This window comes from Pholcus phalangioides, unplaced genomic scaffold (assembly GCF_987345545.1).
Source record: "Pholcus phalangioides strain wild (caught in Gottingen) unplaced genomic scaffold, Ppha-v1.0 ptg000042l_1, whole genome shotgun sequence".
NCBI lineage: Eukaryota > Metazoa > Arthropoda > Arachnida > Araneae > Pholcidae > Pholcus > Pholcus phalangioides.
Genome location: NW_028301628.1, coordinates 18274444 through 18346532, shown reverse-complemented (window position 1 = coordinate 18346532; position 72089 = coordinate 18274444). Strand labels below are relative to the sequence as shown.

The 72089-nt window shown below is 38.1% G+C and overlaps 1 protein-coding gene and 1 non-coding gene across 2 annotated transcripts; one reads left to right on the top strand and one right to left on the bottom strand.

Annotated features, from left to right (window-relative positions):
- Positions 1-18254: 18254 nt before the first annotated feature.
- On the top strand, positions 18255-18362 carry LOC149064572 (U6 spliceosomal RNA). The gene has a single exon (XR_016195756.1). It is a non-coding gene; the product is annotated as a U6 spliceosomal RNA (small nuclear RNA).
- Positions 18363-36067: 17705 nt separating this feature from the next.
- On the bottom strand, positions 36068-40325 carry LOC149064571 (uncharacterized). Its single transcript, XM_089255062.1, has one exon. The coding sequence runs from the start codon at positions 40093-40095 to the stop codon at positions 39115-39117; it is 981 nt and encodes a 326-aa protein (XP_089111188.1). The 5' UTR covers positions 40096-40325; the 3' UTR covers positions 36068-39114.
- Between the last annotated feature and the right edge of the window lie 31764 nt (positions 40326-72089).

Genomic DNA, 72089 nt, shown 5'->3' with positions numbered 1-72089 from the left:
TTTCACCTCAACGCTTCACTTCCAGCCACGCTTTGCCTGACAGAATATGTCGTGAATGCAGACACGACATTTTTTACGTGCGTTCTATCACCTGAAGTTTGTTGCGTTAGTTTTGAAACACCCGGTATTTTTGACGTGTTATTTCCTTTCTTAAACTGCGTCGCTTATTCGCAGAAGTACGATTAATATATCAGCGAAAGATTGAAAGTGAAATTTTGATTTTTTTTTTCTCTTTTATTTAAAACAACGTCCAATGGCTTCTTAATGTCAAGTTATCGCAAGGAAGTGCCTTCCGTGTAGGGCGCAGAAAAAAAATTGATTTATATCTCACCCAATGTACTATTTTTTCCAAAGAAACTCTGCTTGTAAGAGAAAAAACAAGAGAGAAGAAACCAATTTTGTGTCGTCCAAACGCTCATATTATTATTATTTTTTGTTTATTTTCATAAATATTAAATCAAACCAAATTTTCTAACATGATCGAATTTTCACGAGAACCTTATTCTTGGATTTCGTTCCGATGCAGAAGAAATCCCGCTGTCGTCGTCAAATATTAAAATATAGATTACAAATGCTATCACCTACGCATTTGCAAAACGGTTGAAAGGAGATATAAATGTCCGCCACGAATAATTAATTAATTTATTTATTTATACTCATCTCAACAGGTAAGCATTGCCCAATTGTAGAGATGGACAAGAGGCGAGAAATACAATAAAATACAAATACATGAACAAACGGGATATCCTATATTCAAACATTCGATATTCACATATCATAACTTTTGGGAAATTCTCTTATATTTGAATTAAACATATCGGGTTTCATTATAAAAATTACACATCTCGGAAATAAGAGACCGACGCAAAATATTTGTTCGAGGCTCAGGCAGGTGAACAGTTCGCCTGTTTCGAACTGGCACAGAAAACTGTACTAGTTGAAGAAGATCGCAATCGCATCAATTGCATTATTTACAATTTTATGAAAAAATCGAAGGGGTAACTTTTCTTCCTCGGCATTCTAATGATTGAAAAAAAACATATCGCTGTTCAGAAGTACTTACGTCATTAATGCAAACGTGAAACTGCCTATAATGTAAAGCAGAAACATGTTCTCTGGACTCGTTCTAGCATCAGTGAGTATAGATTGCTGTGTGGACTCCATATGACGCAATATTTCAGTTTCGGGAACATATGAATCCTAAAAAGTGTCGCAATCGATTTGAAATATTGTTGCTGCTCTTCGCAACTAATCCTAACAGGTTTAAGTACTTATTGGTGAGATCGTATATATGGTCGGCGAATGTAAGCTTAGAGTCGCAGAAAACACCAAGGTATCTTTGGTAACAGAAATACGACCGATTGAGACTCCAATAATAGTGTAGCCGAATTCGTTCGATGACAGTTTTCTTGTATAGCTGACGACGTGGCATTTACGAATATTGAGCTGGAAGAAATTGACACTACACCAATTACAACAATTGATGATCTAATATCAAATGAGAGATAAAACTAAACTTGCTCAATGATTGTTTATACGCACGTTTTGGAGGCACAAATTTTATAACGCCTAAAATTATAATTTGAAAACTATTAATAACTTTTACTTTCTGTCACTGTTATGCACTGTGTGTGTGTGTGTCCAGAAAAAGCAATATACGGTGAAGTCCGTCTTAACGAGAGATATCTACGATTGATGTTCATGAGGAATATACGCGATTGCAAGTAAGTTAGTGTTAATCCAATCTCGCGTTCTCATAAATTTACGTTTTTACATACATACATACGTTTTTTCTTGTTCACTTGCACTGACGCGATGCATAAGTGAGAGATCACTGTATTCTGTAGGAATTGAGAGAGTGAATATTTTGCTGAGCTCAGTGCAATTTTTTGAGATTTGCTTTTCGCTTTGTAAAAAGACATTTTTAAGGTGATCTAATAAGGTTTGAGACATTTTAACACCCATAAAACTTTAGACCGTTTTTTTGTATACATCCACCTGAGCAACCATGCTTATCATATCACTTCGTATTCGAGAAAATTTCGCAACAGCCTAGGAGTAGCCGTCATTTTTGAAAATATTCCTCCACGTTACAAAACTGGGAGAGAACATTACCAATGCTGAGCGATGTTCGAGTTTTAGTAGTTGAATATTAAAATGATCGAGAAGACAATAAAATCCGATTTTCCGAAGCGCGAACGCAAATCATTGTGGATTTGTATTATTTGTTCCGTTTGTGAGTTCGTTGAAAAAGAAAGCAATAGTTGAGGATCATGGAAAGGTTTCGCACACGAATGAATGAATCTCGAAGAAAGAGGAATAATAATAATAAAACATTGAAGTGTTGGATTTGCTTTTCTTCTTGAAATTCCGGGGAGAAATGCTATCGGCTGATAAACGATCCCTTAGGGGAGGAGAAGCATATCCTGCCATAGAAAGAGAGTGCGAGGTTATAAACGACGTCAAAACATACCTGAAGGCTTTTTTTCTCTCTTATTCCTTCACAAAATATTCCAACCACGTCCACAGAAAAATTTCAAAATAGCAACCCCCCCCCCCCTTCCTAAAATCAAAAACTACCAAACAAAAGTGCTTCGGCAATAAAAAGTAAGTAAATCTCCAGGTTCGGCAAAAAAGTTTCGAGCACGAGAATACATAGCAAGTGTGTGCAGCACCACGCATTGATGAATGAGAGAATCCATTTTTATTTTTCCTCCAGCAGCAACAAAAACAGAAGAGGGCTGAATAAAAACTGATTCTTTTTTGCGATTCCGAAAATTCGTTATTGATGTTGCGGGGATTTATCTTTAGTCACGATCGGGCAAAAACATCAAACAACAACACATTTCGCCGCTAGTTCGAGTTTGAAGAAGAATGCCCAATATGAATCGCAACTTGCGGGAAAACAAACTTTGTTCAAACTTTTACTAAACGTGAATGTTGTTGGAACTTTTTATTTCAAAAACATGAAATTCTCTTTATTTTCCAAACGTGGTGAGAAATTTTTATTAATGATCCAACCCACACCCAATCAATGTGAAATTGCTTTAAAGATGACACTTGGAACAAAAGTTCACGCTGGTTTTTCCTGTAACGTGTCATACAGCCATTGGCGTGAGCAAAAGGTGGGGGGGGGGATTAAGCCGAGATTATAGTGTTATTTTGCAGGAAAAAACGTAAACCCCCCCTCCCGAGAAGAAAAGAAAATGAAACCCCCCTTGAGAAAATTCCGCGTACGCCTATGCATGAAGCTATTATAAATAACTACAGGGTTGTAAAGAAAGTCCATAGGCCACATTTTACTGCAGAACCATTGATCCTAGAGGCATACTTCCAATTAGAAAAAGACCTCAATAGTGTGTAGACCTCAGATACGTAATTTACGCTGCAAGTGATTGCATAGTTCTTGAATTACAAAAACTAAATTTTTATATATACGGACACTCTGTCCTTAAAAACCCACATAGAAAGTTGTTGCTCCGTGTCTTCTGAACAAAACAAAAACATTCCACGTTCCTAAGTGCAATATTCACTGAGATATTTAAAATTAAAAAATTGGGGAAAAATAAAAAACTAGAGGACAACGCTTCTTTCTCTCATTTATGCTGTTGTTTCCCAATTTTCTCCCAGTTTTTGAATTCGAATATCTCGGCGAATAATGCACTTGGAAACGTGTAATATGTTTTCGTCGGTCTCAGTAGAGATGGGGACAACAACTTTCTATGTAGGTTTTAAGAACAGTGCGTCCGTATAGAAAGTTAGTCTTTGTATTTCAAGAACTATACAATTACTTGCAGTATAAATTACGTACTTGAGGTCCACACGATATTTAGATATTTTGTCTAATCGGAAATATGCTTCTACGATCAACGGTTCGCCAGTAAAATGTAGTCAATGGACTTCTCTTACTACCCTATATATGACACTACGTATCTGATATACTCATATTCATATTTGTGTGAATGAAAATAGAGTTCCAGGCTTAATTTCTTCGAAAAACCTGTTCCACCTTTATCAGATGCGGGGCCCCGTGAGAAAATGATTTCAGAACTCTGTAGCCCCGATTCCAAATATTTGGTGGGGGGGGGGGGGATATACAGAAATGCTGAAAAATATCCACTTGAATATATAGTTTCATTTATATGTAAATTGACATAAAAATTGAAAATGAGAAATAATTGGAGCACCAATGAACTTTCAGAATGAATCGAATAAAAAAATCCCAGAGTTGATGAAAATTCCGAATTAATGAGAGAAATAAATCTGGAATCAAATCAGTTGAAGTGCAAAAACAACTTGTTTAATACAAAAAAAGATTTTTTTTTATATATTTATATTTTTTTTCAGTGCTATTCTTCTCCTATGCTGCTCCGCGTAAGTGTGAGGAGGGACCAAAACCACGGGGCCCCGCGCGACCGCACTTGTCGCACACACCTCAAGGGTGGCTCTGCCGGGGTGTAGAATTCAAGAAAAAATTTGATGGGCAGAAGGTCACCCATAGAAACTTGTCCGGAGGTTGCAGCATGGTTGTTCCGTTGAGCTATGTATAATAATAAAAAAAAAAGATGGACAGTCTCTCATGAGTGGAGAAGTGTTGAAATACGTAATGTTAAACGTCAGTCCTCGAAGATTGTAAACTACATGAGAGAAAAACGAATACTGTATGGAAATCAGAAGCGATAAGCTCAACCCTTTCAGACCGTGGTGCTAAAAATGTGTGGGTTGCCTTTTTCTCACTACTACAACTACTTAAACATACATGCATGCACCTCTGCACACATTTCTCTACGGCAGCGGTTCTCAACCGATGCTCCGAGCCCCAAGGGATCCGCGGCGACTCGAGGAAAATAAAATGAATCAGTAAATTTGATAGATAAGCAAATAAGAGAAGCCTACAAGGTTCTGCCATGAAAATTATGTACAAAAAAGAGCTCCTTGACTCAAACAGGGCTCCGCCATAGAAATTTATGAACGGGGCTCCGCGAGTCAAAAAAGGTTGAGAACCTCTGCTTGCTCTACGGTATGTCTAACAAATTGGTACATGCCTGAATGAGTCTGTGCGTGTTGTGAACCTAACGTGAAGTTTGTTTCTGTGTAATGCTTCTTACGTGTAGTGCTGCCGTTTGCCGTCAATTCCTCTAACCATGAGTGAAGTATAATGATTTATTAATTGCGCCGTTGTAGGCCTGTGTGTTTGCTTTTCTCACTATAGAATTCTTTCTTTCGACCTCAGGGAAGGAGTTAATCCCTGACATAAAGGATTGTGTAAGTTTTGAGTTAGAAATACGGCGATATAAACTTTAAGGGCTTTCATCAAGGGTAAACACTTAAAGTTAAACTTTTAGTTGTTTTAAGATGGCTTCCGGGAGAAAGTGCCTCCGGGAAAAATGGGATTCATTACTTAAAATTTAGCAATAAAATTTTGGAAAAACATTTATGTGAAGATGAATATGCCCAGCATCATCTTGACTGAAAAAAATTGAACGAAGAGAGTTATATTTCTTCACACACAAACAAAAAAATAATAAATAAATAACCGAAAATTTGAAAAAAAAAGAGAAAAAGTATTTGCTGACATTTTTGCTTCTTTTGAGTATCAAAAATGCAAAAACATTTTGACAATTCCAAGAAATGCTAGGGTCTGAAAGGGTTAAAGAAAGCTGTTGAGTCCTAGTGTGGACTGGCTCCTAAACTCCTACAACGCAAAAAAAGGTGCTTCTTTTACTGTCGTTCAAAGTCAGACCAGCTTATCGGATTTTAATTCTAAGACACCGGAGAAACCTAGCTTTGAATTACAAACTAAGGCTAACAAAATTTGGCCTTGATCAAAAGACACGGTTTTTCTGTTTAAGATAAATGCTTAACCTCAAGTTATCAACCTCATATATCGATACTAATTGAATTAGGGTATTAAGCTGTATCTCGACTCACCCAGAATGTCCCTTTGTTTGTCGTCAACCTTCTTCGAGAGAAAATTCACATAAGATATCGTGGTTCTCAATGTGGAAAAGGTTACTTCTTCAGGTTCCGCGCGCGATTACGTCTTTTCCCATTCTCGATCTTGCTCGCCAGTAGCTATGAGTCAGTCCAGTGATAGGGTATTTCGAGTCGTATTTCTTTCAGTTATCGCTATCCATAGCAACATTCTAATGTAACATTAAAGGGGGGATATTTATTTTATATCTAGCTTTCTATCATTATTGAAAAGAATCCAAAGTTAAAGCGTAATTAAAATATATATATATATTTAAATATAAGATGAGTGGATATATTAGTTTCCGCGTTGTCGTCATTTTTTTAAATTTGCCAATACTTCCTCGTTCTTCCTTAGAAGGAAAAAAAATCCCAGAGAAAAGAACGTTTTTCCTTTTTTTTGGCTCCCGCTGGTGGCTAATTAATGTATCCGTAATACTGAGGGAAGAGAAAAAAAATCGATCTACTTTGACTTGGTTCGAGATAAAATTACATCTTCGCTAATTTGACCGGGGCCGTTTCTTAAAAGGCAGGGGGGGGGGACATTTTAAAATATTAGTATAATAATCACGCTGCCACTATTACGAAACTACTTCTTTTGTTCACAAAAGACGGGGAAAAAATTACCTCCGGGGCAAAATTCAAAAAACAGATGCTTTTTAATAACCATTTACGAGAGAAATGACAAAAATAAATAATAAAATCACTCCATGCATAAATGAAAATATATTACGTCTACATATACTTGGCGGATCTTCCCGAAATTGCGCTTCTTGAAAAATTCTTGCTCGACATCAGTGACATCAAAGTTTGATTGGGAAGTTGAAGAAAATGTATGTGTGTGTGTGTGTATATCTAATTAGGAAACGAACGTTGTTTCTTGTACGGATTTCCAATAATGGAATTTTTGAGCAGTGTCATGTTCTTGGACAATGTTTTCAAGCTGCGTAACAATGAATATGCAAGTAAAAGAATAATAATTCCCCATGCAGTGATCATGCGGAAAACATGTGCTTGTGTGCGACTATCTATTAAAGATGACAGTTTATAGAGGGTGTCGTGTAAGTCATAATTCGGTCTTTATCACATCAGCCGTTCATCGAGGTGGTATGGTTCTGATTTGCGAAAATGCTGAAAATGTATTCGGGAATCACACTGTTCCAGTTTTGAGAGTGAAAATACACCGTGTCGTGAAATAAAAAAAATCTAAATTTTTGTACGATACGATACACCCTGTCCCCCAACTTCCAATCGAAAAGTTGTTGCTTTGTCGTTGTGTTGAGGGCCAACAAAAAATATTCCTTGGTTTTAAATGAGATATTCGAATTCGAAAATCGGAGAAAATTTGAGAAAAAAAAACAGCATGATTGCGAGAAAGAAACGTTGTCCATTAGCTTACGCTGTTCTTTCCCAACTTTTCTCTGTTTGGGAATATATTTTGTTGGCCTCGAGAAAGACAGGGCAACAACTTTTTGATTGGAAGTTGGAGGGCAGGGGGGTATCGTATAAAACTTCAGATTTTTTTATTTCTTGACACACTGTATTTTCACTCTTAAAACTGATGCAAGGTGCTTTTTAACACGATACGACATTTTTTAAAAATCGAATAATACCTCTACGATGAACGATTGATGAGATAAAGGCCTAATTAAGACTTACAGGACACCCTGTATACTATACCGTGCATATCAGGACTGGACAAACCCATTGCCCCACATACCCGGGGCACGTAAACATCTTTACCGAGCGTGAATTTTCTTCAACCACATTCCTGACGCTAACATATGAGATATCGATTCTGGCATATATCATTTTAAAACGCGTATGTAAATTGTTGGAGATTTCCGTCCAGTTTTGGCTGCTACATTTTATTAAGCGCGCTCATCACTAAAGGGATTTGATAAATAGCGGCTCGTCACTTGAAAGGTTTTCTCAACGACCTGTGAGGATCTTAATGGAAAATTCCATAATTAATTTTTTTAGATACAGTAATACCCCAAGTTGCGCCATTCCGGAGATTAATTTATTTTTATTTGTATTAAAAGATAAAATATATATTTTCAATGTGATGCTGTTTGGCACCCTGGTGTGCAAGTTTCAATTAATTTCAACTCATGGCTGAAAGTTGTTCAGGGGTCATTTAAGTATTACGTCAACGGGGGGGGGGGCTTCTGATTTGCTGACTTTTGATGACAAGAGGGAGGGTTTCTTACGGCATCGACTAACTTTTTTGAAGATATGAAATATTCTAAGCTGCTGACGGGGGGAGAGGGGAGTGGGCGAGGGGGGTCAAAAATGGCTAAACATATGCTGACGTAATGTTTGGCTCCTTACAAACACAAGCAACTCATTTCTTTCGATGGACCAAGGTGTTACCAAAACATTTGAAGCGTTCAACACATCACTTTCATTTGCACAGATTTTAGGAGAACACAGTCTTTTTTTTTACTGCAGTCACAATGCAAGTCAGATTTTGAGAGAGAATACCATAGCGTTTCATTGTTCTCTATACAAACCCTATCGGCAAAAATACTTACCTTTCTTGAAAGCTGAGAGTGATTTAATTTTTTTCTAGAATATGCCGTGCCAAGTCATAACCGTAAAAAATGGAAGTTTTATATTTTTTACATAAATAAATAATACAGTCATATAATATATATTATACGAAACAAAAAGACAGGTGTTCTTAAAAAAATTTCGTCCCAATTAACTAATATTTATTTTTTAATGAAAAATTGTAACCCGACTGATGCGGTTGTCATCAGTCCCACCTGTCACGTAACTTCGGTGCATTACCGTATTTCAAATAGCATAATATGATTTTATAACAGAAACCAGGATCATCGCGTTTTCTATGAGAACAATCTCTGCAATTTTGCCAAAATGATCCAACAACAGTGGAGTGTCCCAACAAAAATCTATTGATTATATGAAGGACTTGGTTGAATAAAAGAAAAAAAGACTTTTTAACGATGGAAGCTGTTTCACAATGAGTGTCAGTCGTTCCACACTCGCAATTTTATTAATTATGATGAATAGAACGGTGATTGTGCGGCGTAATTCTATTATTTTTTACCAACGTTAGTAATTATACAGCTTACCACATTGTAACATGATTAGCAGTAACATAATGCTTTGCTAAACAAAGGTAGAAGTTAATTCAACTAACTTGTAGTACCGTGACATCGCGAAACTAGTCTGCGAAGAATAGCACACAACAAAATGATAGAAAGATTCGGAGCTGAGTGGAGTTTTCTACTTCTTTCTTCATCTTGCCACCAATGCTTCAGCGATTATCTGATGGCTAACAGAAATAAGTATCATATAAGGTTTTCCACCACATCAAGTGAGTCTGAGGGACACATTTGGTCCGTGGGTCATGGGCTGGCAGCACCAACAAGAACAAGAAACAGGCACAACATAAATACGTTTGGAGCCACATATGTACTCAGAACACACATTCCGTTATGTACCAGTTCGTTAGAAATTCCGTAGAGGAATGGAATATGTACGAAGGGTACATGAACGTCAAGTATTAGCTGTCATGGGTTGAACTCGGATGCCTTTTATAGTATCTAGATCCCAGTGTATCACAATTCAGTCAGTTGAGGACACAGGATGAGATAATTAATGGTTTCGATCAATGACAGTAGTGTGAGTGCATAGAGACCGCAGTGCGCTTTACGCCCACCAATAATGTCAAGCGGTCAATTTGAGGACAGTTTCTTATTGGAGCCAAGGAGGCACCCAGACGATATCGCCTTGCTGCGGCCGATATCGGCCACTGCCATTACGGACATGGGCACCTATGAATCACTTTTATTCAATACATATTCAAATATATAAATCGTCAAAATTATTTAAGATATTATATCAAATATTAATACTTGTACAACGATTCATTAAAATCACGTCAATTGTCTCACGTCACTGAACGTCCACAATAGCAAAGCGTCTCGTCTTGCTCATCGAGTTGATAATTTTCTAATTGCTAAATTTTAATCTAATTTGAAATCATCTGTTTAAATTGTCAGAGATTATTTGATGGTCAAAATCGGTCAGGAATCAAATTTTTTTAGGATGCAGCTTTAACAAAAATCATATTCATAATGTGGACCAAAACGGCGTTTGTCTTCATTTCTTTGCCGGGACAGCAACTGTCTGGAAGTCCAGAAAGATCTGGGGTGTGCATTCCTAGTATCTCTAGGATCTATGGACACAGAGAGACAAAGAAAAATGAAGTCTTCAATTGTTCGTCTTATGTGAGAGGTGGTAGATTTAATTATTATGAATGCTCTTTAAGGCATGGCGCTATTTTAATTCTGTGGTGTTTGGTCAGAACATGGTAACTCCAAAATCGAATTTTTGATATATAAGCATTTTCATTGTGATTTAAAAATCAAAAATAAAGCATACACACAAATACGAATGAAAATATCGTACATCAGTATGTTGTTTAGCCGTACGTTCGTATTTGTGCATTTATCTCACTTCTAATTACCGTATATACTCGCGTATAAGCCGACCCCCCCCCCCACTTCAGGGCCAACAAAACCACAATAAATTGAAAACCCGTGCATAAGCCGACATAAAAAAATCCGTGCATTTTAGAGGAAAAAAATTCTTATATTTTCATAGAAAATGAATAGCTTGCGGAAATTTATAACAGAAAATGATTCAAACTTTTTAAGGCGTTTCTTCTGAATCTCCAAACTCATCGTAATTCATCAGATCCTCACAGGGTGCGGCATCTTCGTTTTTATCCTCATCTGGGCTGTCATTGCTATTGTCATTTTCAAAGAGGATATCATCTTCAGTTCCGTCCATCGCATTGCTGATGCAACACTTTTTGAAGGATCGGCGGAAACGGAATTCCACGCCTCATGGCACACTAGGACAATGTCAGGTTTCTTCAAGGCACTACTGTTTGTAGTTTCTTGATCATCGGAAGTCATCCATTTAATCCACAAATTCCTCAAATAGTCTTTGAGAGGCTTGTTGATGCTCACATCTAAAGGCTGTGCAAACGACGTTAGTCCACCTGAAATCAAAGCCAATGATATTTTCGATTTCTTTGCATTAGCTTTGACATTATCGGTTCTGTGGGGTTTGAACATATTCCATACCAATAACGGGGCTCGATATTTTCTCATCAAAAACTGACCCGAGTGTAAGCCCCCCCCCCCCACTTGAGGAACGAATTTTTCCACACAAAAACTCGGCTTATACACGAATATATACGGTAGTTATAATTAGCAGGACATACTACTAGATCAAAAACCCATTTTTTGGAGATATCATATTCTGACGAAACACCGCAGAATTTTTGGCGAGATCGTCCGGTTTCGTTCCCAGGAATGTAAAAGTGTGATGGGAATCATTGAAACACTACGACTACTTAACCTTACGCGCACCGCGTACACATTCGTTGTAAATTCCGGAAAGGAATTTACAACGAATAACGAATCACTACATGCCGGAATGTGTGTTCTTAGTGTATTTGTTATTTGTGTGACCCCCCCCCCCCACCTCATACTTATGTTGGTAGGATTCTTTCGTGTTCTTGCTGGTGCTTTCTTTCTCTCAAACCGAGCACCACTCAGGTCTATCGCCATGGACAATTTACTTCCTAGTGCCCGAAGTGTTAGTGTGCGTACCTAACAGTCTGAGAGCGTATCTAGTGTTCTGTCGGGTTTTTCAGTGCTCTCATCAATATTTCAGAAGTGAAGTTCTTGATGGTGCTGCCATCTTTCTTTCATACTTTGAAGTGAAGAAGGTAAATGCTTGAATTTTTTCATGTTATTTATGTGCCATGTTGTAGGTCTGCCTGCTCTCAGCAGAGACAAACATTTTTTTCCGATTGGAAACATGATCGCATTAGCGCCTCGAAGTTGGGAAACTGCTTAAAACCCACTTCATCATCGAAACACTACCTCTATTTTACATTAATTTATCTGACGAAGGGGAAAGGGACACACTTGAACAGTCAAGGAAAGTTGGCAGCCTCCTTGATTAGTGCCAACGAGAACGGGATCATTCAAACGAAAGCAAATTTCCGTAAAAAAAGAAGTGAATCAACTAATCCAATAATATTTATTTCTGACCGTGGCAACATGTTTCATGTCTCAAATTATCTCTGTCTGTGAATCGATAAGCTTCGTCTCAGAGGGTCTGAAGAAATTTCCAGTGAACAAAATCACTTCAAGAATCAGAGACAAAAATATAACGTTTTTCCCAAAGCTTTTTACAAGGAATGTGATACCTCGTCAGTTTCCTCGGTTCCATAAGAAAGAAAAGACGTCATTTTCTTTTTTTGATTATCTGGCGTGAAATGATTGATAAAGTACATCATCTTTATACGAAACGATAATGGAACTAATTCAATAGAATTCCACGTCGCTTTTCTTACTTCTCTGGGATTCGAGGAAGAGTAAAGCCTTACGGATACGTCAAACGTCAAAGACCCTATTGATTGTGCCGAACCGAAAAGGCATCATCGAATCAACTCGGGGAAGTCACAAAATTGCTTCCTTTACTCAAAAGCGACTCCATATACAATTTCCAAATCCACTCGAAATGCCTAGAACGACTTAACGAACGAGGGGGGGGGGGGTCGTAAGGAGAAAGAGAGAAATTCATTTCAATAGCGTCATTCGCATTACCATAAACGTAGAAACGGGGCAGTGAAATGTCAGAGAATTACAGTATTTCGAACACAAGTGACGCATTCTATTCAAAAGCGTGGATTATCCCGGTTCATGTCGCATGCAATTTTTTTTGAGCCGTGGAATAGAGATAGATCTCCTCATACTCGAACTTAAATCAATCGCCAACCAATATCAAATGCATTCGAATTTGGTGACACGCTCGATCTCATCTGAAGTTCGAGTCATTATATTGACGGAATGCATTTAATAGGTTGCCAGTTCTCGAGAGAAACTGTATTAAAATATCCGAGTGACCAACAAGATGGCAATCCACACCAAAGAGAGCTATGCTGTAATTAATACGGATGGCATTTGGGCGATATACGAGTAGCTAATTCCGTCCAATTCGTTTAATATTCAGGTCACTGTAGCTTGGAATTCACGGTCTCGTTAGCACAGCATCGCTGGGGCGATGTTTCCCCTCTCCCGTCGAAATACCAGGCGGCACTACCGCTTATGTACCTTATTGGATTTATCAGTGGCAGCGAGCAGTTGCCCAGAGCAGCTCAGCGGAGAATGAATGCTTTGATTTTCAACTTGCGCCGAAACTCAGCCTGCAGTTATATACTGAGATGTATATGTATGTATTCATATCAGGCTGTTCCAATCACTCTCGCCCTCCTCGAAATTACTCGGTACTCAACTGAATAAATAGCTATAGCTGCATCGCAACACCTAACCTCAAATATCTTACAGCATCAAGTCCAGATACTCAACCCTCATCTCATGTTTATATCGGTTCCTAAGCCCAATACGTACCATTATCTGTCGTGTTCGCGAAGAATGTACGAAAAACAGAAACGAATTATCACTTGCTCGCGAGTCCTATTTTTTTTTATCGTTGCCTTTGCACACGTACGGGAAAAATTAACAAAATCATCTTCCGTAGCACATAGATCGTGGTTTGGCCCAAATTCCCAGACGGATCAGAAGCAAGTTTTTCTTTTCCGGAGCATTGTCGGAAAGCCTACCTACCTCGAGCTCTATTTGTCGTGTGCGAGCGTATTTTCTGTGTATGAGAGGCGCAGGCACACTAACCAACAGGGTTTTCAGAAATTTTGAAATTTCTTTTTTTCATATCCTGTGAATTCTGTAATCATGTATGACTTTTTAGATGCCGACTTTTCCTTTCCGAAATGTATGAAAACAGAGGCTCTAAAAAGTGTTTGGGGCTCCTGGAGCCCTATACTTACTCGGAAATCATCTGTTTGACTAATTCTGCAATTATTTCTTTCAAATAAAAAAAATTCTGAAATTATTGCTTTCAAAATATTCTGAAACTATTTTTTTATTGAGTGGTTCCAATGCATTGTATGCCGACTTTTCCCCCCATTAGATAATGGAACTATTCAGACCCCCCCAAAAAAGGTGTTTGCCCATCCTCAAATTGCAAAGACAGTTCTAGCATTATCAGTGAAGAATATATATATATATATATATGATTCATTGAAAGACTGGTTATTTGTGGAGATTACAAGGAAGAAATTTCATCACTGCCTCCACGAGACCTCGAACCCCGGTCTCTCGCTTGCTGGACGAGTGTTCTACCATCTAAGCTATGGAAGCAGATAGAATGTTTTAATCTTGGAGCGTATATTTATATTGAACATTGAAGGACCGGACACGCCGCTTCCCATCTCAAGGAGATATCGAAGCGTTCCCGAAAGATGGGTGCATCCGGAATTTTATTAAATATGTATATATGACATGAATGTCGCTCTACACTTGTTAGTACAAGATATACGGAAGACTGGATGTTGTGAAGATATTTATTATTTGAGATGCTAATTTTTTTTTTTTTTTTTAAGGAAGGAAAAAACTCATCTCTGCCTCTACCGGGAGTCGAACCCGGGTCCCTCGATTGCCGGACGAGTGCCACTTGTTAATACAAGATCTTGTATTAACAAGTGGAGATCGACATTCATGTCATATATATAGCCATCTGGTGGCTCGTCGTCCATGAGCTATTAGCTGATCGGTTTCACCGTCCATTGCACGGTTCCGTTCGGCACATATACGCTCTAGCGAAGGAAAATCACTATTTCCTCTGTAGCTTAGTGGTCAGAGCACTCGTCCGGCAATCGAGGGACCCGGGTTCGACTCCCGGTAGAGGCAGAGATGAGTTTTTTCCTTCTTTAAAAAATTAACATCTCAAATAATAAATATCTTCACAACATCCAGTCTTCCGTATATCTTGAAATATGTATATATATCTACATAAATTTGTATAACAGAATAACAAGTCCAATTACAGGAGTATAAATAAACGGAATAATTATGATAAATCATGATCTAAGAATCGAAATCTAAATTGATATTATAGCGTCCTTGCCACGTCTGGACTCGATAATCAAAGTTCCGTTGGTGGCGGTCCGTCTGCGTTTGTTGGATGTCACGAGTTATAGTCATGTAGGCCGTACAACGACGAATCGATGTCGTGTTTGCGTCACATGGAGTCCTGGTCCAATAGTGTATATATATATATGTAGAAAGGCTCCGTACATGGCAGCAGCAATCAACTAATAGCTCGTGATTGACATAGACCACCAGATGGCCACATGCAAGTAGAAATGTACTCTCCACTTGTGAATACAAGATTTATTGAAAGACTGGTTATTTGGGGAGATGAAGATTACAATTTTTACGTAACGTTTTTTACAATTATGGATTTTCTTCCTTGTAATCATCATCTTCACAAATAACCAGTCTTTCAATGAACCTTATATTAACAAGTGGAGAGGACATTTCTATATATATATATATATATATATAGAATATAAAAAAACTCTAGGCGCCTGAATTTTTTTTTACCCAAAGGGGAAAAGGTCTGAAATGATGTTCCTTTTGACTTTTTCAGGAGACATAGTGATTCTTTTTCATGTTTACAAATATGCTACTATAAATTCCAAACATTCTGTTGTGCTGCTCTCAGCCTACAATTTAGTAACTACGAAAGAAAATTTTAGGCGCCAATACCATTCTTTTAGTCGCCATGACGACCCGGCGCCTGGGATTTGTCCAGCCCTGATTTACAATCATGGTTATAAAGGAGATTCGGATCAGTCAACTTACGAGGCCATCCATTTACTTGGGAAAACTCAACGTGAACCTCTTTGATGTACCAAAAACGCGTGAATCCTAACGAGTCAATAACGCATCGTCCCATCCACCATCACTCGTGATATCAGAAAATCATCTACAAGCACCAAGAGTTCCCACGCAGATTAAAATATTTTCCTCTAGAATTCTGACCTAACTCAAATTGTAGTAAATTGCTTAAAAGAGTGATTTGACCAGAGTTGGTGTACTTTTGAGAAACAAAAACGCACCATTCTGAAAGGCCGTCACAATTTTTAACAAAAACACTAAATGCAGATTTAAAATGCGGAGATATCGCTCGTTATACAGGATTATTTCTAAGTTCATGGGACAAACTTTAGAAGGTGGTATAAGACACCTAAATAAGCATCTTTGATCATAGAATGTGTGGTCGAATCGCCGCAGCAAAGGCGCAGTAGCGGTTGTTTATTCTTAGAGAGTGCACATAACAGTAGTTAACCAAAAGTAAATATGTATCATATTTTTCCGACGAATTTGCTGCGATATGTGTTATCAACTATTAGAGATTGCACATTCACCTTCGGATTAGATCGGAATTTATTTTTATTGTTACAAGGGCCATCAAGATTAAACTGTGCCAAGTAATAGCCAAACGGTATAATGACGCGGTAGAATTTACGTTAGCCAGGTTTTACCATGAGAAGGTCTACGACGTTGCAACACCCTGCAACCCTCTAATAGTTGATTGCACTTGTTACGGCAAATACTTCAGAAAAATTATATTCGATGTTGGTGAAGTGCTGTTTTGTGTGCACTCTCGACCAAGGCGATTCGACCAAGGCCATCTTAAGAGCGTTCTGTGCCGCCGGACAAAGTGTTTTTTCTGAGACCCGTTACCTGGTGAGACTTTTTTAAAAATTGTAACTTTTGAAATTTTTGACCAGATCTAATTTTCATGAGACCCCCACGCCGTGCCTCGTCGAACCCATGCGTCAAGAGGCACTGGATTCGACTGCACATTCTATGATCAAAAATGCTTGTTTAGGTGTCTTGCACCACTTCTTAAAGTATTCCCGGAATTTTGAATCACCCTGTGTACAGAAGGTTGCTTCTGGATTGGGTAAGCTGGCTTTGTTAGATTTTTATAACCACCAGTAGTTTGTACGGGGGGGGGGGGGGGGGGTTCACGAGAAAGAATATATGAAGAAAAACCGTTTTTCTGCAAAAAAAAAAAAAAAATCGAGGCCTATTTCAATTTACGTACTACACGTCTCACGAGCAAACAGTCGCGTAACTACACCTGCTATTAATTAGTAGTCGACATCAAAAACTTTACATCAAAGCAGATGTGAGCGGCGTATCACCCACAAGAATGAATACCTGTTTCTTAGATTCGCTGAAATGAACGCGAGATGAGGAGACCAGACCGTTGTTCTTTTCTGTTGGTGCCATGAAATATTTCTCACATGAATTATTCATCGGAAGCACCTTATCCCGACGGGTTAAAAGACGTTCCGCTAGACGCAGTTTTAAAGCAGAAGTTATGCAGCGATAACTCGAGATAAATTGGAGTAAGAAAGAGGAAACCGGTAGTGATTCTCTTCTGCAGCTAAATTGTATGTCTTCTTCTCTCCTTTTCTGAAAAAAGAAAAAAAAAATCATTCACTTTTTTTTTACAAAAAGGTTTCTTCAGTTTTTCCCGTTGTTCGAGTGAAAGAAATTGGCTTCTTGCCACGCGAAAGGTGATTGCGAATAGCGCGTCCCTTTTAAACAGTATCGGGTTCCGATTCGCGAAGTATAGCGCAAAATTTAGAAATCCATTTGTCGTACTCTGCGTATGAAGTTCCTCATTTTAACAATTTTTAAATCAGTGTCGTTGAAATCGGAGTCGTATTCATCAGTTGATTGAGACGCGAAGAAGAAAACTAAACCTGAGAGTGACACTTACGAACAAGAAGTGTAAATCAGTGGTCGCGGGGGGTCCTCGAATCTTTTAAACATGGCTCTCAGACTATTTTTAGAAATTAGACTAAAACATTGGAATGAAGCAGTATTTCCGGACTGTTCGGACTGCAAGCATAACTTTGTCGCACGATTAATGTAGACTAATTTTTAAAGACGAACGAATTTGTGCGTGGAAGTCAGAATTCCGTCATGTGACGCTCATCTAATTGAATTATTTTAGTGCAAATGGGGGGGGGGGATCATTAAAACTAGCACATCACCCATGGGGGTTCCCCATTTGCTGACTTTTTATGACAAGGCGAAGGATGGGGTTCGAATGATGATTGCGTAATCAATAAGGTAAAAAAATATGTACTTTGGAAACTGTCTACGATTTCCGAAAGCACAGTATGTATGTAAATTGATAGATCTTACCCTTCTTGCACTTGCAATCAGGTAGAGGATCCCCAGAACATAACTTGGCCCCGAAGCCCCATGATGCTGCTTAATAGTTTTATAGACATTGGTTATAGCAAGATCCGAGCTAGACAGGTCCAGTAAAGGTTGCGTGTACTCGCTTCGGTAGTACATATACTAAAATTGGAACGGTACAGAGAAGATTAGCATGGCCCTTGAGCAAGGATGACACACAAAAATCGTGAAGCGCTCCTCATTATTTCCAGTAATAGAGCATTCGCCTGCAGTAAAGGGAACTGAAGTTGATTTTGAAACAACCTCTATAAAGTTTTTTTTCCTTCGAAAGTATTTAATTTTTTTCACAAAAATATCTTAATTTTTTATGTTTTGGAAGGCAAGCTCCTCTGGGGTTCAGCTCAACATCCTAGATAGGGACCAGTACCAGTCCAGAGGGGCTTTGGTTCAGGTTACTTAACTTTGTTTTACTGTCGGTGGTGGCGGGAGTTTAAAAATGACCAAAAATCTGCTGACCCAATACATGAATAGCCTCTTCATACGGTGGATCGATAAGACAAATTATCAACTTTTTTTTGTTCAGAAAGATCTCAAGATATATTTTTAATGGCAATTGGATAAGCATACGAAATGGTTATATCAAAAAGTGGGGCCTTGCTATACACGAACCATATCGAAGAAAGGGTAGAAAAATTCCGTAGGCAGCTCATAGTTTTTCCTCCTTTGACCCGAAACATTTTGATACCGAAAAAAGTTGATGAAAAAAAAAGTAGAGGATTTTTATACACGCACTTCTTTAAGAACGTGTAGGGTGAGGGGAATATCATCGGATTATATTAGATAGAAGAACTCGCCCTCGCTACCGACTGACTCCTCGACCACTACAAAAAAGCCTCAAGAAGGAATGGCCTCGTCGTTTGTTTTTTTCTGTGGTAAGATAAAAAAAAAAAGGAATCGAGAGTGTTGGTTTTTGGCCTCGAGGGAGGCCGTTGTGCGAGGCTGCTTCGAAAATTCCTGATAGATTCACGTATTTCTTTGCAACATTTTAAGAAAGTCCGGGAATTATGCCGGAGAAATTCGGTAGCATAAAAGAAAGAAGATCTCTCTGTCTCTCCACAGCATATTTTGTACTCCAGGACTGAATAAAGAATAGGCTTTGCGCTTCTTCCTCTTCCGAAAATCCCGAAAAAAAGAAAATAAATCCACCAAAATTCGTAGCAGGAGTCATGAGGAAAAAAGAGAGAGAGAGAGTTTTGTTCGAAGTGGATGACTTCAGTGTTTCGACTTACGAAACGGGGGGGGGGGGCGATCCCATAAGTTAATAACGTTGCTCTGAAGCTGTAAAACATGCGGCTGAGTAACAAACGCACACACGTTCGAATCTTCAGGGAGAGAGAAATTCTCCTTTTCGGAACCCCTACAAGCTTCTAATTTGCATTTTGTTTTCGTCTTAAAAATTTAAATTTTACCGCGATTTAAGGTGAATTCGTATGTAGTTCTGAGCATTTTATTTCATATCGCTCAAAGAAAATCGTGATCGCGATGGAAATATGTTGAGATTTCTTTCTTGTAGTAAGAAATTAGCTCTCCGAGGCGTGAATGCGGGTCGGTCTCCGATTTGATAAAGTCTCTTTGCCAAAGAGTAGGCAGACCTTAAACATGATACACACGCAACACGAAAATTCAAGCATTTATCGTCTCCACTTTAAAATATGGAAGACAGATGACGGCACCGGCAAGAACATTGGGGACGAGCTCAACTCTAACAAAATAAATACGCTGTGCCAAACATTTCAACATATACCGATTCGTTAGCTCCGTTCTCGAAATTTGTTAAAAGATTTAACGAGTAGTTCTTCGTTTATTGATGCCGGCAAGAACAACATTATATAAATTCGTTCGTTTGGTACTTGATTAAATTATGTGACGTTTTTCCCGAGCCAATGCTCACGACAGCATCGAATCTAAGCGCAGCGCAAATGTTAACTAATCGCGAAACAATATGTCAAAATATCAGTATGATTCAATTTTTTTAAGTATTGAAATTTCAAATTTTGTCATCATTTCGATTTTCTTGAACATTCGATTAACATGTTAAAAAAAATTTCGTTTCGCACCCCCAGTTGAGCACTACCGTTATAGTTTGAATTATTTCGTTAAAAATATAGGGTTCCCTATAACAAGAGTTGAGTTTGGGAAGCTCCAAAAATGTAGAGTACGGATATTATTTCAACGGTTCGGTAAGAACAAAAATTTTGGGAAACGCTGCAATGGATGGATAAGTGCATATGGTAGAAATATTTGTCATTGTTGATACATAACAAAAATAATCATGATCAATCTAATCCGTGAACTTGAGATACCGTATCTTTATTAGGTTTCGGTACAGAAATCAGTTAGTACGGAAATCATGTTTTTGTAACAACGTCAAGTGATGGTGAATTTTATGTTGGAGCGAGATAAGGAGACTAATTTTGGAATAACGCCAACCGATAAAAGAAGAAGCTTCTCTTATAAATTCGGAAATCACTTTTAGGCATCATTTATGCATGGGGAGTGTCTGGAAATTGTCGTGCGAACACGAGATATCGCGTACGGAACCCAGTAGCTGTTTTTTCGAGAAGTAATAAATTATCTTCCAAGGAAACGCAACAGTCGTAGAATAATGACGTTGGAGACGAAGACTCCCGCTCATAGGAATGCCCAAATATAGCTACGGATGAAATACCAAAGAACCATTAGCCTGGAAATTAGTGTGCGGTTTACATTGAAGTTGTTAGATGGCAGCGGCAGCACTTCTCGAACACGAAATACGCACAACTGTGACATGATAAATGCACTAGAACCATGCCCGAACCCATACAGTCGGACCTCGACATAACGAACCCCCGATTCAATGCATTCCTTGATTTGACGATAACGATTTTACCTGATTGAACGAAAAAATAAAAACGTCGATTTTATCTTGTTCATTAACTCGAGGTTTGACTCGATACACATTCTGGCAAGTATTAATTCGTTAGAAATTCTTCAAAAGAATTTTTACGATGTTGCACGTAGAGTTCCATCAGAGATCCAAGTTCGAAGCGCTGTAAACTCCACGGTAGTATGGGAAACGAAGCCGCTCATAATCGGCTATTTTAAATGTGATGTCGGTTTGATTGGCCTTCGTCTCGTATGTGAACTAGCCGTAGTGGGTAAAATGGTCAAAAGACATTTTTAAATCATAAGCATTCTTCTGAGGAACTGATGCATGCTGGAAAGTGTTATATGTGATCGTACGAATTTAAAATGTCTGAAGTACTCGTGTCATGTGTTCGAAGTTTCGCCATCTATGACCAAGTCTTTCGTCATCATCACAAGGATGAGCAGAAGACATAACTATGAGTTCTCAATCATTTTTTCCAACTTCAGAGAGACTCAGCTGGATACTAGCCGTGCTTATTTGAGTCTCCTGTGGCACGGAATTCACTTAGCCCTTTAAGCTCCGTAGCAGAAATCACTAAACCTAATTTCGAAAGGTTTTATTTGTTTTAGATCCCGAGTCTAATTTTGGAAATTATCGAATTTTCATCCATCTAATTCTTCCAACCAAGGCTGCACAACCTTCCAATCTACGGGCCAGATATACGGTATTTCTGCTGCTCGCGGGCCGGAAACTTATATATATATATATATATATATATATATATATAGGGTGACCATACGACCGTTTATATTTTACGGCACATTCCCGTAATTTTGCCCGTTCGGCTTTTTTTTTTAATAATGTATCCTGTTTCAAGAAATTAGAATTTTTATTCTTTACTGAAATCAAGGACAGTCGTGCAAAAAATCATCTCACATATTTGTTAAAATATGATTTTTTTCGGTGAATTTCATTTTTATCTCTTGCGATTTGCCCCTCTGCGTGTATATGTATTTCCCCTGGAATTTCCCACCATTTGATTCTTCAGCAATTTTGGCTATAATTGACAACTTATACTTATATTTGACTTTTTTTTTCGGTAATTGGCATGTCTGTTTATTTTTTCCATTTGCCTTAATGCATTTCCCGTATTTTTATGAAAGAAATGTGGCAATATTTTACTACTGATACTTTTCCTACCGAAACACCTTTCACGGCCTGAAGGGAACCTCTTGGTTCCCTCCAGGTTTCCTCCAGGTTCCCTCCAAGTAATATTCGTACGAGACTGTTTTAAATGTTTCTAAAAGTGAAAACGCGCAAGGAAAATTCGATATATTGACAAAGGTTAGCTTCATTGCTACAGTTCCCCGTTATTGCGACATCAATCTACAGTCAAATATATCAAGAAATAAGAATTTAAAATTTGATCAGCCGTTGCTGTAGCCACACCGGCCACTATGTAGCTGTGGATCCACCTGTTTTTCATGTAGAAAGTTACCGTTTTTTTGTGGGTGAGATAAAAAAGGTATGCAAGTTGTGTTACATGACTTGCACACTATAGCCATCATTATTTAATCTGTAAATCCGTAAGGTATTGATAATAAGAATGAGTCGCGTCTCCCCGTATTTTGCATGAAAATTATTAACAGTGATGACTACGAAAACATTTTTTCTGGATTTTCAAGGGTTCACTGATGTAGAGATAAAATAAATTAGACAATTAATTAATAGCAATTCAGAAATTGACAAAGGAGGAATTAATTGAGCCGACTGCTTCTGAAATTGAATCGATACCCCATGAAAATGATCAAGATTGAGAGAATTAGAAGACAAATTCTATATGAGCAACATAGTGCGTGGGCTAATAGACCCTTCTGTATGTGGTACGTTTTTCACAAGTACAGCAATTGGTGGAGAGGTCTTGTTACCGTAACAAATTAACTGAAATTCAAGAGAAACGACTAACGACACTATGTTGTTCTTTCAAACAGGATTGCCTTGAGTCACTAAATTCCCCCCCCCCCTTCCGCTTTTTCTACTTTCGTCCACACAAAGCAGATACTGTAACAATGAGATACCTAAAGAACAAAAACTTTAGGGTTTGGGTAATTCGCGGATTTTCGCTGCTTTTAGCTATATCATGCACGGAGGTATTTGTGAAGAATATTAATAAAGCAATAGAGATTGATATTTCTCGACAACCTTTGCAACTGGTCGAGAAAAAGAGTGAAATCTGCTCCGGGTATCCTGTTACGAAAAATATCTTTTTTGTCAATTCAGACAATAACGTGCCACTCACTCATTGTCTCTTCTTATATTTCACATCGTTTTTTTCCTCTCTCTTAGTCTACATTTCTCCACAGAATTTCTCATCATTTCTTATCAAAGCACAGCAGAAAAAAAAATAATGATAAAAATGAAGATACGTACCACGCTTTTGAACTGAAATCGGGTTTCATAAATTTATCGCACTCGGAGCATAGACTATATCGAAAGGGGATAAAAAGAAACGAATAATCGCACGCTTTCGTCAAGGCGGTGTAAGTTGCTTTTTATATATTCGAGAATTCTCCGACATCTATCAAAATCATTTCTCGCGCAAATGCTCGATACTGACGCGAATTGCGTAGCACGTGTCGCGAAGATCGGATTTATCCGGTATAAGGTATATAAGATATATACACGACTCGGGGAGTCGTTCATTCATTACTCCGTTTTTTTTTCCTTCCCTTTCTGTAACATGGCACAAAGAGATCGTCGCACGTCAATGAGAACGTTCACTACAAGAGAAAGCGACACGTAAAAGTAATAATTTTGTTCTTCTTTTCAATGCCCCGTTATAGCTTTCCGAATAACCGAGATATGACCGTACAAATGAGGAGATCTGTATGCGGGAAACGATACTTCATCTTTCGGCGCGAGACGCTTAATATTGAAAATAACCTCCTTTTCTTCCCACTGGTTCAACACAGATATAGATGCTAATACCTTTATTTCTTCGCTTCCATTCTTTTTCTTTTACCTACCGTAATTCATATTTATTACGAATTCCAAATTTTATGGCCTTAAGCTCTCATACCGGACAAAAAAAAAAAATGTTTTTCTCTTTCTTGTGAGACTGCAAGAAACGACAAATATTGTAACGGGCAATGAAAAAATACTATTCTTATTTGCATAATGTATGGCCAAAAGTTATAACAGTCAGCTCACACAAGCAGAAACAACGACCTAAAGCGGATCCATAAATTCGATTGGGATTTGTCGTATAACTTATATAACACGTAAAAAGAAAAAAAAAACAGAGATTAATACGGTTTAATCGCGGTTCAAAATAAAGGCAAGCACAACCCACTGAAATCCGAGCAATAAATTCAGATTTACGGAAAATTCACGGACAACAATTCCCCTCCACGAAATACAGCTATAGGAAAATTTGCTGGTGAGGAAAGTTCACCGACAACAGTTTGTTACCAGTGAGTGACCGAGTGATTCAGCTAGTGAATGAGTGATTGATCAAATGAATGGGTGAGCGAATAACCCCGTGAGTGACCAAGTGACAGAGTATGAAAGACCTAGTGTGTTAGCGAGTGAGTAATCGTTTGGGTATGTGAGTGACGATTGCGTGGTTGGGTGAACGATGGAGTTATCAAGTGAGTGAGTAACCGTATGAGTGAACCTGGTGAAAGGTTGAGTGAGCGAGTCAACGACAAAATAGGTGGATGAGTGACAGAGTGAGTATGCGATCGTGCGAGTGACCGTATCAGTGGCTCACTCGCTCGACCGCTCATTCACTAGGTAATTTGCTCAACTGCTCACTCCCTCACTCACTTGATCATCCACTCACTTACTATGTCACCTTATCGATGAATTGTTCGTCGGTGAATTGTCATGCCAGAAGAAACTGCCACTGTTAAAACGTCTCGCCACATAGAGAGCAATAAGCCTACAACGATACAATTATTAAATCATTACACTTCATAGTTCGAAAAATTGATGGCAGATGGCAGCTATATAACAACAAGGATATTCACATTCCAACACGTACCAGTTGGCGGTGAATTGTTCGCAATGAATTTTCGGCACAAGTAAATTCGAGTATTCCATTGATTCCTATCGTTGATTGGAGAACCTTAAGACGACAGATCCGTGAAAAAACACGGTGTACATTTTGCAAGTGCAGAAGATGTTGAACGTGGTCTGGGACGCGGTTCATCCCCTCGTTATAATGACCTTTACCTGGACCTGATTTCTATATGGGTAAAAGGGACATTCAACTAGGGGTACCCAAAATATTCAGCCCCCACCCCTAAATTTGAACCAATTATGTTTGCTAAAGGCCTCTATTTGAAGCCGCCGATATCTCTCTCCGCTATTCATACGAAGGTTTCTAACAGCTGGTTGATGCGAAGATGAATTCAGTAAGGCGTCATTCAAGTATTACGTCAGCAACGAGGGGGACGGGGTTCGGATTTGCTGACTTTTGATGACAAGTTGGGGGGGGGGGGGATTTGAAGGTTGCTTACGTCATCAATCGCCCTTTTTGAAGATATGAAATATTCTAAGCTGCTAACGAAATTTTGCTGACAAGGGGGGATGGTCAGTATTTTGCTTACTTTTGCTGAAAAGGGGAGAGGGGTCAAAAATGACTAAAAATCTGCTGACGTAACACTTGAATGGTCCCTAAAGAAGATTGAACTGTTTCGATGGGAAACAAACCCACATCCTCTCGCGTACCGGACGAGTACGCTACAACGAACTTATTTCCTTAGAGTTTACATGTGCATAACGCAGGGGCGGATCTAGAGCTCGCTGTTGGGAGGGGTGATTCCTCATTGTGGATGGGGTGGCCATACATCCTGCATTGCTCCGTATTTTCCGGAACAGTCACGGTTTTCTTTCTGTCTGCCTTTTTTTGAAAAAAATGTCCCGGCTTTTTTCCGTTTTAGTCGAAGTTTTCTTGACTGTTTTTTAATCAAAGACATTGATACAAGTAATTTTCAACGGATTTATTAAATGCAATATTAACATATTCGCATTTCGCTTGGGGAGGGATGATCACTACGATCACCCCCCCCCCCATGCGCGCCTGGCATAATGGTATCGTATATAGACCGTCAGACGAGTTCCTTAACGATTTGCTGTTCAGAGGCTTTTTCGGTACTTCGTCGCGGCAGCTCGTACGTTATAGCGCCTCCCCAGCAATGAGGAAGGTTCCTGGACGCATGTCCCTTTATGATTTTTGTATAGGTTATGAGTAATGCCAAGAAGCTGAATTCACAGGGCCCATCCTGTAATCGTAAGGGGCCGTTGTACCGTACAAAGTACCGTTCTTTCCTGATGCTGTCCTATGTCGAGTACACCTCGACACAGGACCGCAAATCGCTAAGAGCAAAACGAATGACCCGAAAAGTTTCTTACATACATACGCTTTGATATATGCATAATTCATAGCTACACACATGGTTCATTGGTAGTAGTGTGCTGGCAATATGCTAATGTAATAATGTGCTGGCAATATGCTAATGTAATAATGTGCTGGCAATATGCTAATGCAATAATATGCTGACAATATGCTAATGCAATAATATGCTAATCTTTTTCTTTAATGTAAATTTCTTATTGTAAGCCCGAGAGGCACCAAATTGTTGTTCGCGAGGAGATGTTAATGGTGCTCCCTGGGGTAGGATGTTTATATATATGGTTTTTTTTTTGTATTTTTTTACATTGATAAAGTAAATGCTCTCTCTGGGGAACCCCCGTATGGCGAATCATATTCGCCGGGCTCGGGTAAGTTACTCATACATACTTTGTACAGTATCAATACATATTGATACAGTATTCATCGGTAGGATTTATTTCGTGATTTGGTTCGGACGGACGAACGAACAGATTCTTTATGGGTATGATTGAGTGTTCATTCCGTTTTACGTTTCCTCGGCCTGACTCTTATTACTCGAACACTCTTCTTTCGTTTGTGGAAATACCTATTCTCCGTAAACACAAGAGATAACATAGTAATTTCTTTCCTGTTGATTCAGCGTGGGGTAAGCCGGACAGAACCATGCACACATCGCCCAATGGTGTAGGGAACTAACGCTCCACGTTTCTAATGCGATCAACATTTATCATGGACATCTGAGTTATTATATCTGTAATCTTTGGGCCAACAATTTCCTACGCACCAAAGATTTTTCTCTTATCTTCCACGAATATTAGCTCTTTCTCCTTGGAAACTACCATCTTCGTATAACCGATGAGTTGTTACCGAAATGATTCTTGCGCAATGCGAGTCCTATCTCCGTTGACCAACCAAGGAATTATTGCGCGCCAAGGAGGATACGGACGTATATACAAACTCATGCACGGAAAAGCAACGATATTTTCTCGTTATCAACCAAATATAAATAATATTCGCTATAAATCTTTGCCGTACATCACGGGTGATCGTCGATATTGCTACTACTACCACCAATTGCAATACCTACATACAAGAGCTAAAAGTTCCCCGAGCCAGCTTATTTTTATTCCTACGTAGGTTTCGATCGGAGAAATGGTTCGAATCTCGAACTCATACACATTTTTTTCTTCGGGGAAATGAGTACTTGAGACTGATTAAACGGATAATTAACCTTTGGCTGGATGCTGAGAACTTACTTACGTCGTCTCCAGCGTATTTCATTGGAAGTGAATGGAAAACGCCACGGGGAGGTATTTCCGAACATGACTCGGAACCATTTCTCCAGGCTACATACGCTTATTTCATCGATTAATTAACCTTCGAGTCTATTTATTGAATGAGACACGAATGTAAAAGGAACTTAGAAGGAAATGAAATCCGATTTTTTCATTTCTGTGATGCCTGTTTCAGACATTTTTCTCTGAAAAATATCGGGTACATATCCTTGGATATTTTTTCTTTCATGTTGTCTTCTAGGCATTTCTAACGCTGGCGAAAGAAGATGAAAAATATATAGTAACGACTGCTTGTGACAAAAAGTTGATGAAAGTTTTCTATTTCTCTTGTTCGAAATTCACTGTAAATTGTTGTTGTTTTTGTTTTTTTATCCCTTAATCTCTCGGTTTCTTTAAAAGATTAAAAAGTTCGGCAGATCTGAGTAAAATTGATCGTGAGTCAACTCGCACACAACAGAATAGATGTTATTTCTGCTCCCGTGAATCAGTTGATTTCAATGCAACGACCGATCCCCCCCCCCCTCTCTACTTAAATCAGGATTTCGATATAGATTATACGATGTCATCGACAGATTACATGGTTGCGTATTTTAATTACCGTTATTAATTCGCGTCGATTTCACCCTTTAGAACAGTTATAGGAGTTTTTCTTCCTTCCCCCTTTTCAAACTAGCATAATGATTACAATAATAATGATAATGTGAGCAACGGTATGAACAAGTAAATTGCTCCGGTTCGATTTTTTTTATATTGGCGATGACACTAGATTAAAACTGTTCAAGCGCAATAAACTCTAAGCGAGGAAAAATAAAGTCTAAAACTTTTCCAAACCACCTGAGCATAAAGATTCACGAATCAATATGAAAATGCGAAATAAAAAAAAATATTTCTAGATAAATGAGAAAAAATGTCGCAGTTTTAATTTTTTTTTCTTCATATTTCAGAAAATTAAGGTGAGGGAGGGGGAGAGGAAGAGGGATAGAGGAGGAAAATGACTGCATATTTTGTTCAGGGCAATGATTTTTCACTCAACACAAAAGGAGAAAATAGCCTTTTTGTAAAATGAAGCAAAAAAAGAAACATAAGATCACACGCGCATACATGAGCAACACAAAATGTGAACATCTTCTCTCTCTCCCCCCCCCCCCATTCACTCACATCGATTTTGAATCGACTTCCATTTTTCTATCATACAAGGTGACGTTAACACCAAAGAAAGAATTTTTACAGTCTATTTTGAAATGCATCGCTGAGCTGAGCCAAAGAGTTTCGCCATTTGCATTAACTTTACGTGTACAAGATGACTACTTTGCAGAAACCTCTACTTTCGAAGAAACCATTTGTGAAAACGTTCCGAGGTTTCATGAGTTCGACACCAGCACAATATCTTCACCAGAATCTTTATCAATCACTTCCATATGAGGGAAAAGTCTTAGGGCGATCGTATACTGGAAGCGACTTGAAGCGATGAACAAGTCACGCGCGATTGTCTGTAATCAGAAGACTGATCTCATTGCCAGGGCCGTAACTAGATACTTATTCAGCCGAGGAAAGAACGCATTTTCGCTCCCACATGCAATGTAGAAGAAACATTTAAAGGGTGTGTTCGACGCCATTTTCGACCAGCGCCCGGGGCACAAGACACACAGTTGCGGCCCTGCTCATCGCACAGAAAGGAGGAGAAGTTCGCCTTGAAACAGTCTTGAGCGAATGACTTCCGTTGAAAGCAACAGACGAGCGACCGATCCGGCAGAATTGGGATTTTTACGCCTCTTACTGTTTCTGCGCAGGTGCAGTGCGGTTGTTCACTTTTTTTCTCCACCTCTAGTGTGCCGTTTCTTATTTTGTCTCCTCTGGTCTCTCTCTTTCCTTTTCCACGTGAATATTGAGGCTGCATTTTAATTCCTGTTCACGGGTTGTGATCGTAAGCAGTAATCGATTAAATATTATTTATTTATTCACAATACGAAAACCTTTTACAAGTTTGTGCGATTTTGTCTTACTTTGTATGGACTCGATTTAAATACAGGTTAATTTCATTTTTTCAATGTTTCCTCAGGATTATTTAACGAACACACTCGTCTGTACGAACTGAAATCATGAAATGAATAGCGTATTGATGGTCGCTTTTTTTAGTAGACGATTTCAGACGTCTCTATTCGTCTAATTCAATGTCAGCTGTTGTTATCCCGTTGCTGGCAGCGTGTTGTCACTTCCAGTGGACGACCGGCTCTACACCGAATGGGTAATAAACCTCCTTCTCGAACAGAGACATGAACGGAAAGTTCGTAATCGGCTATAAGTTCGTAATCTGCAGGTGCTTGTCTAATTACCACGGTATACATAAAGTGAACTACTAAAATTTACTAAATGGCCATTTGCGAAATTATACCAATGACTGATTTTGGCCGATTCTAAAAATAAAAGTATTCGCGCAAACCACGGTGAAATTTGAGTTTCTACTTTTCCCATTGAATATCGGAGATGCACCATGCCGAGTATTGGAAATATCAAACACAAACACTAATAAAAAAATCTGAACTCACAACAGGCAAATTGCGTTGAAAAGAAGTGGGAGGTGGAAAAAAAAAGAAGAAATAAAGACAAGAGTTTTTTGATATTGCTTTTAGAATCGCATCTGCCTTCCTCACTGTCTTTTTTTTTTAAGTTTTACTGTTCATGAATGAAATCGTTTTATTTTTAAAGAAATAGTCACGCTGGCATTTATCTGATCATTTTGGTCGCACCACGGTTATTTTCTGCTCACGAGGGCTAATTAGACCTGGACTTACATTTTATTGTGGATTCTATCGGCAGCCTTCTTTTTAATGGCCATCGAGAGGTTGTTGCTCCAGCTCCTTTGTTGTACGGGCATTTAGCGATCTACACTGCTCAAAACAATTAGGGGAGCAAGCAAAAAAGTGAAGAAAACCGTGCGAGACAGCCACGTATTGGCATGCAATGGATAGTACACGCGTATCAATGCGCAGTACAGAAAAAAAGACGTAAAAAAATTTGGAATTAAGCTTTAATTCTTTGAAAATATGGAAAAAACACGAAAAGATGATTTAGGGCAACAATTTGGTTACATGTAAACGATTAAAAAAAAGTACTGTTTACACATGATGCATGAGTTTTAATAGGGCGTGTGGTCTCCTCGAACAGCTAAGACTGCTGCACACCTGTTTGCCATGGATGCGATGAGGTTATCGATCAGACTTTGGGGAATACTGTTCCACTCCTCAAGAAGTGCAATCTGAAAGTCTCGGACAGTAACAGGCGGCCTTGGTCGCGCAGCAATGCGTCGTCCGAACATGTCCCAAACATGCTCGATTGGATTCAGCTCAGGAGAGCACGCTGACCATTCCATACGCTGTATTGTTTCAGCTTCAAGTATGTTCTCCACCAGACGAGCTCTATGCGGTCGGGCATTATCATCCTGGAAAACAAAGGAATCTCCAATGGCTCCAGCGTAAGGGATGACATGAGGTCGTAGTATCTCGTCTGCATACCTTCGGGCCGTCAAAGTGCCATTCCGAATGATATGCAGGTCCGTACGTCCGCCTATGCTGATTCCACCCCATACCATCCAACCAGCTCGTCTGTATTGTGACCTTTTACGAATGAATGCGGGGTTATTTCGAGTGCCCCTGTCCCTCCATACCAGAACACGTCGGGTGTCACACTCCAGACTGAATCGGGACTCGTCTGTGAACAGCACTTGGCTCCAATCATGTTGTTCCCAATCTCGATGTTCAGCAGCCCATCTTCTTCGGGCCGCACGGTGGCATGGGTCAACGGAATGCAGACCATTGGCCTACGTGCATAGAGCCCTCCCTCATGAAGCCGATTACGTACTGTTTGGATGGACACCCTTCGTGCTGTTGCCAAGAGCAACCGTCTTTGCAGCTGCGTAGCATTCTCTGTTCTGTTTCGACGGGCTGTTAACCGTATATACCGGTCATCAGTTGCTGTAGTGGCGCGTGGCCGACCTTGCCCTGGTCGACGTCTAACATTTCCTGTTTCTTGGAATCGATTCCACAGCCTTGCAACAACACTTGGAGGCGACTCCAACAGCGTCCGCGACACTACGTTGTGTTTGCCCGGATTCCAGTCTGCCTATAACACGCCATGCCATGGATTCCGGTAAATCACGTTGTTGAGACATCCTCAAGTCACCTTGTCTAAAAAAAAAATACTGCTCAATCGAATTTCACAGTTACGGCAGTAAAACAGTCGTTTCTGCAACATCCCGATTTCTGCCCTTATCTCCTTTTTCTGGTTTTTGACGTCATGAACTTTGATTTGCATATGAAGTTTTCTTCTTCCGTTTCCTGCTAGGCTTTAAATTATGGATGATTCATTTTATGTTACTTATCGGTATACATCTTTGCGTAATTTTGTTAAAATCATGTGCTCCCCTAATTGTTTTGAGCAGTGTATATGGTTGATGTGGTGCAGCAGGTGGTTAACATATTTCTAAAATTGCATTTACTCAAAGTTATTTAACTTTCTCTTTTAAACTACTGATTAACTTTTAGTTGACGATTCTCTTTCAGGGACTTATATCCGGGACAAGATTAAGATATAGAAAGATGGCAACGAGTAGCTGTTGGGAAGATGAACGAAACGCCACTTTTTTATGTCTGTCAGTGTAACGTCTTGTATTTTATATGTTTGTGCGTGTAATAGATGTTTAGGAAATTGATGATGCGTTTTCCCCTGTGAAAAAGCCCACAGAGAAAATGTCAGACCGAAAGCTGGGATTTGAATTCGGCAAATTTGAATGTATTGACGATGGCGAATCGTATTGATTTGAGTTTAGTCTTCGTGTGAGCCACCCATGCTCGGAGGTTCCGGGTTATAAACCGGGAGGTACAGAGCCTGAGTCGTGTTTGGTCTATCGGAGGTTCCGGAATTGCAGGTCAGCGATAGCGAATTATCCTGATTCAAGTTGGATCATCAAGGTAGTCGCCCACTCAAGATTTCGTCGACGAGTTTCGTATTCGAGGTAGTCGCCCCAACTCAAGGTTTCACCGAAGATTTCGTGAGCAGCTTCGTCTTCTCCCGGCGGTGCAATAGCAGGTCGTCCAAACACTGAAAGTTAATTTTCCTGATGTGAATCTTGATACGTGTTTGGCGCTGGTGGAATGAAATGTGAATCGTGATGTTTTGCTCTCGTAAGGAAAAAATAGTGTTTTTGAAGGAAAGTACATTGCAGTGATATTGACGTATAATTGCTTTGAGTTTCTCTTATAGTGATGTCTTCGATTGCGTTGTATATAATTATATATTTTTTCATTATTATTTATTTTATAATTCATTCGTATATATCTTTTACGAATTGAGCATTGTACACAAGGTCACTTGGCAAAGAGTGTAAAAGAGGACTTGAAGGCTCGTGAGTGAATGAGGATTGGACACTCCTCCCACTTTCAAAATCATAGATCTGAAAAACAATCCATTCTTGAAAGCAAAGAATATGATGAGGAATTTCACAAAGTTGCTGAATACTATCATAGGTGAAAGAAAGGAAGAACAAGGGAAGAAAGATGAAATCGCGGAGGAAAGACGTAACGTATTAGGCTAGAAATCCAGAAACTGCAAATTGAGGTAGAATTGAGGTATCAAATGGGAGGACCCAGTTTGAAAACGTTAAAATTCCAAGCAAAGAGTTCACGATCTGATGCAAATGTTCGATAAGAGTGATGGTATAAATCTCTACCCGGTGCTCTTGGAGCGACAACCATGCCGTGTATCGCTACCGAAAGAGGAATGGGTCTCTCGTCTTTTAGGACGGCTACCTTATGAGATAAATGAAATGATTGCGCGAGATACCGAAGAGAATGTTTAAAATTATGAACTTGTAAAAGAACTGTTGATGAAGAGATTTAAATTAACGGTGGGAAAATTTTTCGTTAGCTGTTTGTTTTACATCAGAAGTAACAGATCAGTAATTGGAGACATTCATCACGAATCATGCGCATATTTTGATGGCTATAAATCCGCTTTAAAAATAACAATATTCGATCAATTAAGGGATTCGATCATCACAGATCAAATTAAAAAGTGAAGCTCAGTGGATTTCTGAGACAATCATTTGAACGAATGAAGTTATTTTGTCTCTTCTAGTGAGCTATCAGAAAAGCTCGATGATTACGAAAGTGTTAAGAGACCTGTGGAAATATCGCATGCTGTTGAGTGGAAACGGCAAAAATTCCCAAAGCCAACCTTCCAAAATTTCCAGAACAGGTTTGACCGAAAGAAAGAAGTGGAAGATGCAGGAAGATGAATGCCTGGAAATAGACTAACTGAGAAAAACGAGAGACAAAGTCAAGTGAGATGTTATCGATATGGTAATGTGTGTGTGTGTGTGGGCCACTTGAAGTTCCGAGTAATGCAAGAACAACAATTGCTCAATGTCGTTGAACGAGGACAGCGAGAAAGAGCAAACGCCAGATACTCACATTATAAGAATATCAATATTATCAGTATGTCAATTCCGACGGCACTGAAGTCGGAAAGGTACCTATTAAACAGATGAACCTTAAACCTTGACACAGTTTTTGCACTCGTTGACACGGGAAGTGCAGTGTGCCTTTTGTAAGAAACAAATTATAACCGACGGCCTCGCGACGAACGCATTGATTTTACATAGCCTATATACTGAATATCATTGGTGGACTTATATTATTAACGGTGTTGCACCGTCACCTTTATTTTAGTGGCACAAAGGGTCCGTGAAACACAAAAGGTTAAGAACCCCTTGATTTATTTTATTAATTATAATTTCCAGACCATGGTCTGAAAAAGTCAGAGAACCAGCGCATCATTTTTATCTCCTTTTCTTCCAATATTTTTATTTTCTTTTTTCTTTTCATTCTTAATATATTTTACCTAAGACGGGTCTTACAATGGCTGACACGTCTAGCTAATTAACATAAAGCTTATAACTTTCCTTATCAGTCGATTGGGACCTAATCGTAAAAGATTATGTTAAGGTCCTTACAAATGCAGTTTGTGAGTGAATAAAAAATAATTTCTATTTTTTTTTTTCTCACTGGTGCTTTCGAATGTTCCTCAATATTGGCTGGTTGTCTCGAAGAACCCACGTAGGTTTTCCTTTTAAATTACCCCGAAATGATCTAGCGACAGCCATTTCTCTCTTCTTCTTCACGAGAGAATGATGCTGCGTATGTTTGATTTTTCTTAAACCAGGAAGGGATTTTCAGGAAAATCCTTTTTTTTTCAAAAAAATCGGAATAAATTCATATTCATTTCTCATCCCCATGGAATAAAGTCATTTGAAAACAATAACACGGTACATTTTGCCGCTCTTTGCTCGCACAGTACTCAACATTTTCCATTTTTCTCCCGCGAAAGGATCGCGTGAGATTTTTTTATCGGAGACATTCGCTTGCACGCATAACACATTTCGGTACGGAATAATAATTATCTATGGTCACGATGTTACATGAAAAGAAAAGTAGTTCACGCACGCTATAAAATTTATTCGATAGAAAATCGATTGGACCAGATTGATTGAAATTTAAATAATTTTATCCTCGGCGCGTTCACTTCGGCACGCAAAATTAGCTCCTTACAGTCAACGTTTTATGCCACGCGGGATTTACTTTCGTTTTGGTTTTGGCTCTCTACAGATCGCGAACTTGACTTTTTGATCTCGTTTGTAACGCTGTTGTATATGCATGCTTACGTATACTATATTTATCGCTCTTTTTCCATCTTTCTTTTTTCTTGCTTACCCGAAAAGTTCTTTGCACTTAATTATTCATTCTTTTTGAATTAATTACTTCGACTTCCTTGGTATATAACTAGTTATTCCGTAACTATGCGGCGAGTTATCGAACGGTGGCTCGAGGAATAAAAGCTAAAAGTTGGAGAAGAGCCGTGTCGGCGATCAGTTCCAACATGAGTACTTATCTCACCATCATCTTACGTGGTGGATGTTGAATGAAAACAATCGATGTAAATTGTAAAATGGGTCTTTCGCTGTAGTTTTAAAAGTGATCAGTACACTTATCGACGAAAGCTGGGAAAATAAAGAATGTTAGGTTATCCATGCCGCTTATGTGATTTACCGTATTTTTCCTCTGCATAATCCGCGGATTACCTATTAAAAAAGTGGTTAAACAAAAAAAAATACGGATTATCTACCGCTGCGGACAATCTGTAGAAAATGATGTTATCAGCCTGATGAGTATTCTGATGAGTCTGAATTTATAGGTTTTTGATTGAACTGCAAATTTTTTTTTTTTTTTTTTTTTTTTTTTTTTTTTTTTCGGTGAAATATAATAGTTTATTAAGAGAAGAAAAAAAATAAAACAATATATATAAATATATAAATACAGTATTCTACTCAAGGGATCGCTTGATCCGTCCAGAGTATACAAACATAAATTTTTCTGTGGTGGCAAACACTTTCATATAGGCTACTAACAAGTACTAAGCAAAATACAAGTATAGAAATAGACAAATATTTCAAAGGCCTAGGTGACACAACACTGTATACTGGGGGCCGAGAAGTACCTTCCTATTGTAGTAAAATATTAATATAATTGATAATTAATTGTTTGAAAGCTCTTAATTTATTTTCATATTTTATTTCATTTGGCAGGTTATTAAAATATAATGGAGCCAAATATATAAATTGCTTTTGGGTTAATGTTTTTTTAGGTTGTATAATATTATATTGAAAACCTCGACGGAGACGTGTGTTTGTTGGGCATTGCTTGATTTCAAACCAAGTAGGATTTTTATAAATAAACATTAGACTTCGGTATATATACAATTTTTCAATATTAAATCTATAGTCTGATTTATAATTATAGGCAGATGGTGTAGGGTTACGAGAGGAAATAATATTTATAGTTTTTTTCAGAGCACTTATTAAAACATTTAAATTGGACTCATAATCACCTCCCCAAACACATATAGCATACTGGATAAGTGAGTAGAACCAAGCAAAATAAAGTGTATGAATAAATTGAGGAGATATAATATTTTTTAAGCAATATAAACGAACATTCATGTATTTTATTTTGTTACTAAGTGCAGTTGCATGAGAGTTCCATTTCAAATTTTTGTTTATAGTGACTCCTAAATATTTATACTCTTCAGTTTCCGAGACAATCGGACAAAAACATTGGTCATCAGAACATCCCAACTCATGGCATCGAATTATAAGTGTTTCAATATTTCTATTGTATAATTGAAAATTTATGTATTTAGTTTTGTTGAGATTCAAGGTTAACTTATTATGCCTCAACCAAGTGTTAATTTTTGTTAAATCTTCTTCAGTATCAGATTTCAGCATGGTATACGTTTGTTCTGACAAAACAATAGCTGTGTCATCGGCATAGCTAATCAAATCACCATGTAGATCCAGGTTATTGATATCATTAACAAAGATTAGAAATAAAATCGGTCCAAGAACAGAACCCTGTGGGACGCCAGTTTTAATAATCCTGTATGTACCTATTGTATCATTTATTTTAACTGCTTGCATTCTATTTGACAGATAAGTTTTAAACCAGTGATAAGTGTTGCCTCTCAGACCTGAACAATATAACTTATGCATAAGAATTGGATGATCGACACTATCAAAGGCTTTTTTTAAATCTAAAAACATAGCAAGGGTTCTTTTGCTCTCGTTAATACTTTCATATACTTTTGCTGAAAATTTCAAAATTGCCATCTCAGTATTCTTATTTCCAAGAAAACCGAACTGATTGCTCGAAAAAAAATTAAATTGATTTAGAAAATTTATAATTTTGTGTTTCATTATCTTTTCCAAAATTTTCGAAAAGACGGGCAAAATAGAGATCGGACGATAGTTTTTGAAATCATTGACATTACCTGATTTATGAATGGGTATAACAAGAGCACATTTTAATTTATCAATAAAAACTCCATTGAGAATTGAAGAGTTTATAATGTGGGTTATAAACTTCAAATGGTATTTACTGACAATTTTTAGCATTTTTGGAGTGATTCCATCATAACCAACCGCTTTATTATTCTCAAGTATGTTTATTAAATTCTTTACATTCCTTTCCTCTATCTCAGTAACAACTATAGAATTATACTGGTTTGGTACTAGAAGCTCTATTTCATCTATTAACTCAGAATCTTCAGTTATTGCAGAATTGATAAAAAATTCATTCATTTCATTCACTGTTTCAGGATTAGTATTTACTGGAAGTACTATTTTATTTATTTTTCGATTTATGATATCATTAGTAACTTTCCATTGTTTCTTGACGTCGTTACCACATTTTATAAATTTATTATAGTAAAAAGCATCCTTTGCAGCTTTTAGCTTCTTTTTTAACTGTTTGTTATAGTTTTTGTAATTATTTTCCTTATCACGATCTGAAGGATTTCGTTTAAAAACTTTATAAAGTCTTTCTTTAGTATCGACCATACATTTCAATTCATATGTAATCCATTCACTTTTCAAATTATTTCCTGTTTTGCATTTAGACTGTTTTGTCCAGAAATTACGATGCCTAAACACAATATCAAGAAATTTGTCATATAATACATTTGCATCAGTCTCATTGAAAATGTTTTCATCAAATTCATAATTTTTTACACATATTTCAAACTTATCATAATCCACATTTTGACAAAACCGATTTTTATTATTTTGATTATTATTTAAAAGTTTTGTATCAGTTCCAAGATTACATTTAATAACCAGTGGTAAATGATCCGTTATCTCTAATTTTGATACTGCTGTTTCAAATCGATAATTTAACCTCGCGTTTCGAATGAAAACGTGATCTAAACACGCTGACTTTCTTGTTGGTGTATTTATGTATGATAAAAAACCAAATTCAGACATGAGACTCATGTATTCATCACTGTCCGTGTCAGACTTCAATATATCCATATTAATATCTCCAGTATAGATAATATTTTTATACCCTAAATTGCTAATAATTGATCTGAACTCAATAATATAATCCATTCGAGAAAAATCATGGGATCTGTAAATTAAAATTATGCATAGATCTAACATTTCACTGTACAAATATAAGCCTTCAGCTGTATTCATATTCAAGGCAGTACTTAAAAATGAATATTTTTTATTTACATATGCAATAACGCCGCCTGATCTATTTCTATTTCGACATTCACAAAAACTATTATAGCCATAAATATTGTACAGATCAGTTTCATGATCTTTGATCCAAATTTCAGACAGTAATACAACATCAAATGGAACCACTAATTTTTCTAAATGCAATAATAAATTATTAAAATTTTCACGAGCGCTTCTAATATTTACATGCAATATATTGAAAGTTTCAGGACTATTTGAAAAACTCACCAAATCATCGAATGTTTCAAGGCAAGATGAGTTGATACTTACATTATTGATTCCTGGGAATTCTGCTGTTGATTAATTTTATCCAAGTCATTTATGTTACGAATATAATGAAGTTTTTCACCCTGCCTTTTTCTCAGTAAGACCTTGCCGTCCCTCACCCACGCAAAGTCAAAGTCGTTATCCTTCTTGAACTTCCGGACGTGATAAAAAAGGTCTTTGAGAGTCTTAGTAAGATGTTCATTTATGAATAGCCTTGAATCACCATAACGTTCATCAATTTCACTTGCATTTAGTCCCTTCTTGCTTCGGCTAGCTTCGATCCATTCATCTCGCACCGCGGAGTCTCTAAATCGGACAATAATTGGTCTGATCCTATTTTTGTTTACCGAATTTACCCTATGTAGCTTCATTATATCATTCGGTTTATACACATTCAAAGTTTTACCAATTTCAGTCACTATTTCCATCACATCCTCCCCCTTTTCCTCCGGCATTCCTTGTATCTCTATATTGGTTGATTTCGATCGTAACTCTATTTTATCCAGTTCATCGTATATGTTCTTGATTTTTTCCTTCAAAACATTATTTTCACTTCGCAACCCCTCGTTCGATCTCTTCATTATCTGTAATTCTTTCTTTACCTCCGATAGTTCAGCTTTCATGTCCCTGAGTGTTTCATCATTGAACTCGATTGATTTTCTCAATTCGATCATTTCGGATTTCAACACACTGCATTCTTCAGAGAATTTTTTTTCCATCTGTTTAGTCATAATTCGACATTCTTCACGAATGATATCATGTATTTTTTCAAGCTCCAATTTTTCCCGTTTTTCAATCTTTGCTGATATTATGCAGTCAGTACATCGCCATTTTTGTTTCATTTCAGTAGACATTTTTTTGAAATTTGTGTCTGTGGTTCCAACACATATCGGATGAATAAGTGATTCACAACCAGAACATGAAAATACCTCCTTCCCTTTCAGTACTTCGCCTTCACAAATTGAACATGTATCCACCATTGTTATGATTGATCAAAGCAGATATATCAACATAAATACCAAGAACGCGGTGGACGTCATTCGCAAAGAGATCATATATGTCTATGGATTAATTTTACTTCATCGACATACTTCGAAATAAATACCTTTCTATCAGACGCAAACAAATTAAATATTTTTAAAAAATGATTAATAAATAAATGGGAAATTTAATAAATTTCCGGAGCATTAGCAACATGCGTGCGTCCTCCCTGCTGTCGTGTTGCCACCGATTTTTGTAAATAAATTCTATTAATTAGCCTACCAAGGGATTGATTATTAAAACACAAGGTAAGTTTTTATTATTATTTTTAAATCTTGCGGAAAATACGCCGCCGCGGACGTATTGATTTTATACGTTGTTTTTTTCCTTCAAATTTCGCATGCGGATTACACCACCGTAGATTATACGCAGGAAAAGACGGTACCCTTTAATTGGCAAGTATTGAAATAGCCAGAGGAGAAAAATTTTGAATGGCTATATTAAGCAAAATGGAGTTACCATGAATGCTATTACATGACAAAAAAATTGTTAATATTTAAAAAAATGTGGGATATATTGCACTTCAGGGAACAAACACACTGTATTCATATACTATACTATTTATATGGTTTACATAGATTTGAATAGCATAATAAAAATGACATTTGACATGAATGTCGCTCTAGACTTGTTAATACAAGATATACAGAAGACTGGATGTTGTGAAGATATTTATTATTTATTATTTAATTGTTGCCAGAGCACTCGTCCGGCAATCGAGGGACCCGGGTTCGACTCCCGGTAGAGGCAGAGATGAGTTTTTTCCTTCCTTAAAAAATTAACATCTAAAATAATAGATATCTTCACAACATCCAGTCTTCTGTATATCTTGTAAAAATGACATTGTTTGCCAACTTACTTTTATATGATTGTTGAAGAGTGAACAGCTATGTTGCCTCCACACGACATTTTACTCCAAAAATATTGACTGGTCGAAAATCGTTCTTGCTTCTTTTGTCAAGAAATAGGAAACACGAGCATCTTTCAGCCATTCTGGTGGTGAATATAGCAACTTCATGAACAGCTCACAAGTAAAAATCGAATGTTTAGGCATAGCTTAGAAGCATCAGTGCCGAAACGAACTCAAAACATAAAACGCCTTTATTTGAAAAATAAAGTGACACGAAAGACTTTGGTGTTTTAATATTAATCCGTCAGGCACGCCTAGCCTTTAAGTCTTCCCTACCGCGGTAAGTATCAATTTGCCTGTAGGCATCTCATTTTTCTGAAGTTCAGATTGAACTTATAAATATTCAGTCAACGTTCGATGCAACGACCCCCTTTCATCCCGTTACGTTGTATTGGGAGGGTCGTTAGTTATATCTAAAGTAAAACATTATATGAAAGTCGTTCTTTGAAAACATTTCGGACTTATCGTAACGGTGGTTGTAATGGAATGTTCGCTATAATGTGGGGCCATTATAATGAGCGTCGACTGTATATCTCCGTTAATGTAAACGCTTAAACAAATCCATACACTATATGTTTTGAAACAACTTTTCACTCAAATCGCATTTCTCGTCCTATACTTACCTATAGAGGCAAGTTATCTAACCCTATTTGACTAAAAAAGTTGGACCAGAGGCTTTTTATTGTTGTACACTGTATAATAACTGCATGTGGTTATTGTTGGCATATACTGATGTAGTCATGCGGCATGTCGACATAGTTAGTGGTTTGTTGTATACTGATTGACACATTGCACATTGTATTGCACACTGATTGCACATTGTATATGGTATGAAATAGGGGACAAAAGTATGGCCTAAACTGTAATGGTAGAAACATACTTGAAAATGCATAGCATAATGACCTCGTGTGATCATATTTATGTGTTGAACTTAGTAGCAAAGTGTAATATTTACATTCCATGTGGCAAATCTTGCTACTTCTAAATTAATTGCATAACTGTATATTTGTATATATTGATTTTATCATTATGTCACATTTAATTACTCATATATTTTGAATAAGATAGAGGTTAAGGTACCCAATGTGTAAGGTCCCGTTCAGTGCACACGAGCTCCAGGGGAAAGATTGAGATATTCATTGCCTCTGTAGTCTAGTGGTCTAGGGCGTTCACCCGGAAAGGACATGGGCTCGATTCCCCGCAGGAGCAGTTGGATTTTCTCTCTTTCCAAAATATATCTTCACATCACCCTGCCGTTAAAAACATTTGTAGGGGTGCCGTGTTTGTAATTTTATTTTATTGATCCTCCGAGTTGGAGGATTTGTCTTTATTCGAACTTCCTCTTTTGAAGGAATGGAATTTTTGGGAATCAGATTCGTTCGTTTGGTGTTTCCACTTTGGCATTGCAATAATTTTGACAGGTTTTGATATGTATTTTCTGTACATCCCCACCTCCTTACGTACCATCTCTTTTCCAATATGTGTGTTACGCCTTTATACGTGTATGTACATAATTTGTTTTGTGAGTACATTCGGCGGTGCGACAGTTAAGTTGTACAGTTATTGCACCGTCGAATGTCCATACTTATGTTTTTGCTTTCTTATTCTTTTGACCTTTTGTGGGACAGCTGCTCTAGTATAAGGAAAGATAGCGGGATGAGAGAGATTCGAATAAATAGAAGGGAGACGGGGTGAATTGGAATATAGTGGTGACAACGCGGCGGCGCACGGTGGCAGTTACGTTAAACTTTACGTGTTTTTTTATAGCTTGCGCTCATTAGAACTCCCATCGCTGTATTTAGACACTCGGACCCTTAGGGGCGGGGCGCTTAATGTTTTTGCTTATTCTCGTGTTATACTGCATTGGTATTGTTATGAATGAAAAAATTTTTCAAACTATCATTGAGCACTTGTTTCGTTGCAATCCGACATTCAATTCTTAAGCCGTGTCATTAATTGAAGGATCTCAAAGTGCCAATCATGACATTTTTAGGGGTGGGAATTGAACAAATTTTTTAACTGGGTGATTGAAAGCTTTTATCGATTGAACGAATTTTAATCGGATATTTTCAAATTCGAACCATTTATAACAAACGTAGTGCGTATCGGTAACCACAATAACATTAATTTCTTTACCATCTCGAGCGGTGTATGAAAAAGAAGCAGGCGTGACCGATGCAATCTATAGTTGACGTCATTTACTCACATCTACAACGTGAGAAAAATCAACTTTTCGAGAATCCCACCAGTCTCACAGAAGTACTTATTCACGTCACACAACAAAAGAAAACTGTTGACATCTAATTCCATGAATAAATCGGCGAGTTTTGCTCTCTTTTGCGCAAGACGCGTTGAAAAATTTTGCATTAAAGCAACAGAAATCATTTACTTTGGTTGATGTTGAAGAAAGACGTGAAGGAAAGAGCGATTCTTTTCTCATTTCAGAGAATATAAGACATTCCTCATTTACCGAACTATCGTCATTGGGTTTCTGTATCCAAATAATGACGGGTGTACGACCGAGACATCGTTGCAGTATCATCATCATTATCAGAGAAGCGAGGTTTCAAAAGGTTGTGGCAAAGTTGAAACTATTAAATGGCCCGAGGGTTAAATGCGAAATACCGATGAATGCGAGCGAGGAAAGAAAGGAGGAGAGTATCGAATTTTCTGGAACATCAAAAGAAAAGAAGTCACCTGACTAGTGAGAGATAAGAGTGAGCACACCATGGATAGGCTGGATGGATGGATACACACAGCAGTTGATCCCTGCGAGCAATAACACAAGAAAGGACGCAGAATTTCGATTTCACCCGAAAGCAGATGGGAATAAAGAAGTGTCATAAACTCACACGAAAGAGACACGCGCACAAAAAGAAAAGTAAAAACGGAAAAGTTCTCTGTAAAACATTTACGGTCCTTTTTTAGTTTTCGATTCGACTTTTTTTTTCTCGTGACCAAATATTTTACGACCGCTGAAGCAACAGAAGCGATTTTTCTCTCAGTGGCTCTAAAATATATGGATAGATGGGGTTTTATTTTTCTTTTTTCTCGCCTCTGTCTCTTTTGGGAAGCAATTGCACTGTTTTAATATCGGCCGAATTTATTTTCCTTCTCTCTAGATTTTGCGCACTAACGTATTACGGGCATCGCGGAAAGAAAAAGAAACTCTTTTATTACCTGGGGACTGACGTCGTCGTAGTGAAACCCTTTATTATCACTCAGAGAATGCTGCTTCGTTAAAAAGACGTGTACGCATACAAGTACAATAAAGGCAGGGACTGTATACAACGTGCAATTAACTAGATCGGGGGTAATCGGTTTGATTGAAAGCTGGGCTGAAATTTCTCTGTGGAAACTCTTTGAAGGTCCATCTTCGATAGTCAAACTCGGTTACAACGACATCGGTGTCATTTTGAAATTTGGTCGTTATGACCGAGTTGGACGTTTTCAAAGACATTCGAAAAGCGAAACGCATACTCTGTTCAATCAAATACAAACTAAAATTAAGCTACTCGTACTTCACTCACTACTCAGGTTTACCTTGTGTCTAACAAAATCCAGAAAATTTAAGCCATAAACACGTGATATCGCGTTTTCTTGCCAAAAAATCTTGCCAGTTGTCGGCGAAATTGTCAATTATTGCCTATAAATAAACCTGCGCTAGTGACGAACTGCTACAGAAAGCTTGCAAAGCATTAAAAATATTTTATGCGTTATATCCTGCAGAGGTAAAAAGTTTTGGACCTTACAACCGAGGTCGTTATAACCGAGTTTAACTAAACTCTAACTTTTCCTGTGGAATTGTTATATATTTATATATTTCTACTCTTCTGAGAGGCAACCTCTCCCAAGAGCCAGTATCCTAAGTTACGGGCAATCAAATGGCATTAGCACCACCACCAACAATAGTGCTGGCCGACAACTCCCATAATTAATTTAGAAATCACCAATGCTTCCACAGCACCCACATATCTAAAACAATGTGATGCACCCAATACAGGCGCATCAAAAGTATCAGTGTCAGTCTGTGACACGCGTTTGACCCGCCTTGAGCCTTTTGCGAATCTTTGTCAGCGAAATTGTTCTACAGCATGTTTCGAGAGGAGTAAATTGCATGTATTTATCCAGCTTGACGTATACGAGGTGATAAAAAATAGAGAAGAAAATGTTAGTAATTACTGTTATCGTCATAGAAGCGAGTGGTTCTTCTCCTCGAATAAGTTCCGGGAATCGACGAGAGCAAAAATTATTTCAATTTTATTTTTCGCTTTGTCGGCATTATTCGGTACGATACTAACGTTTGGTAATCACTCTCCTCCACTTTCACTGCTAATCTACGAGAAATGGAAAAAGATCATGAATATGTATTCATTTTTATAAGACATGATCACGATATTTTTTCGCATCAGATCGTAAAAATTCACTCTCGAGATTTGTATCAAAATTCCTCGAGCGTAAATTCTCCACGTTCGATTTCACTGCTGTTTAAAAAATTGAAGCAGAATGATTTTTATTTTGTTTTTTGTTGTAATGTTAGAGGAACTAGTTTGAATGCCAATGTTTCAGAAATTATGATCGTTCACTCGATCGCGAGCGAGTTATAAAATAGCAGAATCAAGTCGTGAAGCATGTATCGAGCTCGAGGCACTGCCGAAGAGTTAGAAAAAGAGAAGAGAATTACAAACCCATTTTCTCTCGAACGATTCGCCGATAACAGAATCTACGCAATGACCTTTCAACGGCAATTTTTCCACCATCATTCGTTGAATCACGAGAAAATTTCTAGTCAAAGCGAATGTAAAAAAAAGAAGAGATAACGCGAGATCTAATTTACTTTCTTGTTTTGGCACATTTCTGGAAATATTTTAATCTCATTTCTTTATCACACGTACCTAGAGGGGGAAAAAAAGCATTCGTAAATAATTTCTTATTCGCAATGAAAAGTAAAAGCGGCGCGTGTGAACGATGGATTCATCAAAGGTATTGAACGCCATTAACTTTACAGATACGAGAGGATGCGACGTGTGTGTGTTTTTATATCATTGATGTGTCTGTTTAATACGCGATCGATATAAATCAGGAATGGGAATCGGTTAAAATTTTTAATGGGTTAATCGAAAATTGAAGGGCTTGCAGAAAGAAGAGGGCTAGCTCATTTTTCTTCGATTGGGTCAACATGTTCTTGCCTCAAAGCTACGATGGTTGTCAGCTCTATCGCGGTAACTGACTATTGGAGTTACCTTCGTGTTGCACGAGATGAAAGAAATATGTTTTTCTAAACAAGAAAGTGGGCGTATAATGGATTTCTGGGGAATTTCTATCGAATCTATTATTATGCGTATAACAGTCTGAGAGAAGCGTTCTAAGCATGGGTATTTCCCCGTATATTATATGAATTAGTTGTCCGGTGAAGAACATACAAAAATTCTATTTTATCTACATATTGTCCCACAATCGACTGGCGGTTTTCAAAATGGGATAGCAAAAAAAAGGTGACTGATATTACAGTCATGTTTGCGGAATATAAATATGCGAAGTCAGGGATTACAGCTGCATCATTCATGTTGCAAGGGCTTCTATAGTTATTAAAAAAAAAACCTTTTTATACGGGCATCCTGTGCTCAAAAACCCAATCAGAGAGTAGTTGTCCTGTCTCTCCCGATGCTAGCAAAAATAATTTCCATGTTTCTAAGTGAAATATTTACAGAGGCATTTGAATTCAAAAACTTTAAGAAAGTATGGAAAGAACAATAATAACTAACGGACAAGGTTCTTTCCCCAATTTTTCTCGGCTTTTTGAATTCAGGTATCTCTGCGAACATTGCACTTAGGAACGTGGAAACTAGTTTTGCTGGCACCAGAAGAGACAGGGCAATAACTTTCTAATTGGGCTTTTGAGAACAGGGTGCCATATTTTTATTTTATTTTAATAACTATACACCCCTTGCAACATGAATGACGTAGCTGAAATTCCTGACTTCGCAAATTTATATTCCGCAAGAAAAACGTTAATATCTGTCACCGGTAGGAAGCTATCGAGCAGATGCTGAAAAGGAAAAGATGTATCGGAACTTTGTGCTCGAGCAACGAGTGACTGTTTGAGAACGTTAATTCGAACAGTAACAGAGGGAGAATTGATTGAGAAATAGCGGAGTAAAGTAGTCGTACTGAGGCTACGCATGTTAATGCTCTAAGTTCGAATTCAGTTTGTTTTTGAAATCGTTAGGAAAAGCAGGGAATACATTGATTGAAGCGATTTCCTTGATAGCGAAAGCACGCCGTTTTCTTGTTCTATTCCATTTTGAAAACCGTCAGTCGATTGTGGGACACTGTATAAATCGTTTATATGATTTTTTTTCCACGAGATATTCGCGCATTAACAATATTATCTCTCAAGGCAATGCATCACTAATTCATTTTAACGTACAACAACTTTATTCATACAAAGTATTGCCGTTCATGTATGAAAATCTTGACTGGTATATCCCAGCAGAACAATTACACACAAACAAGTACTTTACGAACAAAGAATCTATATCATATACCATTACCAAGAAAAACAATTTACAAAAAACCTTTATGCTTTCTTGCTCCGAGGTTATGTAATGAGTTTAATGGTACTGTATTAATAGACAACAGCTTTCGCTTAATATGTTTAAAAAATATATAATAAATTATGTATTTGAAATAATGGACATTGAACAGTGCATTCTATTTTTATAATTAACTAATAACTGCCATTTGAGAGGGGGTGACATTTGAACATTTAACTAGTATTCTTCGAGAAAAGAAAGAGGTTAATTTTGATATTGAGTATTATTGTTTATTGTGCATTACAGTAGAACCTTTCGATAACGGACACCCATGGGACCAAAACTTTTGTCCGCTATTGGAGAGGTACAATATACCGTAGAACCTCGTTTATACGACTTTCAAAATTATACGACGTATGGCTTCGGTTGCAATTGGTTTCTATATGTTACCGTATGTAAAAGTGATACACCGGTGGCTGTGCATAATCATCAATGGTCTCGATTAGGAAAGTTTGACTAAATTTCACTACATTTGTCACTTTCACCGGTGATTATGCATAATTCCCAAATAAGTTTGAAAAGTTCGATAAAAATATAGAAAAATTTATAACCTTTTCCATTAAACCAATTACTTATTTTTACCCGTACATGATACGTGCAATACAGATATTTTGCAATAAAAATTAAGTTAAAATAAGTGTAAAGAAGAAGAAGGAAACGTTCATAACAACATTATCAGTTATGTTAGCATTCTTCACACGTATCAACATGTGCAAACAAAATATTAACATTACCGTTCGGAATCAGCATCTTGCACCATAGTTATGTTCAGTTAATCAAGCAATTAATTGACGGATTATCATATTTACCGATATCAGCTTGGGAATATGATAAATATCAACGGGACCGTTGAATATGATAAATTCTCGATTTACGAATATAAATTCACAAATTAGAGGTTGGGAAAAAAATAGACTTTGCTTGATTTTACTGTCCGCTATCGAGAGTATCCGGTAACAGGGAGTGAAATACATAAAAGTCCTATTCCACGGGACCAGGGATCAGAAAAGTGTCCGTTAATGGGAGGTTCCACTGTTTGAATTACTGTTTATGACCTATGGAAGGATTATATCCCTTTGGGTCGAATAGCTTTTGTTTGTAATTTTCTTTTTGTCTTTCTGTTTTGTATGTTTTTGTGATTTTAATCTAATAAAAATAAATAAAATCGGTACATGCCGGAACCCGGGTTCTGAGTATATGTATGTGTGGCCCCCCTAACGCGTATTTAAAATACAGGGTGTTTCAAAAAGAATCACCCGATTTAAAAAAAATCATAACTATTCATCTTTTAATCCGTTTCGATCGAATAATGTATAAGTAGAATGAGGGAAATCTCGAGTTTCACGCAGTTGCCGACAGGTAGCGCTAACACTCTTTCTTCGTCCGCCACTTCACTGTTTGTCAAGATTGGCTTTTCCCACTGTTAGTAACTGATTCGGATGACTTCATTTTCCAGCAGGACGGGGCACCACGACACTGGAGCTTGGACGTTCGAGAATTATTGAACAATCTCATTTCTAAACGATAGATCGGCCGTACGGGACCTGACGATTCAGTTAAACATCACTGGCCTCCAAGATCTCGGATCTCACAGTGTGATTTGTGGGGGTTTATAAAAGACTACGTTTATGTCCGTCTCCTGCCAGCTACATTAGCCGAACTGAAGATACGCATAACAGCAACAGTGGATGCAAACATGCCCCAAAAGTTTGGAAAATATTTGACTACCGTATAGACATATGCCGTGCATCCCAAGTTGGACATATTGAGCACCTTTAATTTGGTTTGTTAAGAAACTTTATGATTAGTCATGGAATATAAAATTAATCTTAAGAGTGTATATGTGTTCAATATTTTTCGTAATATACACTTTTCAAATCGGGTGATTCTTTTTGAAACAACCCTGTACAAGAACTTGAAATTTCAATTGATTTATTGAATTTTTAATCGGTTGATGATATTATGTATATATATATATAATATAAATCAAAACCGAAAGTATTAATCGGACCCAAAACTTTAGCGAACAAAAAGGGACATAGAATCGAAATAGAAATTTTAAATCCCTCACACATTAGTTGATTTGTGGAGCGAGAACGGACTTTACAGGAAAGGAAAATAATTGTTAATAAAAGTCAAAATTGTCCATTGTTTTCCCTCTCGCCTATCCCGGCAAAAAAAAAGTTTTTATTCGTTATCTGCGCGATATAATGACATCAGCTTTAGTCAGACTGAAGCTTTACTAAAGCTTCCCAACTAAAGCTGGTGTTGGCCTTAATCACTGGCGAACATCGATTTGGCACTTGGAAGAAATTCTGTCGAGTTTTTTTGTCACCTAATCTGCTGTCGTCAGCACGAAGAGTTTCTCTGTAATTTTCTATTTGAATTGACTGGTGATCCTTCTAATAATGAATAACGATATGACAATTCACAGTTAAAATCGGATACGATGTAATGAGTACGGCTAATAAATGGTGATTTTCAAAGAGCTGATGATTTTAAAGATACAAAAAATATTTGTTTATAGAGTGCAGCAAAACTTGATTATAACGACATCAGACATTCCGTGAAATTTTGTCGTTACCCGAGGTTGACGTTTGTAAGACCAAAAAATGGGAAAAGCACATCAGATGTAATAAAATATATACCATACATGAAGTTGAAATTTCATTACAATCTGAGCGACCATATTTCATATAGAAAAATGCAGGAAAATTGCGATCATAAACACGGGACCTCGCTAATTCCTGCCAAATATGTAGCCGATTGTCAGTGTATTTCCAGTTATTTGTTACAAATAAGATTCGGTGAGTTAGACCGGCATTACACTGTGAACGTTCCACGAAAGTTTTTTTTAATAGAACTTGAAAGATGCAACCAATAAGCGCATCGGCTACATTCGAGCAAATATAATCAACAGGATTATTGGTTTTTTTTTTTTTTTCAAGTTCTGTAAAAAATCTTTTATCAAACTTTCATAGTATAAATCCCGGTCTTAAATAAAATGATTCAGCGAGTCTGTAGAGAATTAAATATATTCACAAAAAAAAGTTGAACATGACACAAATGTGGAATGAATTTTTGTAATTTTTGATTTGAATATTTATATAAATAGCCATTGGTATTATATAACATAATCTTTTTAATTACGCCAATTATCTTCTCCGATTTCAATAAAAATTTAATTTTAAATAAAAATAAGCTTCATTGAGAAAACAAAAAACGGGACTTTTGTTTTAAAAGTTGGGAAGTGAAAATTACGGAACAGTGCAGGAGTGTTCCATTTACGAGTCTTACATATTCTTAGATATCCATTACAACAACATCGTTAGGTAACAATAAAATAACAGATGAATAGTTTCTGTTTCCGAAAATTAGCTCTAATTCTAAGAATTTCTTGGGGAATGCCGTAAAAATAGGAGCGAAACGACAGAAAATGTATTGTTATACCCGAGGTCGTTGCAGTTTCATCACCGTTGTAAAGAAATTATTCTCTACGGGAATCAGCTAGGATCACCAATTCTTGATTTGATAGCAGAGTTGTCATCACAATCATGGTTGTTATAACCTAGTTTGACTGTATTTATAAACTCAGAAGCATTCTCGAAAAAACGCCAGTTATTCTTTGTCTTTCTTCACGAATCAAACTAAGGATAACATTTATCATCCATCGCTCATGCTCGTAGGAAATATTACTCTGAGGTACGTTATAGAGAAAGGACACAAGAAAGTCAAATTTTTTAAGCCTTTCTTCCTATTTTTTGGTTTGTGAATTATACACAAGTGATTGTATGACGATTTTATGCGACTTTGGTCTCCCCTATTCGCCACATGACCACGGTTACTGCCAGTCACCAGAAGTCGTTTCCGAACGGTTGAACAAATCACGGAAATAAAACCTTTCCGATTAGCGAAAAAGTGTTGCGTCTGTACAGTAGGATGGACGCGAGCAGACATTATTCATGAATTGAGAATTTTAACTGTCGGATTGTTCGTCTAAATCATTTGAGAATATGAAATTCTGTGTATTCATAAACCTTTTCGAGAATCGACTTTTGTGAGATCAAAAATAAATTTCACAACTGGAGTTCTGCTCATTCGCTGCTATTACAACGAAATTATCTCAAAGACGTTTTAACCCCTTCGCGTATACAAGCTGCTGGCGATAAATGTGGTAGCCTTGTTCCACGTTACAAAAAAGAATAAAGGGAAAGAAAGTGAGCAAAAAGAGAAATAAGGCTGGGGGAGTAACAGAACAGAGATAATTGCATAAGAGAGTATTTGTACAGTGCCTTGTTTTTTCGTTCTCACCTACAAACTTGTTTTGTAGTTTTAGTTTTTTTTACTTGCTCTCTTTCTAACTTCTATGTATGTGCAGTATATAACAGAAGGGTTAGTTCTGAGAAAGGTACATCATGTGTGTGTGTGTGTGTGGGGGGGGGGATACCGTAGAGAAGGGGGGAATCAACACTATCGTTATCTCAGTTGCTCGTTATATATATATCTCGTTGAGATATCACGATGGTGGTGAGAGAACGGCGGGGGGGGGGGGCACACAACTTTGTTTCATATGGGTACAATAAACCTTGGCTATGGAGGAAAAACAGGTTGAAGAATTGAAAAGAGGTCAGATAGATAAAATTTATTCCACTGGCGTTTGGACGCAATAATACGTCCCTAATCATAAAGGGGGTTGATGCGGATGGAGAAACAATATACACCTCATAGAAACAATATAACCTCACAGAACAAAAAAAACAAAAAAACATTGAAATTAACCTATATAACGAAAATTCCGTTACAGCGGCAATTCTCCATGTGATTTTAATCAATTTTTACTTCGTTTTTTTACTTGGGATTTTTTTTCCTGAAATTTTTCAATCGATGTAAAAATAACCGAAATTTTCAAGCGCAGGAGGAATTAATGAGGCGAATCGTTTCAAAGCAGTTGCTATCAAGCAAGTTCTCAAAATTTTCCTTATTGTGTAGCTTTTCATATGTTCAGTTTTTCTAAGCGTTAATAGTGGTTATTATTTATTGAACTTGTAAATTTCTAATTTTGGAAATACTTTTAAAAAAATGGTGAGAAATAGAAGCTCATAATAACTGCATGCATACGGTTATGCATTTTGAAAGTACAAAATAAGTTGTGTAGGCCAATAACCTTTGAGTTTTCCTTCCAACCCTTAAATTGGGAGGATAATCAACATAAAGTCGAAACTTGAGCATTTGTGGGGTTGTTGAGCATTTTTTTGTTGAGCATTTTATGAGCTATATTGTCATCAATTAGCAATTATTCTCAAAGCATGGTGAACATCGGCGTTGTCTCGTTGATATCCCGTTTTCATCTCGAAGGAATATAGTTATGTAACGAATCTATTTTTCCAGTATGGACGTTTTCACTAACTCGCTGTGGCTTAATACCACATAATGTGTTTTGTTTGTTTATACGTTGTTAAAAGAGAAGGTGAGAAGAGAAAATCTATCTTCCAAGAGAAGAGAACGAGAGTTGGAATGTCGCTTCCGTTCTGGAGGGTTGTGTGTTTTGAGTGTGCTTCGAAATAAATTCTTCTTTAAGTTCCGTAGTTTCGTGTGTAAATTGAAAACCCTTTCAATATCAAGTGTCTAGGATAATTCCGCTACCTCACGGAAAAGCGACGCATCCCCATATCGACGTCGGTTACATTTAGCTTTTTCTTATACATATTGTATTTCACTTAGGGATAGTGTCAACTTCGTAGCGTGCATGGCAATGAAGCATTTCAGTCTGTTCCCCCAAAACTCGTCTGGAATAAGACACAAGCTCTCGTCTATTGCTAGACCAAAAGGATATCGGCTCAAATTAGTATGCCTACGCCTTCAACAGCTACCGAAACAACCGACTTTACAATGTGACTCAGTCGAAAATTGCCGATGTTTGAGCAAAATTTGGCGAGTAGAGAAGAAAGGGTCCACGAGAGCATTCATTCAATAATCCAAACGGTAGAGTGAATTCGCGGATAATGGAAAACAAAAATAAAGGGAAAACGGAGAAGAGAGGAAATGCTTTTATTACCGATTTTTGATTCGATTCGTGACGTTTTGAAAAGCAAAGAGAAAGGAGCCTCGCCATACAGGAAAAAAGGTGATCGGCATCTCACCACTCACTCCCCCCCAAGAATGCCGATGTCAGGAAATTTAATTAGGATCGCGGAGAGATCAGTACAGGTTGAAGCTTTTAAATTGATTTCACTAACGTAATTAACCCGTATCATGCGAGACCTGCGTTTCCTCAGGTGCACGTAATTAGATATAAGCGCACTTTCCGCTTAATTCAATATGCTCCACGTGCACGCGCGAATAACTCCTTTTTTCTCGGGTTTTATTAACACTCCACAAACACAGTATTTACGCTATTGGCTAGAAAACAGTCCAAATATAACTTGTTTGCGTAGATTGTGTGTTTACGTAATATTATCATTATTCTTATCATCATCATCATCAGAACTAATCTCGTCTGGAACCATTTATGTCTCTGTCTTATCGCTGCTCGCGTTTGTTGTATCCGTAGTGATATTATAGCAATTATATTTAGTTTTTTGTCTTTGCTAAACTCCAATCATTGTGTTACGTTGGCATTGCGCATATTATTTATTTATTCTTCAGTTTATTATTGTGCGTTTCCACAACTTACCATTTTCAAGTGTACCCTAAACACGCAAAGGGTGTTTGCGTGCGTACTTGTCTGTACCTTCAGGCATGGGACATTATAGTGTGTACAGTACCTATATACAGTCGAACCTCTATAACGGACACTTTTGGCCAGGGATTTAATGTATTTCGCTATATGTTAACGGTCATTCCCCGTTAGTGGACAAAAATTCCAGTCCTATAGTGTCCGTTATCGAGAGCTTCTACTGCACCTACAAGGCGTGCGTATACTCAGACATGCATGGAAGGCTCGTGTACATCATAAATACGATTTGATCATTCGATTAGCCCTCTTAATATATAAGGGATGCGTGCATTACCCAAGATATGCGAAACAGGCGCAAGTACCACAATAAATGCGCATGTGTATTCCTAGATATCCAGATATCCGTAGTAGGCTGGAGTACAGAGTATGTGTATTCCTTGAAATGAGTGGAAAGCTTGTGCAAAAAAGCGCTTGCCATTACTTATGTAAATTTTTACTACTAGACTAGTTTTTTTTGATACCGTTGATTATGTCAAGCGTACCCCGTATTTTTTTTCTAGCAAAATGGTACATGTCGGAGCGTGTTAAACGTGCGTGTATATGCGTGGCCCTAACGTATTTATATTGTCAAAGTTACACGTGTTTCGTGTTGTATCGGCGCTGTCATCTGTCTTCGATATCTTGAGGCAAAAATAACAAGTGCCTAAATTTTCATGTTATGTGAGTATCGAGTTGAAGGTCTGCCTACTCTCTCAAAAAGGAGACCGGCTCATTGAAGCCATCGATCATTCGGCCTTGAAGTTGGAAAACCGCAGATAACCAGACACGTGATAACCACCATTGCTTTACGAGAATTTTGAACTCCGAATTTCTTAAGAAATAATACGCGATGTCGGTATCGAATAATGATGTACCGAATGCTACGTAGAGATATAAAAATATGGATTTTTCAATACCTTTTTTTCTGCTGTTCTTTTCCTTCTTCTTTATCTGTCTCTCGATCTCGAAAATAAAGAATCTCGTCCTCAGGAGGGTCTATTAATCTCTTAATTAAGAGGTGATGCCCTTAATTAGAGGAACACACACACACACATTAACTACCTTTCGAGTTAATAAGAGTGTAATGAATGAACCATACGGATTTACCGAATGAAGTCGAGAATGAATGAGTGCCGTATAATGAATGAATCACGCGTAACTCTTTTTTAATCAGCTTCTTTTACATGTTTGCACGCGTGTGTGTGTGATCATGCCCCTATTATTTTTGCCCTCATTTTATTTTAATGAAATGGGGTAGAATGCCAATTTTTTTTGCTCGTTTGATTGAGTATTAGTCTGATCCCCCCCTCTCAGCAGTTTTGACACAAAGGAAAATTTATTACTTCGACCAGATTATCATCGGAAAAAAAATCCACATCAGTGGATTGTCACGTGCTTTGTTTAGAACAGATTGTGAGTTACAAAAACAAAAAAAACAAAAGGATGATAAACATCGAAGTGGCACATTGTCTCTGGATTGGAACCAAAGGCAGCCATAATTTTCTAGACAGTGGATTGAATCCATTCAAAATGTTGCATTAATTAATTCATCATCATTTTGTTTAATATCAAAATTTTCTTTAAAAAAAAAATCTCCATCATTATTTATTGTTTTCCCCATTAATTCAATTTTTTCCCATCGCTTTAACACCCGTGTTGAAGCGATATCATATCCTACTAGTACTATTTAATCATACATGCACCAATTACAAATTCCTCTGTAGAATTTCTAATGAATCGGTACATGCCACAACGTGTTGTGTGTGCGTATATATATATATGCAACCTCTGACAATAAAGTTCGGTGAATAGTCCTGTAACATTAACGTAGATGAAATGCTACCGAAAGTTACCTTACTGTCCTTCGAAATAGTCACCTCCCATTACTATGCACCGCTGAGATCTCCTATACATGTCCTGGAAAATTTGCAAGAAGTCTTCTTTTGGGATGGAGTTCAAAAGCCTCGGCACATTTCGTTGGATGTCAGGAATATCGTCAAATCTCTTTCCTTTCAAAGCGAGTCTGAGTCGTGGGAATAGGAAGAAGTCTGGAGGATTGAGATCTGGCGATGATGGTGGATGTACAATTTGCACCACCCCCTTTTTTGCCAGGAACTGTTTGCCGATATTGGCTGTGTGAGGGCGAGCATTGGAGAATTGTCGTGAACAAGAAACTATGAACCTTGTTGTGCGTACTGAGGTCGTACCCTGCCTAGACGTTTCATGAAACGGGTCAAAATTTCAATGTACCTTGCAGCATTCATCATCGTTCCCTCAGGTACTTTAAATTGATCTTTTGTTCGTTCATTTTCCTGTTCTCAGTTAAGAACCAACGCCCTAAACAAGCACTTTGTAAAACAAGTCTGTCACGGAACACAAACGACGCTAAACTGAACAACGGTGGCGGCAGATGGTCAACACCTGCCGCTACGCACGTGCAGCGTTTTGCTTCGCCAGTGTTGCCAGATCGGCCGTTCTGACTTCATTCACCGAACTTTATTGTCAGAGGTTGTATATATATATATATATATATATATATGTGGGGCTCTAATGCCAAGGTCGTCTTAATAGCATCACAGGCCCTCGGACAATCGGACAAAGCGATTTTTCTTGGAACCTCCCCTACCTGGCTAGAAAAATACCCGACTACCAATTTATATACTCACTGACGAAAATTGGAGCAGATGCACATCTAATTTCCATGAGGCCCTTTCTGCACTTTCTTGCTTCGTTTCTTTCAAACCGAGCATAACCTTGGTTTATGACCATGGGCAATTCACTACCGAGCCAGTCGTGCTGGAACGGAAGTGTAAGTGTGTGTGTACCTAACAGTCAGAGTTCGCATCTAGTGCTGTGCCTGATTTTTCAGTGCTTTCACCTACACTTGAAATTGGGAGTGAAGTGAAATGATTGATTATTTGCCCCTGTTGTCAGCCTGCTGCTCTGTTGTCAGAGTTTTACTTGCTTCGCCTTGTTGTTGGTGCTCCATCTTTCTACCATATTTTGAAGTGAAGATGGTAAATACTTGAATTTCCATGTTATTTATTTATATAGATCCACGAGAGGCTGGTTGTTTTACATTGCAGGGAACGAAAATAAAAGAAGCACAATAAAAGTAAAAGGAAAAGAGCAAATAATAGCATACCGTCCATACAGGTTAAAATCGGTATCTGATCAAGAAACTCGAAATACCGGAGCTTTATCGCTTTAAGGAATATCGGATAGTCTTTTACAAAACAACGCTAAGGTCGGTGTGGCAGCCAGGTCGAATGGAGGGCTGTTCCAAGCTCTGCCAGCCCGACATAAAAATGAATTCTGTAAGCCAGTGGTTCTTAACCGGGGGTGCGAGACGGGAAAAAAAATTATAACATCTTGACTGAATATTCAGGAAAAGTTAATGATAAAAATTCAATTTTTTGATTCTTAAAAAAATACGAAATTATACAGATATTTTTACATTTTATCTTTTAACTTTCGCTTGCAGAAATGCATCGCGTTAAATTCGCGTTGCAAAAGTTTCTTTTTCAGTTAGCGTTCGAACTTGTTTTATATTTCTACTGAGAAGAAACATAATTAATACTTGAAATATTTCGCGGTTTGTTTTAAATAATGTTAGCAATAGTGATGTTGCGCTCAGATTTGATAGTGCCGTGAGCGTGGCTCAGAAAATACGTCAGAAAATTTAATCAAGTGCCAAACAAATATATATACAGGGTGTCCTGTAAGTCCTCGTGCGGCTTTTACCTTATCCACCGTTCGTCGTAGATGGTATGGTTCTAATTTGAAAAAATAGTCGAAAAATCACAATTTATTAATCACTCTATCCGTTTCGGGAGTAAAAATACAGTGCGCCATAAAAAAATCTAAATAAACGAACCCTCCCCCCTCCCCCTCGTCATTTAACTTCTAATTAGAAAGTTGGTATCCTGACTCTTCTGAGGCAAAAAAAAAAAAAAAAAAAAAAAAATTCCATGGTTCTATAATACTACTGGACAACGCTCCTTTTCCTTATTTGTGCTGTTGTTTCCCAATTTTTCCTATGGTTTTTAATTGAAATATCTCAGCGAATATTGCACTTCGAGACATGGAATTTTTGTTGGGCTCCCGAGAGACAGGGCAACAACTCTCTAATTGGAAATTGAAGATGGGGGGGGGGGGGTTTAAAAATGTAGAACTTTTTTATTTTAAGAAACACTATTTTCACTCTCGGGACTAGTACAGAGGGATTTCTTAACACATTTTGGGCATTTTTTAAATTGAAACCATACCTTTACGACGAACGGTTGATGAGATAAAGGTTGCATTAGGACTTACAGGATACTCTCCATATTGCTGTATACCGGTTTGAATTATTAAGTGAACTATTCATCTTAGAACAGTCAGTTTAGTTTTTGAATTTATTTGAAAAAAGAAAGAAAGAAAACGCCAAAATTAGATATTAACAGTGGCCGAAAGAAGAAATTAAATAATAGATAAAATAGTTTTCTAAAATTAATTAATATATATAATTATAATACTTGATTACGGAAAAATAACGAATGAAAACGAATTATCGTAGGGTGTGGGATGAAAAAAAAGTAAAAGAACCACTGCCGTAAGCGGTTCCTCCTCGCAATGCGTATGCACAGCTGGTGTCTTCTAGAACCATGGTTCTCAACCTTTGAAAGCCCGCGGCCCGGTTGATTTAATTTTCGCGAGTGAAAGGCCCGGCCATACATACGATTAATGAGAAATATATGCGTAAAAATGGAACAATGAACCACTCACGGCCCAGTTTGACTGATGTCAGGGCCCGGGACCGGGCCGTTGTCGAGAAACACTGTTTTAGAGCGAGAGTTCGTGAATTTCATGTTCGATGAAAGAGAGACACCGAGGGTCGTTTCATGAGTACGTAGAAAACGGGTGTATAAAAATCACGGTTGCATGTATAACTGTTTTGTCTGGTTGGCGTAGCTAGTAACGATTCAAATATACTCGTTCAGTCTGTTTCTTATTTAGAGAAATTCGGTTTTTTTTCGTTATTTCTTGTCGGAATCTCAAGGGGCGCCTTTATCTTGCCTATAAACATTTCGATTTAATTATCGATTAATAAAAGAAAAACGGGTTTCTTTTCGGGGAGAGACGCAGTCAAATAAATATCTTTAGCGTAAACTCATTCTAATGCTTCGCGGGTCAGAGGACGCGAAAAGCGATGGCGCATTATTGTTGTTATTCGGCTAATTTACGATGGCGAGGTCTTCGTTTGTTTGTCATGTGTCAGGTCCGCTTTGTCAGTCTAGCGACCGAATCCTAATTGGCAGGCGATTGCTCATCGTCCTTCGCCTACTCTACCGTACACCCTCGCATGGACTGAGAAAAGCGGCGGTGGCAATCGTTTGCAACTTGTTGGTCGAGCGTGTGATCTAATCAGCTTCGACCTCATTTCGCGCAAACCTCGCGTGAGACATCTTCGCGAAATAACGAGCCGGATTAAAGCACTATGCCAATGGGATAGGCACGTACCCGGCAGGGATGGACATTGCCCGACATGACCGGGGCAACTAAAAATTTCGATTGGCATGTATATTTTTCGACCAATATTTTTCTGTATGCCAGCGTTGGACAGCGTTTAGAAAAAAACAAAAAGTTTTAACACTTCCGTTTTTTAAATTTTTTCCATCGACGATAATGCATTTGCGTCAGCCATGATGCAAATGTGTAGTCAACGTATTTTGATATACTTTTACGGTCCTAAACTTTACCCTCCGGGTGTAGTAATATGCCCCCCATATATTGCAAATGGGCTCTTCTTCATACGTCAGAAGACCCTTCTGAGGACAAAAAAAGACATCCGAGTAGAAGTATCACGGGAAAAACTTTGAATAAACCGGGCAGTTATTTTATCAACTTCCGCACTAAATGAAAGAATTCTGAAAAGAAATGATGATAATAATAATATATATATATATATCTTTTTGGCCCCCGGACTGTTTGATGGTCCTGGTGGTGTACCCATTAAAGAAAACGAGGGCGGGGAAATTTAGAGATGGAACCTCTGTCGAACCTAGTGTTCAACTCGGGGATTTATCCCGTTTCGTCCTGCCAGAACAATGCTGAAGAGGACGGCAACGTCGGGTTTACTATATTATCTCATATGGCCTTAGGGCTGGGTCGATGGGTGCATCCCGTGCGTATTTCCAATCACTTGGTGCGTGCTCTCAAAATATTGCCGACGTCCTTGGCAGAAGAAAAGCTACTACCAAACTTAAAGCCAGAAATGTTACGAGTTTATGGTAGCATTACTCATTGCAGATGCGGTGAGAGTGGTACCCTATGCATACCCGTATTAATTTTTCGGCTGCAGACTTACTCCCCCTACCCCCAAAATGAAACTGGAAAGTAGTCAAAAACTTTAATGGACACAAGAAATATTATAACCAGACGTCCAAACAGGCTGCTGTACGGCCGTGTCGCATCGTGAGGAACCGGTTTCAAAAGCCACAGTGGTGGTCAGCTGAAGTTGGTTATCTGTGGTTACCAAATTTGAGACGTGTATCTGAGAAAAGATCAACGATATATATATATATATATATACAGTATATATATTCAATCACTACACTTCACTCTTAGTTTGCAAAAATAGATGACAGCACTGAAATTCACGCACAGCAGTAGATTTAAAATCAGCCTATTAGGCACACATTTCTGGCACCACTCATTCGGTAGTAAATTGCCTATGGCGAAAGTATAAGCTTTTCAGTATACAAAGTCAAACCCCGATTTAACGAATCGGAAGAAATCGACAACTTTTTTCGTTAACTTGAGGAAATCGTTAAATCTGGATCAAATTGATCAGGATTATAAACATATTCGAAACAGCAAATTTTAAAAGCTACTTACTTTGGGGTTGCTGTTACAACTTATTTCTGGCCACAAATGAAAAAGAAAAACGTGAAAATGAAGAAGAAAAGCCGGAATGGCAGTTTGTTTCATATTTTAACATTTTTAACAAATTCGGTCGAAATTGTTATTTTTTCGTTAATTGAAAAAAGTTTTCTCTTCAGATGAGCCCGTCATTGTTTATCTTATCAAGACGTAGCACAATCCTGATGTTTTCTTATATTTTTTTTACTGGAAATCTAAACATGCGGACAGCGCAATATTTTTTATGGCAATGGTGTAAGCGGATTGGCCACATACATTCTAAGAATGGCTTTATTGCCTATTTTACTCGAAAAGGAACAGCTTCCTGTTCGCCATGTTTTTGTTTGCTTTTGAAGATGAGCCGAAGGTCTCAAATCGTCAAATCTTCGAATTGTGGTTTTGGGGGACCAGAAATAACAAAACATATTTTTGGGTAGTTCAAAACGTATTCATTATATCATGGTGTTTTATTTGTTTAATTAGGGTTCGATCTCTATTTTAGCCAGAATTTAGAAAAAAAAAAATCTTTAAATGGAGGAATTCGTTGAATCGAGGTCCGACTGTACATATGTTTTCTCGAGCTTCTCCGATGTGCTAAAACGTATATGATCAGAAGAAGGCAATATGACGCAGACTCATGGTGAATAATAAGCTGAATTGGAACTCTTTTTTACAATTTTAATCCAGCAAATGAATTGCAGATAATGTTCGCGGGGGGGAAAATGTTTGTGGAGTCCAAAGAGACAAAAACAGTTACAACTTAGCAATCTGTTGCTCGCAAATGCTCGAAGCATGAGTTGAGGTGGAAATGTTCTTCGGAAGGACTTGTTATCGGAAGGACTGAAGTCGTTAAAATGACATCCAGAATGTAAATAAATGTTCCACGTGGAATTGCTGGAAGAATTCCAATTTGTAGGCTCGAGTGTCTTTTAAATGCTAGACACACCTGAACCCGTATTCATGGAATTATTCAATCGAGTTGTCATTTTTTAGGAAATCAATCAGTTTTTTCTACAGGAGGAAAACAATTTCTCGTTAATTAAAATAGACGCCGTCGAATTTTCCTATGCGAAGTTCCAGGATAAAGCATCGCGTCGTCGATTTGTATACATCGTGGTCTGGAAGTTAAACGATTCCCGGAAAGGGCTCGCAAATGAAAGCCGGAATCTATTCGGGAAGATCCGCCGAAATACGCATAAAGAAAACGAAACTTGGAAATGGCGGAGATTTTCATCATAAAAATAAGGGGAAAAACGTACTTAAAAGAAAAGGCAGAAATGGATAACGCGAGTGCAATTCCAAAAACATATATCTTTACGGCCATATTGAAAATGCATAGAAAACTCACATGACGCCCCCAATCCATCACAAGACGATGGCATTTTCTTATAGGAGGCGGCATTCCCGGCTAGAAATCACGATGAATAATTCAAATTCTTTCTTTAAGACTTATGGCAGGGGGCGGTCGCCAAAGAAAAAGTCTTTACCGCTCCAATAAAAACTAGCGAATTCAACCAAAAATGGTTGCGAGAGAGAACGTCATGTATAACAAACATCATCCGCAAAATAGGAAAAAATCGTGATGAGAAAAATAAGGTATAGAAATAAAACCCAGATTCTCAGATACAAAATGATATTTTGGACAATAGTACATTGATTGTATTAACTGAGCAAGGTACTATAGTACATTCAAGTCACCCCGGCATTGACGTATTCGTTAGAAATTCTTTGCCATATGGACTGGGTCGCAGTTTCGGTTACTGAGTATATAAGTACATTCAGGTATAATATATGGCATACCTTTTTTTTTCTATCATTCCTATTTGAAACAGGGTAGAAACCTGAAACCTTTATTTCTATCTTTGCATTTATAAGTGTATGTATCGTATTTATAAATGAATATTATAACTAAGAGAAAGAAGAAAAAAATTTCTTGGGGGATAATATGGAATAGTCGGGGAATATGGATTAGGGGGTTCCGAATGAAGAAAACTAATTCGAATTGATCGAAAACAAGATTAAGTCTATAACAACGAAAAATGAAAATTTCATCGTTTGTTGTTTGTAGTTGAAGATGCGGCGGGTCTCATAGTCTATTTACAAGAGTCACAAATGCGATCTTCTTATTCTGCCCCAAAACATTCGAAGTTGGCCCACAGAGAACAGGAAACACATTATTTCTAGACGTTTCCTCTTCTATCTTATTAAAAACGTTTCATCTTGAAGAGATATTCTATAAGCCCAATTCAGATAACGCTTAGTATTCCATATTAGCCGAATGTACTATGCTATTTAACCGTACATGCCAAAGCGACAAACCATCTGTGAAAAAATAGCGTTCCATCTAACCGGAGAGAAGCGCTAGCTGACAATGAGCACAGCACAATTAAAATACAACACTTGTACAGATGTACATTGTGCTTCGTTTCAAATTATTAGGTCACATTTCCGATAATTTGTGACAGGGACATGATTTGGACGTGTGATGTGGGAAATCTATTTTTCGTCACACCAAAACTTCCATTGGAAACTGATGTGCCAAAAAAAAAGAAAGATTTTCTCATATTTCCATATAGATTTAATAGGACCTCATCCTCCTTCCCATAACTCTCGCTACTGCTTAACAGTAGTTGATAGATTCACATGTTGGCCAGAAGCTTTCCCAATAGAGCATATTAGAGCAGACGTTGTCGCTTTTGCACTGTACTCGGACTGGATAATGAGATTTGGTACACCAGATATTCCTACGTCAGATCAGGACAGACAATTCGAAAGCTCATTGTTTAGACCTCTCGCAGCTTTGCTTGAAATCAAGCGCATACAATCCATGCCTTACCATCTAGAGGCGAACGAAATGGTGGAGCGTTTCCACAGATATCCCAAAGCTTCTATGAAGTGTCTTAATTCTCATAACCGGGCTGATTCTTGCCTAGTATTCTTCTAGGATTACGTTTTCGAAATAATTTACTTACTGTCTGAAAGAAGACTTAATGCTTCTGCAGCAGAACTGGTCTATAGTATGCCGCTTTGGCTACCCCGGTGACTTGTTCGAGCCAACTCAGGAGACGCAGCCGGATTTAGCAGTTACGTGAGGTTACTATATCTAAGTTGAAAGCCACTTCTCTCGTTCGACATGCTACAACAAAGATTTTCTGGAATTCGGAGCTCGGCACATGTTCCCATGGGTAAATGGATGGGTACGTCGTCAGGATGGGTACAAAAAGTCATTACAAGCTCCATACGATGGTCCTTATCCAGTCATCGGAAGGCATTATCGCTACTTCACGCTGCAGATAGGCAATCGTAATAATCGTGTAAGAACAGAATACAGAATGAACCGAGCACGTCCAGGCTCTATCGCTATTGCAATTTAAGCACAGTGGTCATAAGACCGCGGACGTACCGGGAAAACCTATTGGTGTATCAGCCAAGCGAAGCCAACCCAACACCCCAGGGCGCCCCTCACCGACTCTCTCGTCACCCTGCCTCCTTCACATTCTCAAACCAACAATAGCCCAGCATCTTCGCCCGGCACCACCAGGACGTTCGCGCCCCCAACCCCAACTAAACATCCTCAGCCAAGTCCCACAACAAATACAAATACAACGCCACAACAGGCAAATTGCCCAACCTAAAGTCACAGCCGCCACCCGACCACCCAAAAACCCACATCACTCCCCACGACCGAATTCTCCCTCCCCCAGAACCATCCCGCCCCTTCTGGAGCTTCGTTGTAAGTCAAAACAATAAATAGTTACACACAAAACATATTTGCAGACAACTGTATCCTTCACGACACTGGCCTTTACGACGCATCCGTTTCGTTGTAATGTCAATTCTCAACAGTTCCTCAGATATTCATTGCATTGCGTGTAGGGGCCTTATGTCCTGGCTACACAGTTATCCGTCTTCTTCAGGCACAGGGTCCCTGTGGCCTGACTACACGAGTATCAAACTTCTCTACTTGTAGGACCCTCATCCTAATAAATACTCGAATGGAAACCGGTGGGCTTATGGGCCTTTTTTCCTTATTGGGCCGGCCGAGCTAAATATCTTCTTTTCCCTCTCGTTCATCGTCAAGATAAGAGCTAAGGATATGCCGGTTACATTACTATCCCGGAGGTTGTCCGGTGGGTTAAGTTACCTCTTTTCCCGTTAGGGGCCGGCTGGGCCATTCGGCCACCTTCTACCCAATTACATCCTACTCCTCTGAATCCACTTCCTAAGTCGGTGTAGGAGATTAGCCTGTTTACTAATCTAGAGGATCGTCTGGGTGTTGCTCTGGTCACTGATGTTTGATTATCGTCTAGATCAACGTGGGTGTTAACGCCCCCTGGGGGGCGATGGAATGTTCCAGGGGAGGCGGTAGAAACTACAGGTAGAGCATAGGATTCTATGGGTGAGACTGCGTTGGGGGCGCCAGGAGAAAAAAATTTCTGAAGAAGGGGGACGATGGGACAAAAAAGGTTGGGAAACTATGGTCTAGATCATTGTCGAGTGTCATCTTCACTTTTTCGGGGTGTAGCTCGATAAATTTTATCGTAAAGAACAGTGTAAGTGTGGACCATTGAAATCCACTTTCTTACTGAAAGCTTTCCAAGACCGGTTTAAATCTACGGTTGACTAAGGTACAACTGATCATGGAATGACGTTACGACTTCGAAAGAGGATGCGCTTCGTGGTCAGTGTCTTTGTTATTCTAACGTCACAAATTAATAAACAGTTTCAAAAATTTACCAGAGTAAATTTTCGAAGTAGAAAACTCAAAACCCCTATAGCAGCCGTGATGATGATGATGATGATGACAACCGAGCGACACTGACTCTATAGCACCTTTATCACTGTTCTACTTGGAGGCCGTAAGATGAAATCTGGTATTCCATATTACCCGAATGTACTATACTATACTAATTAACCGTACATGGCGGAGCGTATTGTAAAACGTGTATAAGTCTATTCAAATTTACACATATTTATGTTGTAGGGTAACCAACGTATTAATGTTGTCAGAGTTATGCCAGTTTCTTGGCGTGACGTAAAGTGAAATGGCAGATGCCTGAATTTCCATGCTATGTAAGTATCGTGTTGAAAGTCTACCCGTGATCTCTGCGAAAATATTTTTACAAATCTAAGACTTGCTCGCATTCATCCCTAGAATTTGCGAAAACCACCGACCATCAGTGTGCAGCCAACAAGATTTGAACCTGGGACCTCGTGATCGCAGTTCATCACGATGCCCATACGATCACGCAGCAGCTAAACAATCTACAGTATGGCTTCGAACACGAACCTCGTATATATTTCTCCGAAGAACTTCTAAAGAATTGGTGCATGTGTTGTGGTACCCAAAGTTAAGTTTGATTCTGAGTAATGCCTGCTATGTGTCTATCTGTCTTCCTGAAGATCCAGGTTAGAAGCTTGTTGGCGGTACACTGACGGTCGGCTAAAGTTGGTTATCTGCGATTTTCCAACTTTCTAGGCGCGAATAGGAGTCAATCTCCCATCCGAAAAAGTCTCTCCGTAGAGAGCAGATAGACCTCCAGCATGATACATGAAAAAATTCAAGTATTTACCATCTTCAATTCCAAACATGGAAGACATGGCAGTGCCAGCAGAACAAGAAAGAAACACATCTCCGACAAAATTGATGCGTTAGGACCACACATACGCACACACAACAAGTTCCTGCACGTACCAGTTTATTAGTAATTCCACAGAGGAATGCGTACGAGATGCATGTACGGCCAAGTAGTAGTAGTAATATCTGTCTCCGGCAGGTTAATTTTACTGTTTTATTATGAGTAAATTGTAAATGTTTTGCGCTCTCTTCGGAGAGGAATTTTCAAGTGTGAGATCGGGGTTCGCATTCACGACTGGGCACGAGGGACAAAATATTTGCATAACGTCACAAGTCCCTAAGATTCAAATAAACTTTTTTGCTGTTTCTTGAGTCGACAGACGTTTCGAAAAATAAGAGAAACATATAAAGTGCAAGTTTTTTTTGCAGTCAATGTGCAAATGACTTGATGCGTATCCAGTATCAGAAAAGATCAGATCATTCCCACCTGCATACAGAGAGCTTAGTCGGTGCTTAACGAACGAAAACCCCACTTGTGCACACTTGGGAGAAAGATAAAAACGTCTCTCATCGCTCGTCAATTATGCACGCTTGGTAATGTGCAACTTATTTGATTAACGTTACAACGGCGAATATCCATTCCATCAACGGGCGCTTTAATCTCCGAGAAGAGACTTTTTTGTGCGTATTAACGCAAGAAGCTCGTGTTTTAATTAGAATAGACGTCGGAAAGTGGCAAGTGCATCTCGTAATAGCGTTTGAGCTTGTCTGACTATCGGGGGAAGGGATCGGGCCAAATGCGCTCGTTCCCGCTCATTTAGCTGTCTTTCGGTGATGGCCGGGCTATATCAATAAATATCGACTCTACTACGGGTATGACGAAATTCCCTAATGGCCTGTCCTCTACTCCAAGAATATTAAGATGGCAGCCAATGATAAATCATGCGGAATACGAAGGAATCGGGTGGCTGGATATTATTATATCGATCGATATCCTTTACCTAACATACCGATGTCTGTATAACGCATTAGTTATCTCAACGTCAACAGGAAGCCAGCGTCGTGCCATATTTAATATCTCATTACCGTGTATCTGCACGACACACGCGTGGAAGGTCGTTTAAGGAGAACATTTCGCAAAATCCGACCGACCATGTTGAAATATTTCGAATGCCCGCATCCCTTAAGGAACGCCATTATTTGCTAAACGTTCCAACTGTTCACCAAGTCGAGAAAAAAAGAAATAATTGCTCAACTGTCTATATAAACACATAGAATAGCTATAACGATAGAGCATACAATGCTCAACCGATGGCCCGCATCGTCATCCGATGTGGCCCGAGACCTCAAACATAATTTTGTGTAAAGTGCACTGAGCGGCACATTTCCAGATTACTTAAGTGACCTGCGTTGCAGTTCCACATCACTTGAGTGACCGATGACATATTTGCAGATAAGGGACATGCACTAAAAAAAAAAATTCCTGAGCACTGAAGTGGCCATTTTTCAGATCACTTGAGAGACTCGCGGCACATTCCCAGGTAACTTGAGTGGTCGGCGGCATTAAATGTGTGACTCTCGGCACAATTCCATATCACTTAAGTGTCCCACGGCTCCATCCCAGAGCACTTCAGCGACCCACGGCACATTCACTGGCGGTCACGTTAGGTTGTGTTGATAGTTAATGAGAAATTCACGTGCTGGTGCGAGATCGGCAGTCAATGTGTTATTTCCCCTCCTGCGTTGTTCCAAATCACTCAATTAAGTGGTCCGGGACACGTTCGCAAATTAGTGAAGTGGCCCACACTGTCATGAACACCCTTGATTTACGGGAACCGCGATACAGTTTCAGAACACTTAAACGCGCAGCGGTGCAATTCCATATCACTTAGGAAAACCGGGGCAGCGGTTCTAGATCACTAAAGTGACCCGCGGCATATTTCTCGATCACTCAATTGGTTCGCGACGCGTTTTTAAAATTATAAAGTGGCTCTCACTCAACGTTGAATACCCTTGCAGTAGTGGATACTACACCGACACACCCCTGAATGTTTACCCGCACAAAGACAGGATCGTGACGCCTGTTCGACGGCTAGGTGCACCGTTAGTTATAGTCCATATAGTTAGATCATAGTTATTAAAATAAAGCAATTACTTATTTATGGGGACACCCTGTGCCCAAAAAACTTAGAGCGTTGGGGGTGGGATAGCCATAATGCTAATAAAAAACCGGTTTCCCCAGCTTTCCTCCGAATACCTCAGCGAATACTGCATTTAAAAACGTGCTTTTTTTGGCATCAGGAGAGAGACAGGACACACACAACTAACTTTTCTAATTGAGTTTTTGGGCACAGGGTTGTTCATATAAAAAAGTTAATTTTTTTATTTTAATATTTTTACAACCCCTTGCAACGTGAATACAATATATCTGAGTACTACACGTTATTAGGATATTTTTTCGAATTAGAAATATGGCTCGAGAATTAACGGTTAGCCGGTAAAATGCCATATGCCCTGTCACCTATACATCCTGTATATAACAAAAGAGTTCCCATCTCCAGATCACTTAAGTGGCCCGTGAAGTTCAATATCATTCAAGTTAACCGTAGCGCAGTTTCAGATCACTCAAGTTGTCCGCGGCACATTCCAAAACCACTCAAGTGATCCGCGGCATAATCGCAGATTGCTTGACTGAATCGCGGCACATTTCAGGTCTCTTAAGTGACCTGCGGCGCTATTCCACATCACTTAAGTGGCCCATGACACGTTTTCAAACTAATGAAGTGGCACACACGCTGCTAAAGAAAAAAGGTTGAGCATCCCTGCTTTTATACCATATACTCAAGGGGATTAGAAATTACAGTTTGGACGGCGTCGTTGTAAGTGAAACTACGTATACCGCTGTTGATTCAGCTCTCTGACGGTTCGTGAAAGGTTCGTTGTGAAAACGAAATAACGTATAACATCGTAAATAATAATTGCAGGACTAGACGATGATAATTGTAGGTCCGACGCATAGGCATCACCGGTATTTTTGCAATGTTGTTGTTACAAGATCGAAGTGCTGACGTACGATAAACTCCAAACGGTTCTTGCGGTTGAGATGGATTTGTCACCACGTGTTATGTTATTTGATATATATATATATATATATATATTTATTTACATTTTTATCCAATAACCCCTTCGCTTGTAAGCGAAGTCAACCAATCAGCAATGACATTGAATTGTTAGAGCGTAAAAATACTATCCCTTCAACGACACTGGTGTGTGGCTGTAAATAGATTAATCATCTGAATCGATGTCAGCGATTCTAACTCATGAGAAAAATTGGCCGAAATTGATGAATGGGGAATTTTTTAGTGACTGTGGGAAAGTTTTTATCAAATAAAAATAATTATTTATTAATTAATTTTGTGTTTTTTTAAAGATAAATACGCTACTTAGCTAGGTATTTTTACCTATAGATGGCATTAATTCTGAATTTACGGGGAAATTTTGCCTCGATGAGATTAGTTAGTAAAACGAAGAATTTCTGTTCATACAATAACTAATGGTGCAAAATAGTTTAGCCAGCATCTCAACACTTCTCATTATCATATCGCTGAATTTATCACTTTTATCGGAGATTACGCATAATACCCAAGCGTTGGTATAGATTTGATAAATAATCTAAAAAAGAAAAAAAAATCATTATATTTTATTTGTTACGGTGAATGTGATAAATCCGGTGGAAATGCATAATCACCCGACCATTCTGGTAATTTTGATTTTGTGAATTTCTCAAATTTACCGGTGATTATGTATAATATCCAGCTCGTACTTTTAAATATGATAAATCGTGAACTAATTAATTAAATTTACTGGACTTTTTGTTGGAATTTCGGTCTAGGATGATGATGTGGTTCTCTCCGGTTCCCAACTTTGAGGCGCGAATGCAACCCGATCTCCCCGTTGAAAATTCTCACCACAGGCCTATAACGATACAATTATTAAATCATTACACGCCATTCATAGTTAGAAAAATTGACGGCAGATGGCAGCACCACATATATTAAGCATTATGCCAAAACAGACTTCACGTTAGATTCATAACACATGCATGCACAGCTTCCAGCATGGCACAAGTCTTCTTCGACCACCTGCTAAATCTCTTCATCGAGACAGGAGGAGGAGTCTAGAGATGACGTATTCAATTGGTGATTTGAATTATATTTAATCAATGTGAAGAAAGCTAAATTAAACACAAGACTGACATTTTTATACTTATAAAAGTCATTTTCATATAATAAAATTTTTACGGCAGAATATGTGAAGCGTATCCTCCACGTACGGGTGATACTGGCGAGTGGTTGAATTTAGTGATATTTTCATATGATTTCTTCATATGCATCATACTTACCAAATTCATTTAGAACCGGTAGATGTGATAAATGTAGGAAAATTCATCAAAATTACCGAGAGTACCGGTGATTATGGAAAATAATCGGTGATTATCTGTAATCACCGATATTTAACACATTTACATTAACATATACATTCTGTTCGGAGAAATAATCTCGAGGAATGGAGATTTTACTCTTGTTAGTAAAGTGCTACTTTAAATTCCTTCTACATCTTAGAAATATTATAACTAGGAATATACACACAAACTACTTCAGACATATAAACTGTTGCAATAAAATACTGCGTTCGAAGGATACCGAATCTCCAAAAAAGGCTCAAGAACTACGCGGTTTTCACAGAGTGCCGGGAAACATTAAAAAACCGATCGTTTTTGAAATGAAACGCTTCCAGCCTCAACATTTTATCCTATATAAGAAATATTTCTAAGATAGATATCGTCAAGGCTCAAGGATAATATCGGATGCAGAATAAATGACTTCTCTCCATCCTATTAACATATACTTCTTGCAAAAAAAAAAAAAAAAGAGCTGAAAAAGAACTTAAATTTGGTAGAATAGAGTTTTGGTAGAGAAATATTTAAAAAAGGGAAAATATTGTGCCTTTTCCAGATGTATAAAAAATTTTCCCCCTAACGATACACTCAATATACACGTCACAATACACTTTAATTATGATAAAATAATAATTTTAATTTTAATAATTTTAATCGATTGGTCTGAATACAGTTGAACTCTGTTATAGCGAAAATAATTGGTGGTTCTGACTAATGCCCATAGAGAATATTGTTATCGAGAGAACCTTGCTTATAAAGCTGATAAAAATGT

Bases quoted from the DNA above. Each gene is read 5' to 3' on its own strand.
- LOC149064571 (XM_089255062.1), bottom strand. From the start codon at position 40,095: ATGGTGGATACATGTTCAATTTGTGAAGGCGAAGTACTGAAAGGGAAG.